This window comes from Dromiciops gliroides, chromosome 1, assembly GCF_019393635.1.
Source record: "Dromiciops gliroides isolate mDroGli1 chromosome 1, mDroGli1.pri, whole genome shotgun sequence".
NCBI lineage: Eukaryota > Metazoa > Chordata > Mammalia > Microbiotheria > Microbiotheriidae > Dromiciops > Dromiciops gliroides.
This window is the reverse complement of record NC_057861.1, coordinates 630115005-630187093: the sequence shown is the minus strand read 5'-3', so window position 1 is coordinate 630187093 and position 72089 is coordinate 630115005. Positions and strand designations below refer to the sequence as shown.

The 72089-nt window shown below is 39.7% G+C and overlaps 2 protein-coding genes across 7 annotated transcripts in view; both read left to right on the top strand.

Annotated features, from left to right (window-relative positions):
- Positions 1–13930, top strand: part of LOC122732088 (zinc finger and SCAN domain-containing protein 30-like) — an 18968-nt gene extending 5038 nt beyond the window's left edge. For all 4 annotated transcript variants that reach the window (XM_043972271.1, XM_043972270.1, XM_043972261.1 and 1 more), the window contains exons 3-4: positions 5644–5791; positions 11415–13930. In XM_043972271.1, the coding sequence (XP_043828206.1) occupies positions 5644–5791; positions 11415–12328 (1062 nt within the window). In that variant the 3' untranslated portion in view covers positions 12329–13930. The remainder of the gene's footprint in view (positions 1–5643; positions 5792–11414) is intronic.
- A 32657-nt stretch (positions 13931–46587) lies between these two features.
- Positions 46588–63039, top strand: LOC122732120 (zinc finger and SCAN domain-containing protein 12-like). Of its 3 annotated transcripts, none has more exons than XM_043972275.1 (4): positions 46588–46656; positions 47799–48304; positions 51822–51963; positions 57776–63039. In XM_043972275.1, exons 2-4 carry the CDS (start codon positions 47882–47884, stop codon positions 58687–58689), a joined length of 1479 nt encoding a protein of 492 aa, XP_043828210.1. In that variant the 5' UTR covers positions 46588–46656; positions 47799–47881; the 3' UTR covers positions 58690–63039. The 3 variants fall into 3 exon arrangements, with proteins under 3 accessions (XP_043828210.1, XP_043828215.1, XP_043828218.1); XM_043972280.1 differs by lacking the exon at positions 46588–46656 and adding an exon at positions 46952–47219; XM_043972283.1 differs by lacking the exon at positions 46588–46656 and adding an exon at positions 47244–47367.
- Positions 63040–72089: the final 9050 nt, after the last annotated feature.

The following is a 72089-nucleotide window of genomic DNA, read 5'->3' as shown; positions in this document are numbered from 1 at the left end:
GAGGCCTCTGCAGTGGTTGCAAGGGGGATGTAAACACTATCATTCTCATCTTTAGTTCTAGCAAAATGTGCCTGTCAATACAGCTACTGGGGAGGGGGGGGCGGTGCATTTTTTTTTTTCTTTAAAAAGGGGCCCTTATACTTGGGACACTATGGACCATAAATGTGAATTGTCAGTTGATTAGTCTGGTAAGTTTTTGTGGAAAATGCATAAACTTTGAACTGGTTCTTGAGGGATAAATAAGCATATATATAAGTGGGAGAGTGTGGATACACACACACACACACACACACACACACACTTACATATAAACAGACCTGCCCTTGCAAGCACAGTGAGTAAGGGACCATGGTTAGGGAGCCAGACAAGAATAAAGTATTGATGGCCTACTCGATCACTCTGGGGTAGAGGATTCATATAAGATAATAGTTTGGGGCTGCAAAGGGAGCCTAAGGAGTTTGGGCTTGATTAATGTCATTAGGGACCCCATGAAGGTTTCTTTTGAGCAAGGGAGTGTTATGAGGAAAAGCAGTTTTAGTAAGATTATTCTGCTGGCTTTCAGTCATTTTGCAGTCATGTCTTACTCTTTGTGACCCCATTTGGGGTTTTCTTGGCAAAGATACTGGAAGGGTTTGCCATTTCCTTCTCCTGCTCATTTCACAGATGAGGAAACTGAAGCAAACAGGGTTAAGTGACTTACTCAGGGTCATACATCTAGTCAGTGTCAGTGGCCAGATTTGTACTCAGAAAGATGAATTTTTATGACTCCATCTTATTGACTTACTTAGTTAACGGAGATTGGAGGCAGGAGTACTATTTTAGGAAGCAATTTCTGTAGTCCACTAGTGAGCATTTATTAAGCATCTTCTGTATATGAGGCGCTACCCTAGGTGATAGACCAAAAAAAAAGTCAACAAATGCTGAAAACTAAAAGAAAGAAAGAAAAAAGAACACTTGTTCTGTAACAGCATGGTTTTTCACAATTTCTAAAAGTTAAAGTAGGGGGGCAGCTAAGTGGTGCAGTGGATAAAGCACTGGCCCTGGATTCAGGAGGACCTGAGTTCAAATGTGGCCTCAGACTCTTGACACTTACTAGCTGTGTGACCCTAGGCAAGTCACTTAACCCTCATTGCCCCCCCCCCCCAAAAGTTAAAGTAATATTATCAGTGTGGTAAGATTTATTTATTTATTTCTCGAGGCAGTTGGGATTAAGTGATTTGCCCACTGTCACATAGCTAGTAAGTGTAAAGTTTCTGAGGCCAGACTTGAACTCAGATCCTCCTGCCTCCAGAGATGGTTCTCTATCTACTGTGCCATCAAGCTGCCTCAATATACTTCATGTGGGGCTATTCCTTTTATTATTTATTTATTTCAATTGTAAAAGTTTAAAAATTTTTTCCAGTTACATGTAAAGATAATTTTCAACATTCATTTTTGTAAGATTTTGAGTTACAATTTTTTCTCCCTCCTTCCCATTCCTACCCGCAACAAGACAGCAAACAATCTGATATAGATTATATATGTAGAATCATGTTAAACATATTTCCATATTAGTCATGTTGTAAAAGAAGAATCAGAACAAAAGGGAAAAACCTCAAGGAACAAAAAGCAACAACAAAAAAGTAAAAATAGTATGGTTCAATCTGTATTCAGATTCCACAGTCCTTTTTATGGATGTGGAGAGAATTATCTTGGATAGGGCGGCTAGGTGGCACAGTGGATAAAGCACTGGCCCTGGATTCAGAAGGACCTGAGTTCAAATCTGGCCTCAGACACTTGATACTTACTAGCTCTGTGACCCTGGGCAAGTCACTTAACCCTCATTGCCCTGCCCCCTCACCCCCCCCCCCCCAAAAGAATTATCTTGGATCATTGTATTGCTGAGAAGAGCTAAGTCTATCACAGTGAGTGGATCATCACACAATGTTGCTGTTACTGTGTACAGTGTTCTTCTGGTTCTGTTCACTTCACTCAGCTCAGTCCACTTAAGTCTTTCCAGGTTTTTCTGGAATTTGGCTGCTCATCATTTCTTACAGCACATTTCATTTCATTCATATACCACAACTTGTTCAGCCATTCTCCAATTGATGGGCATTCCTTCATTTTTTTGTTTTGTTTTGTTTTGTGGGGCAATGAGGGTTAAATGACTTGCCCAGGGTCACACAGCTAGTGTCAAGTGTCTGAGGCTGGATTTGAACTCAGGTCCTCCTGAATCCAAGGCCAGTGCTTTATCTACTGCGCCACCTAGCTACCCTTTATTCTTTCACTTTCCAATGCTTTGCCACCACAAAAAGAGATGCTATAAATATTTTTGTACATGTGGGTCATTTTTCCCTTTTTTGTGATCTCTTAGGACTTAGTAGTGGTATACAGAATACCTAGTAGTGGTACTGCTGGGTCAAAGGGTATGCATTTTTATAGCCCTTTGGGCATAGTTCCCAAGTCCTTTGCAGAATGGTTGGATCAGTTCACAACTCCACTAACAATGCATTAGTGTTCCAATTTTCCCACATCCTCTCCAACATTTATCATTTTCCTTTTTTGTCACATTAGCTAATCTGATAGGTGTGAGGTGGTACCTCAAAGTTATTTTAATTTACATTTCTTTAATCAATAGTGATTTAGAACATTTTTTCATATGGCTATAGATAGCTTTAATTTCTTCATTTGATAACTATGTTCATATCCTTTGATCATTTCTCATTTGGGGAATGATTTTTTTGTTTGTTTGGTTTTTTTTTTTGGTGAGGCAGTTGGGGTTAAGTGACTTGCCCAGGGTCACACAGCTAGTAAGTGTCAAGTGTCTGAGGTCGGATTTGAACTCAGGTCCTCCTGAATCCAAGGCCAGTGCTTTATCCACTGCGCCACCTAGCTACCCAGATTGATTGTATTATAAATTTGATTCAGTTTTCTATATAGTTTAGATGTGAGGCTTTTGTCAGAATCACTGATTATAAAAATTGTTTCCTAGCTTTATGCTTTCCTTCTAATCTTGGTTGCATTGGTTTTGTTCATACAAACCCTTTTTAATTTAATATAATCAAAATGATACATTTTACATTTCATAATATTCTCTATCTCTTGTTTGGTCATAGATTCTTCCCCTCTCCACAGATCTGAGAGGTAAACTATTCCTTCCTCTCCTGATTTGTCTATGATATCACCCTTCATGTCTAAATCATGTACTCCTTATTTTGGTAAATGGTGTAAAATGTTGGTCTATGCCTAGTTTCTGCCATACCATTTTCCAGTTTTCCCAGCAGTTTTTGTTAAATAGTGAGTTCTTATCCCAGAAGCTGGAGTCTTTGGGTTTATCAATCAGTAGGTTACTATAGTCATTTACTACTGTGTCTCGATGCCTAACCTATTTCACTGATTTATCACTCCATTTCTTAGTCAGTACCAAATAGTTCTGATGACTGCCATTTTATTATATAGTTTTAGATTTGGTATGGCTATTTTGGTATGTGCATCTTTTTCATTAACTCCCTTGATATTCTTTTCATTTATTTATTTATTTGTTTGTTTGTTTGTTTATTTATTTGTTTGTTTATTTTGTGGGGCAATGGAGGTTAAGTGACTTGCCCATGGTCACACAGCTAGTAAGTGTCAAGTGTCTGAGGCTGGATTTGAACTCAGGTACTCTTGAATCCAGGGCTGGTGCCTTTATCCACTGCACCATCTAGCTGCCCCCTCCCTTGATATTCTTGACATTCTGTTCTTCCAGATGAATTTTGTTATTATTTTTTTTCTAGCTCTATAAAATAGTTTTTGGGTAATTTGATAGGTGTGGCATTGAATAAGTAAATTAATTTAGGTGGAATTTTCATTTTTATTTTATCAGCTTGGCCTATCCATGAGCAATTAATATTTTTCCAATTATTTAGATCTGATTTTGTTTGTGTGAAAAGTATTTTGTAATTGTGTTCATATAGTTCCTAGGTTTGTCTTGGTGGGTAGATTCCCAAATATTTTATATTGTATACAGTTTTTGTTTTTTTTGCGGGGCAGTGGGGGTTAAGTGACTTGCCCAGGGTCACACAGCTAGTAAGTGTCAAGTGTCTGAGGCTGGATTTGAACTCAGGTCCTCCTGAATCCAGGGCCAGTGCCCTATCCACTGTGCTACCTAGCTGCCCCATATACAGTTATTTTAAATGGAATTTCTCTATCTTTTGCTACTGGGCTTTGTTGGCCATATATAGAAATGCTGATGATTCGTGTGGATTTATTTTATATCCTGCAATTTTGCTAAAGTTGTTAATTGTTTCAAGTAGTTTTTAAAATTGATTTTCTAGGATTCATATCATCTACAAAGAGTAGTAGTTTTGTTTCTTCCTTCTATTCTAATTCCTTCAGGTTTTTTTTCTTCTCCGATTGCTAAAGCTAATCTGAATAATTGAATAATATTGAATAATAGAGGTGATAATGTACATCCCTCCTTCACTCTGGATCTTATTGCGAATGTCTCTAACTTATATCTGTTACATATAATGCTTGCTGATGCTTTTCTTTTCTTTCTTTCTTTCCTTATTTTTGTGGGGCTGTGGAGGTTAAGTGACTTGCCCAGGGTCACATAGCTAGTAAGTGTCAAGTGTCTGAGGCTGGATTTGAACTCATGTCCTCCTGAATCCAGGGCTGGTGCTTCATCCACTGTGCCACCTAGCTGCCCCTTGCTGATGCTTTTAGATAGATACTGTATTTCTTTCTTTCTTTTTTTTTAAAGAGGCACTCAGGGTTAAGTGACTTGCCCAGGGTCACACAAACTAGCAAGTGTCTGAGGCCAGATTTGAACATAGGTCCTCCTGACTTCAGGGCCAATGCTCTAACTTCTGAGCCATGTGGCTGTCCTGGTAAGATTTATTAATGGTAAAAGTTAAGACCATAATTTATTTTTAATTAATAAAAATGGATAAATATAAATAGGAATATCTTCATAATTGTTTCAAGATTTCTTGTACATTCATAGTACTCAACACTAAATCATTCATTGTTCAAATAACTACATCATGATAACAGCACAAATTTCAGGAGATTTCCTGTGCATCAGTAACAGAAATTTCCTATATGATTAATTCTTTCATGTGTCAAGTCAGCCATTTTCCTGAAGGGCAGTAGACTATCATTAATAAGAAGTGCCTCCTGGGTTGTTTTATGGGTTTTGTTAATACAACCAATTTGCATCTGACAAACAAAAATTCTGGGTCTTCCTCCCTTGTCCTATATCTGTGAAGAAATATACTTTCTTTCTAAATTTTATGTTTTAGCTTCCATGGTGCTTATTTTTTTTCTGATAAAAGTATTTTATTTTTTCCCAGTTACATGTAAAGATAGTTCTCAACATTTGTTTATACAAGTTTTCCAATTTCAGATTTTTCTCCCTTCCCCCTCCCCTAGATAGCAGGTAATCTGATATAGGTTTTATATATATATATATATATATATAATAACATTAAGCATATTTCTGCATTAGTCATGTTATAAGAGAAAAATCAGAGCAACGAGGAAAAACCTCAAAATAGAAAAACAACAGCACCAAAAACAAAAGAAATAGTATGTTTCAATCAGCATCTATACTCCACAGTTCTTTTTTTTTTCCTGCATGGTGCTTCTTTCACAAAATCAAGCCTCTGTCATTATCTTCAGGTTGCCTCAAGTACACAGAGAGAGGCAGGGGCCTGGGAGAAGATGGCACCCTTGAGAGCAGCACAGAATGCACCCAGTGTTCAGCTTCAGCCTATGAACACCCGGATCAAGTGTGGGTCTCCAGAGCCCCAGTTCCTCCAAGGAAGAGGTGAGGAGCATGATTGAATATCAGAGAGGAAGGAGGGAGAGCAGAGGTGGTTATGAGAGTGGGGGTTATTTTTAACATGGGTTGGAACGGGGTCTGCCTCCTCTTTCTTGTCTTTGGTGATTGTGTGATGTATAGGATTTGGTATTAGAGGATGTTAGTTGAAATGCTGGCTTTGCCAATTCCAATCATTGTGATTTTGGGCCAGTCATGTAACTTGTCTGGGCCTCGATTTTCTCTTCTGTGAAGTGAAGGGTTGGACAAGATGGCCCTTCAGGTCCCTTCCCATTTAAAAAATCTATGATTCCATGAAGGGATTTTTGAAGGGATTTTCATTTAAAGACCAGTCATTTCAGGTGCTACATGATCTTGTAAATTAGAAGATCAGAATTGTCAGTATCTTTAACACTAGTGTCTTGTCTTTTCTTTCTTTCTTTCTTTCTTTCTTTCTTTCTTTCTTTCTTTCTTTCTTTCTTTCTTTCTTTCTTTCTTTCTTTCTTTCTTGCTTTCTTCCTTTCTTCCTTTCTTCCTTTCTTCCTTTCTTCCTTTCTTCCTTTCTTCCTTTCTTCCTTTCTTCCTTTCTTCCTTTCTTCCTTTCTTCCTTTCTTCCTTTCTTCCTTTCTTCCTTTCTTCCTTTCTTCCTTTCTTCCTTTCTTTCTTCCTTTCTTTCTTCCTTTCTTTCTTCCTTTCTTTCTTCCTTTCTTTCTTCCTTTCTTTCTTCCTTTCTTTCTTCCTTTCTTTCTTCCTTTCTTTCTTCCTTTCTTTCTTCCTTTCTTTCTTCCTTTCTTTCTTTCTTTCTTTCTTTCTTTCTTTCTTTCTTTCTTTCTTTCTTTCTTTCTTTCTTTCTTTCTTTCTTTCTTCCTTCCTTCCTTTCTTCCTTCCTTCCTTCCTTCCTTCCTTCCTTCCTTCCTTCCTTCCTTTCTTTCTTTCTTTCTTTCTTTCTTTCTTTCTTTCTTTCTTTCTTTCTTTCTTTCTTTCTTTCTTTCTTTCTTTCTTTCTTTCTTTCTTTCTTTCTTTGCGGGGCAATGAAGATTAAGTAACTTGCCCAGAGTCACACAGCTAGTAAGTGTCAAATGTCTGAGGCCAGATCCAGGGCCAGTGCTTTATCCATTGTGCCACCTAGGTGTTCCAAGTGTCTTTTCAATAAGAAAAAATTACATTCCTGATTCAATTATCCACAGCAAATGTTGCTTAAGTGGTTTAATTGACAGTATTACAAAGCTGATACTACATTTGCCATGTTAACAATCAAGATAAATCAGCAAGCATATATTAAGCTCCTACTGTGTGCCACATATTTTGGTAAGCATTGATTATGCAAAGAAAAGAAATCCAATCTTTGTTCTTAAGGAGCTCACAGTTTAATGGGGCATAGAATATGAAAACAACTATTTACAAACATATATATATATATATATATATATATATAGGTTCAGTTGGAGATAATCAACAGAAGTATTATACCAGCATAACAGGGTTGAGAAAGCTTCTTGTAGAAGGTAGAATTTTAGCTAGGACTTGACAGAAGTCATGGAAAGCAAGTGGCCCGGTTGAGGAGGCATGTGAGGCATCCAGTGGGAATGCAAGGAGTGGGAAATCCATTGTTATGTTTGAGGAACAGCAAGGAGCCTCATGTCACCGCATCACCAATATATGCCTGCAGGTGAGGTTCAAGAAGACTGGAAAAGTTGGAAGCCAGGTTATAAGCCACGAGAGCTTATTGACTGGGAGAATGGAAGCAGGAGGGGAGCAAGCATTTATTTTTTTAAATTTCATTTATTTATTTGCAGGGCAATGAGGGTTAAGTGACTTGCCAGGGTCACACAGTAAGTGTCAAGTGTCTAAGACTGGATTTGAACTCAGGTCTTCCTGAATCCAGGGCCAGTGCTTTTATCCACTGTGCCACCTAGCTGCCCCCATCAAGCATTTATTATGACCCTGTTATGTAAGCAGGCACTTTGTTAAGAGCTTTACAAATATCATCTCAACAACTTTGTGAGGTAACCAGTGGATGGTGGTATTGTCAGAGGAGAGAACAGTGCAAATACCAGACATGTTATGAAGGCAGAAATGACAAGACTTGACATCTGTTTGGATGTGGGGAGGAGGTAAGAAAGAATGAGGAGTTGAGCATGATGCCTGTGTTTCTGAGCCCGTGTGGTACCCTTGACAGTGATAAGGAAGTTATGAAGAGCGAGGGAGAGTTTTTTGGGGAAAATAATGAGTTCAGTTTTAGACATGTTGCACTTAAGATAGGACATCTATGTGATATTTCAGTTTGAGATGTCTAATAGCTGGTTGGAAATTTGAGAATGGAGGTCAGGGGAGGGGTTAAGGAAGAATAAGTAGATTTGAGAATCATCCAATAGAGATGATAATTGAATACATGGAAGCTGATGATTTTACAAAAGTGAAATAGTACAGAGGGGGAAGAGAAATAAGTGTCTGAGACTGGATTTGAACTCAAATCTTCCTAATGTCAGACCCAGAGCCCCATCCACTGTGCCACCTGGCTGTCATTTCTGTGTGCAGTTGTGGGGGTGGTGTTAAGGAGGAGGAAGAGTTGCCAGCATTTTTATATCAATTTAAGGTTTACAAATATTTCATTTTATCCTCACAACTTTTTTGGGTGACGGGGTAATGGGGGTTAAGTGACTTGCCCAGGGTCACACAGCTAGTAAGTGTCAAGTGTCTGAACTGGATTTGAACCCAGGTCCTCCTGAATCTAGGGCTGGTGCTTTATGCACTGCACCACCTAGCTGTCCCTTCAACTTAAAAAAAAATTTTTTTCCCTTTTTTTCCCCCTCACAACTTTTATCCATTAGACTGTGAGCTCATTGCAGGCTGGGACTGTCTTTTGCCTTTCTTTGTATCCGCAGTGCTAAAGTACACTGTCTGGCTCATAGCAAGCTCTTTTTTTTTTTTTTTTTTTTGGTGGGGCAATTGGGGCCAAGTGACTTGCCCAGGGTCACACAGCTAGTAAGTGTCAAGGGCCCGATGCTGGATTCGAACTCAGGTCCTCCTGAATCCAGGGCTGGTGCTCTATCCACTGCGCCACCCAGCTGCCCCACAAGCTCTCTTAATAAAGGTTTATTGACTGACTTAGAACAAGTCTAGGAGGTGTGTGCTATTATTTTCCCTATTTTACTGTTGAGGAAGCTGAGGCAGACAGAGGTTAAGCTGCTTGTTCAGAGTCATACAGCTGGTAAGTGTGTAAGGCCACTTTTCAATTCCGACCTTCCCAATACCAGAGCTCCTTCCGTGGCCCCACCCAGCTGCCTCTAATAGGTTATGAAAAATGTGTAAGTTGAGAAACTGGGACATTAGGGTGTTTAAAGGAGAATGCAAAGGATGGAAGGGGTTGGAAAGTAAGGTGGATTTTTGTTAATTGGAAAAAAAATTGTAATTTATTTAAAAGGAAAAAATACTTACTGGTACTCCTTTAAACACCCTAACGTCCCAGTTCCTTCACTCTTTTTTTTTTTTTTTTTTTTTTTTTTTTTTTTTTTTTAGTGAGGCAATTGGGGTTAAGTGACTTGCCCAGGGTCACACAGCTAGTAATCTTAAGTGTCTGAGGCCGGATTTGAACTCAGGTACTCCTGACTCCAGGGCCGGTGCTCTATCCACTGCACCACCTAGCTGCCCCCCAGTTCCTTCACTCTTACACCTATGTGCTCCAGCCCATAACTCTCCTCACTTTTCCCATCCTAACTGAAAGCTCATTGCCCTCAAACTCTAATTTTCTCCCCAATCCTAGTTCAGTATGTTGTATTCCTGCTTAGTGTTTCATCTGTTTTCTGCCTTTTAAAATGTTTTATTTATGTTCTTTTTATATCACTTTATTTAAAAATTTTGTTTAAAATTTTTTTCCAGTTACATGTAAAGATTTTTTTTTGAGTTCCAAATTTTTCTCCCACCCTCTCTTCCCTCCCCGCTCCTGAGACCACCAAACAATCTGATATAGGTTATACATTATAATCATGTTAAATATATTTTCACATCAGTCACATCGTAAGAGAAGGATCAGAGCAAAAAGAAAAAAAACCGCAAGAAGGAATAAACAAAAAAGCAACAACAAAAGTGAAAATAATACGCTTCAATCTGCATTCAGATTCCACAGTTCTTTTTCTGGATGTGGGGGGCATTTCCCACCATAAGTCTTTTGCCATTGTCTTATATTGCTGAGAAGAGTTAAGTCTGTCACAGTTGATCATATCACAATGTTGTTGATACTGTGTACAATGTTCTCTTGGTTCTGCTCATTTCACTCACCATCAATTCATGTAAGTCTTTCCAGGTTTTTCTGAAATCTATCTGCTTATCATTTCTTACAGCACAATAGTATTCCCATTACATTCATATACCACAACTTGTTTAGCTATTCCCCAATTGATGGGCATCCCCTGAATTTCCAATTCTTTGCTACCACAAAGAAAGCAGCTATAAACATTTTTGTACATGTGGGTCCTTTTCCCTTTTTTATGATCTCTTTGGGACATAGACCTAGTAGTGGTATTGCTGGGTCAAAAGGTTTATATCACTTTAAATTTCCATTTTTTAAATTTCCAACCGTCCATAGCAACCTCCCTTATAACTCAGTAAGAGCAAAACAAATAAACACAATGGCCTTGCCTACCAGTATAAGCCTCATTCCATATCTCTAATTTGCCAGCCCTCTGCTGGGAGATGCATGGTTTACCAGCCATCCTCTGAAGTCAGGTCACTCCCCTGCTCAGAGTTTTGAAATCCTTGGACATTATTTTCCTTTACATAATAATGATCATGTCAATTGTTCTTTGGAGTTTGCTTCATTCTTCTGAGTGCTTCATACTGACAATTTCTTGTGACACAATAATATTTCATTATTTTTATATACCACAAAATGTTCAGACAATCCTCAGGGGATTAGCACCCACTTCCTTCAAGTTATTCATTGTGACAAAAAGTGCTGTTATAAATATTTTTTTATATGAGACCATTCCCTCGTCTTTGGCTTCCTGTGTTTTCTGATTTGTTTCTTCCTTTCTTATTGTCATAGACTCCTACATTTTTTTATGCTACATTTTCTCTCTGCCAGATACCTCTTGTTTGCTTCTCTCACTTGGCACCTGTGTTTTCAGTCTTGCTTCCTGTTACCGTTTCCTTTAGATTGGGATGCTGTTTGTGAAAGCTCACTGAAACATGTATAGATTGTATGCATGCCTTTTACAGCACATAATTTAATTTTGACTATTTTGTTTTTAAGAGGCAATGTGGCTTCATTGAAATGGTGATGAACTTAGAATCTGGATTTAAGTCCAGCTCCACAACCTATTATGTGATCTTGGTCAAGTCATTGAATCTCTCCTGGCCTCAGTGTCCTCATCTGTAAAAGAGGGTTGAAATAGATTGCCTCTAAAGACCCTTTCTACTTAAAATCTATAATCACCTCTCTTATCCTCAGTTTCCTAATGTGTAGAAATAAGGATAACCATTCTTCCTGCTTGCTCAAAGGGTTGTTGTAATAACCACAACAGATAATGTATATAAAGGACTTTGGAGATGTGAATCCTTGTCAGTATCCTCTTTAAGAAGGTTCCTTTCTCCCAGCCCACATGACATTTGTATTTTCTGTTGATCATTTCAGATTTTGAGACCAGTACCAAGTGGTCCCTTCCAAAGCAGGAACTTTCTGAAGAAGTAGAGTCACAGGAAAGGATGTCTGGAAGATTTCCAGTGGATGTTTTCAAAGGATTCAAGACTGGAGAAACCTATGAATGTGAAAGCACTTTGGACAAGCAGCAAGAAAACAAAGTGGAGAAAGTAGATGGATCAGTTTCCCAGGATGGAAATTTTATATCTTCTGAAAAAATTCCCTTAGGAGAGAATGGCCATAAATATGATAAGTGTTTGTGTAGTTGCCATATGAATTCAAACATGGTTACACAGCATAGAGTTCCAACAGGAGAGAAGCCCCATATTTCTGCTATAAACAACCAAAACTCTACACAGAATTCATCTTCTACTGTACATCAAACAGATCAGACTGTCAAGAAACCTTATGAATGTAATGAATGTGAGAAAACTTTCAAGCAGAACTCAGAACTTAGAAAACACCAGGGAATTCATATAGGAATGAAACCTCACAAATGTACTCAGTGTGGGAAAGCATTCAGCCGGCGTTCATATCTTAGGAAACATCAAAAAATTCACACTGGAGTGAAACCCTATTCATGTAGTGAATGTGGGAAAGCTTTCAGAGTTAGCTCAGACCTTATTCAACATCAAAGAATTCACACTGGAGATAAACCCTATCACTGTAGAGAATGTGGGAAAGCCTTCAATCAGAACTCTTCTCTTATTCAGCATCAGAGAATTCATACTGGAGAAAAACCCTATGAGTGTAATGAATGTGGGAGAGCTTTCAATCAACGCTCAGCTCTTACTCAACATCAGAGAATTCATACTGGAGAGAAGCCCTATGAATGTAAAGAATGTGGGAAACCCTTTAGGCATTGGTCTGGCCTTATGACACATCGAAGAGTGCACACCAAACTTTGACCTATGCATATTCTGAATATGTCAGATCTTAGACAACTTTGTAGCTGTTATTAAATCTCAGAAAATGTATCCTGGGATCAAAATCATATAAAGTAATTGTGAGCTCCTCAGGGATAGAGCCTGTGCTTGTCTTATTTTTGTATGGCTCTCTCCTGAATATCATGTGCCTATGAGACCTTCATTAAGGTTTATTTTGTGATAGACTAATCTATATAAAAAAGGTGGGGTAAACATTGTTTACTTCTTCCTTTACTTTTTACAAAACTCAAGGAATTTGAAATAAATGGGAATGTAATATCCTCAGCTGAAGCTTAGTCACTCCAAGAAACTATGAATTAGAGCAAATTTGCTCTGTCTCTTTATTCACTTTTCAGGAATCCCTATATTTGTTGTCATTTGTCATTAACACAGAGGTGTTATGAATATTATCAGTGAATTGTCCCTCTATATCTGATTATTCCTACCTCCTTCCTGACCTCCACTGGCAATTCTATGAGGAACAGAAATAGATGAAGAAAGAGATTTCAATTTTTTTTCCCCTACAGCAAAAAATGCAACTAGTTTCCTTTCTTCTGAAGCAGTATGATAGTGATAAGGGAGCTGTTAATATTAGGTTGTCAGTTTTACTGACATATACTGGGGCAAAATAGCTCTTAAAACTTTTCCCCATCAATTGTGAATTTATCTTTTCCTTTTTTTGATATGGTAATTTTGTTTTATTTTAAAATTACCTAAGGACTCATCTATTTTCTTTTTTTTTCAACTTATAGTTTTATTTATTAGTTAATTGGGTTTTTTGCTTTCAGTTTTTTTTTTATTCTCTTCTTTACTTTTCAGGATTTCTACCTTGGTTTTTAATTGGGAGGGGAGGTGCAAATTTGTTTGCTTTCTAATTATTTTACTTGCATGCCCTATTTGTTGATCTGCTTTCTCTTTTATTGGTGAAAATATTTAAGATATAACATTTCCCTCAGGTCCTGCTTTGGCTACATCCCTCAAATTTGGTATGCTATTTCTTTATTGTTATTATCTTATTGAAATCATTGTTTCTATGATTTAGTCTTTGACTCACCTTTAGGTTAGAGTTATTTAATTTCTAATCTTTGCTTCAAAGTCCATTTATTGAATATAATTTTTATTGCATTGTCATAAAAGATGAATTTAATGTTTCTGATTTTCTGCATTTGTGTGGCTTTTATGTTCTTAATACATGATCAGTTTTTGTGAAAGTACCATACACAGTTGAGAAATAGGTACTCCTTTTTGTTCCAATTCAGTATTTTCCAGAGTCCTATCATGTCTAACTTTTCTGAAATGATATCCAGGTCTTTCATTTCTTTTTTAATTTTTGGGGGGGTCAGTTATCTAGGTCTGAGATGGTAGAAACTGAAGTCCCCCACTATTTTAGTTTAATTTCTTTCTTATAATTAATTTAATTTTCCTTTAAGAATTTAGATGCTTTTACCATTTGGTATATATGTGTTTAGTATTGATATAAATTCATTGTCTGTAGTACCTTTCAGTATAATGTAGCTTTCCTGTTTATTTCTCTTAATTAGATCTATTTTTCTTGTTGCTTTATCTGAGATCATGATTGCTTCCCCTGCCTTTTTTTTATTTCAAGTGAAGGAAAATAAATTGCATCAGCCTCTTATTTTAACTCTCTGTGTATCTTTCTGTTTCAAGTGTGTTTCTTGTGTACAATATATTGTTGGATTCTGGTTTATAATCATTCTGCCATACTTGTCCCTTTTATGGGTGAGTTCATTCCATTTATACTTAGCATTATTAGTTGTGTATTTTCCTCTGTCCTATTGTCTTATACTTTATTTTGGGGTTTTTTTTGCCTCTTATTTAAGAGTTTTTTTTCCTTCTTCTGACTAATCCCTCTCCTAATCTGCCCTCCCTTTAATTACTACCTTTCCCTTTAACAATTTTCTCCCTTTCTGTGTTGGATGAAATATATTTCTGTACTTGTGTGTGTGCATACATATATATATATATGTTTGTGTGTGTATGTATGTATACATATATACATGCATACACACACATACATATATGTGGAGGAAGTGTTGAGGAAAGGGAGCAGGCAACACCTGAATCTCCATCTCATCTGAACTGGTCAAAGGGGAAAGAATATTCATGGGTGTATGTATATAATATATATACAATCAAAATTTACATATATATACACATATTATATGTGTATATATACACACATATGAATATTCTTCCCTCCTCTGACCAGTTCAGATGAGATTGAGATTCAAGTGTTGCCTACTTCCTTGCCCTCCTTATTACTTCTGTTTGTATACCCCATTTATTTGAAATACTTTCCCCCTTTCTCCTATCTTCCCCTCCCCCTCAAGTATATTCCTTTTCCTCTCCCTTTCCATTCTTTTAACATCATTAAAATATAACAGTCATTCCCTGGCCTTCTGCTTAAATATACTCTCTCCATGACCCCTAATGATGATAAAGTTCTGTGTGGATACATGTATCATCTCCCCATAGAAAAATGAAAACATTTTATCCAAAGGAAGAAATGGAAAGAAATTCCATTGAAAATAAATACTGATAGTAATGATTACTTGGGAGTCTGTCAAGACACATTTATAGCAGGCAGCAAGGTGGTGCAGTCGATAAAGCACCGGCCCTGGATTCAAGAGGACCTGAGTTCAAATGAGACCTCAGACACTTCACACTTACTAGCTGTGTGACCCTGGGCAAGTCACTTAACCCTCATTATCCTGTGCAAAAAAAAAAAAAAAGACATTTATAAAACACTACCCAAAAATAGAGAGCCAAATATTTATATAAATATTGATTGCTGATGGGTGGCCTGAGCTATTATAATAAAACTGATAATACTATGTATATTAATTTACTTTTTCAGTGCAAAGGATTACTTTATAAACTTATAAAAAAACCCTGAAATTCATTTGAAGAACAAAAGGTCAAAAATATCTAGTAAATTAATGAAAATAAATGGGAAGAGAGCCTAGCAGTTGCTGATCTCAAAACAATAATACAAAACCATAATCTTTAAAACAATTTGGTACTGGGTAAGAAATAGGTTGTTCAGTGGAACAGATTAGGTACACAATATACAGAAGCAAATGAGCATAGTAGTCATGTGTTTGATAAATCCAAAGATCCCAGCTACTGGTTCCAGAATTTACTACTTGACAAAAACTGTTATGAAAATTGGAGAGCAGTGTGGCAGAAACTAGGTATAGACCAAAATCACACACCATATACTAAGACAAAATCCAAGTGAATATATGATTTAGACAAAAAGAGTGACAAACAAATTAGAGGAACAGAGAAAAAATTACCTGTGAGGGGGGCAGCTAGATGGCGCAGTGGATAGAGCACCGGCCCTGGAGTCAGGAGTACCTGAGTTCAAATCCGGCCTCAGACACTTAATACTTACTAGCTGTGTGACTCTGGGCAAGTCACTTAACCCCAATTGCCTCACTAAAAAAAAAAAAAAAATTACCTGTGAGATCTATGGATAGGGCAAGAGTTCATGACCAAAAAAGACAGGTTCAGAGAAGGTAAAAGGCAATTTTGATTACATAAAACTAAAGTTGCGCCCCCCCCCCCCAAGCAAAACCAAATTCAGTTAAAAATAAAAGAGAAATAGGGAACTGATAAAATAAAAACAAAAAAATCCACCCCAAACAAATTGTTGCAGCAAGTTTCTCTGATAAAAGTCATTTCTAAAATATATTAAGGGACTGATTCAAACTTGTAAGCATAAGAGCCATTTCCTAATTGGTATATGGTCAAAGGAGTTTTTAGAGAAAGAAATTTGAACCATAAATAGCCATATGAAATTGGTTCAGGAATAAGTGCTGGGGGAGCTGTGAGAAAACAGGTACATTAATGCCCTATTGATGGAACTGTGAACTGGGTCCAGCCATTCTAAAGTAATTTGGGATTATGCCCTAACAGCTATTAAACTGTGTACACCCCTTGACACAGTAATGATGATAACTAGGTCTACACCCCTAAAGAGATCAAAGAAAGAAGGAAAGGACTCATGTACAAAAATATAGTAGCTCTTTTTGTGGTAACAAAGAATTGGAATTTAAGGGGTTACGCATCAATTGGGGAATGACTGAACAAGTTATGCTATATGAATGTGATGGAATATTATGTTACAGGAAATGATGAAGAAATATTTCAGAGAAACCTAAGAAGACATATGAAATGATGCAAAATGATGTAAGCAGAACCAGGATAATGATATATACAATTACAATATTGTAAAAATAAACAATTTTGAAGATTTTAGGAACTTTGAACAACACAATGATTAATCACAATTTCAGAGAACTCCTGATGAAGCATGCTACACACCTTCAGATAGAGAAAGGATAGGCTCAAAAATAAAGATTAAGGCATATGTTTGTTTGTTTTTGGACATGGCTAATGCCAGAATCTGTTTTTCTTGATTATGCATGTTTGCAACAGATTTTGCTTTTCTTGATTTCTCAATGGAGAGAAGAAGAGTTAGGGAAGCTGTAAGGGGGGAAAATTCAGAGTTGAAAATATAATTTAAAAGATCCAGGGGAAAAAAGTAGACATGGTCATAACTTTTGTTATTGTTTTTTGGCATATAAAATATTTATTTATTTATTTACCTTTTTTTTTTTTATTTTGGTGGGGCAATGAGGGTTAAGTGACTTGCCTAGGGTCACACAGCTAGTAAGTGTCAAGTGTCTGAGGCCAGATTTGAACTCAGGTCCTGTTGAATCCAGGGCCAGTGCTCTATCCACTGTGCCACTTAGCTGCCCCCCCAAACTTCTTTTTTTTTTTTGGTGAGGCAATTGGGGTTAAGTGACTTGCCCAGGGTCACACAGCTAGTAAGTGTTAAGTGTCTGAGGCCGGATTTGAACTCAGGTACTCCTGACTCTGGGGCCTGTGCTCTATCCACTGCACCACCTAGCTGACCCCCCCACCTTCTTTTAAAGAAGGTTCAAACTGAAAGTCATTGGCCTAGAGAATTACAGAATGACAACTGTAGAGATTTCACAACGATTTTGATTTCTATCCAAGGAGCTGGACCTTGAGCCAGGTAAAAAAGCTATTCAGCATAATAGTCCTGATCTAAGTTATTGATTCCTCTGCCTCTTCTTCCTTTAGCCAGAAGTTTTCTTGAATGATGATTGAACTCAGGCCTTGAAGCCCCTGTCTTGAGGACCACATCCCTCAGTCTACCTGACCCGATGTGATATCTCATTTCCTTATTACATTCTTCAGAGAGAAGATGGTTGAGGTACTTCCTATTTTTCCTCAGGTCAGCACTGAAAAATCAGGAGTTGGAAGAGGATTAATTGTCTCAATTCTTGGAGTGGGTATTTAAGATGATGTCTGGCTTCTCTACCTCTGGAAGTTCCCATTTTCCATGATGCTATGGGTTTGGCCTGAGTGATTTCATTCTTCTCCTGATTTGTAGCTATGGTGGAAAGGGATTCCACTTTGCATCTCTTCTTTCTGCCCTGAAAGTCACTGTCACTGAATAGTGGGTGTATAGGTATGCTGTGTGTATGTATATGTTGTGAACAAATGTTTATCTATGTTGGCCACTCAGTATTTTTGTTCCTCTATGTCCTACTTTTTAGCTTACCCTTAGTCCTGCTCTGAGTAGAGTGGAAGACTTTGTTTTGGGCCAAAAATGGTCAAAATGATCATTTATTGAACTTGAATTGACCCCTAACATCAGAATCTGTTACTGCTGTTTAATATATTTTGCTACATGACATATTAGGGATGTGTGGTGCTGGGAATTGGGAGGAGGGTGCCCAACCACACCAGAGAGGCTCAGCTTAGAAATGCTACCTACCTCAAGGATGGGCCACCAGCATGGTTGCAATGGCATCTGATCTAGATTTTTGCTTCCTTTAAGTCCTAACTAGAATTTTATCTCCTATAGGAGGCCTGGCCCAATCTACCTTAATTCTAGTGCCTTCCCTCTTAATTTTATCTTCTTTTTTAAAAAATTTATTTATTCATTCATTCACTTATTTATCTATCTATTAATCTATTTATCCATTCATTCATTCATTCGTTCATTCATTCATTCATTCATTTGAACTCAGGTCTTCCTGAATCCAAGGCTGGTGCTTTACCACTGCACCACCTAGCTGCCCCCTTAATTTTATCTTCTATTTGTACTGATATACCTGGCTTTGTATGTACTTGTTTGTATGTTGTCTCCTCCATTAGCTTGCAAGCTCCTTGAGAGCAGGGACTGTCTTTTGCCTCTTTTTGTATCCCCAGTGCTTTGTACAGTGCCTGGCACATAGTAGGTACTTAATAAATGTTTATTGATTGATTGCTTTAGGGTGGAGTTGCAGCAAATGAGTTAAAAGTTAGATGGGTCAAAATGGTTTATGATACAGCAAAGCTTGGCAAAGGAGGGTAGAGCCACATGTGGTTTCCCTCATTCCTGCCATCTTGAGCTACACTAGGGCAGCATGCTGGGTAGTGATCCAGACACACAGGAGATATGGACGGGTGATGGCCAAAGGCACAGCACTTCTGGGGACTTGGGTTTATGTAGTGTTTTCAGGCAAAGTGCCTGCTGGGGCAGCTGTCACTTTGCCGGTGGGGTGAAAGGGTCAGGGAACGTGGACCTGCAGCTAAAGTAGGGTTTCTAAAAATTAACTAGGAAAGCCAACTCAGATGAGGAAGGGGCAATTCTAGCTGTGCTGCATCAGCAAGCTTGTCAGAGAGTTTCAGCAGCCAGTTCTAACTAGAACTGTGTGTAGTTAAACTTTAACCTTCCTCAGTATTGTGTAACCTTTGCCATGCCTGGGAGAGTCTGTTGGCCATGCCTCCAAAAAAATGTGAAGAAATTGAATAGTAATATTTCTCAGTATAAATGGGTAAGCAACAGATTGCACATCACTAGAAAACCCTGGATGCCAACAATAACCAATCCCACATTCCATCTCACAAACCCACTGTTGTTGATTATAGGAATAATATGATTTTAGGAGCAAGTAAGTAGAAAAAACTGTCACCTATCAAGGAACTGCAATCTTTGCAATTGCATTTCTGTACTTAACAAAAAAAAATTCTTCCTCCCTCTCTCTTTCCCTCCCTCCCTCTCTTTCTTCCTTCCTTCCTTCCTCCCTTCCTTCCTTCTTTCTTTCCTTCCTTCCTTTCTTCCTTCCTTCCTCCCTCCCTCCCTTTCTTCCTCCCTCCTTCCCTTCATTCCTTCCTTCCTCCCTTCCCTCCTTCCATTGCCAATGAGAGTTATGTTCCCCATGGGCTGAAGGTAGCACAGTGCCACGTGAAAGGTGGGCTGTGATCTCTCCTGCAGCTGGAGAGCCTCTTGAACCAGCACCTCTTGGACTTTGTGAAACCCCAGCATCTGCCCCAGCAATGGTCCGACAAGCACATCATCTAAATCTGATCCGGAAACATGGGGATAACCTGCTGGTGGAGCTGGCCCGCTAGCTTTTCTCCCAGCAAGAGATGGAGGAAGCCTTGGGGCAATGGAGGAGTTGGAGAGGAAGGTTCCTTCCCTTTTTCCTCCCTCCCAACCCCCATTTTGGAGCAGCACTAAATAGCAGAGCTTCCTCTGGTAAAACTCAGAAAAACTAATCGGGGTCTCTCAAGAGCCCTTGGGTTTGGCTAGGCAGGGCTTCCTAAGGATGGCATAAAGGTTTTTGAATACGAGTGGGACATGGCCAATTTGTCTTTTCCTTGCTCTTATTTTAGTGGACAAGGGAGGCTTTTATTTGGATTTTTCTTCCTCTCTTTTTACCTCCTCAAGACAAGAAATAGAGAATGAGGGACACCTGACCAAAATTTTTAACCCATTTATTCCCAGTCTGGTTCCTTGGTCCCTATACAAAAGGGGCTGTCAGGTACAGAAAGTTGATCACTTCACGGTTGAAAGGGAAGAAAAATCTTTTCCTGATCTTTCCCAGATTTACTGCCTCCAATTCAGTCTTGAAATCAAGCAGCCCATTCTGAATGGGTCTTATGGGCCTCCTCAGTGTGCCATAGGTCAAAATAACTTCTTGTTAACTTATTCTACTTTAATGCAAGAAGGGGATTATTCTTTGGCCAGAAGTTTTTCACTTGGGAGAACAGAGAGGAGGGGTTGGAGTCAAGGGTATGCATGGCTCCTTGCAGACATCAGGAAATAACCGAAATAATTGACTCTGTTTTTCTTAGTCTGCTATTCCCTGCATGCATGATGACCCAGCCAGGCTTATGAGGCAGTCCTTTTCTGGAAGAGAGACTTCCCCTTTCAGGATCAAGGCATGAAGTTTCTGCATCACTTCTCATCCTTCTCTCCCCCCTCCCCCAACATCTGCAACATTGACATCTTTTTAACCCCTGACTTATCTCTAAAACTGTTTGGTCAGGTTGCAAATGTTTAGAATCCTAAGATAACTATATGTGGTACTGATAAGTGTGCAAAAGGCAACTTATTAATGATTACATAATTTTTCGACTATACCAAGAAAGCTTGTCGTGTGTTTCACTGGCTCCCAGCAGGCTTAGAAAGAAATATGTGGGGGCAGCTAGGTGGTGCAGTGGATAGAGCACCAGCCCTGGACTTAGGAGGACCTGAGTTCAAATCCAGCCTCAGACACTTGACACTAGCTAGCTGTGTGACCCTGGGCAAGTCACTTAACCCCAGTTGCCTCACCAAAAAAAAAAAAAAAGAAAGAAAGAAAAAAAAAAAAGAAACATGTGACCAGCATCCAACTAAAAGTATGATTTTGTAATTGTCTCCATGCTGGTGATGGATGCTTTCACACTGACAATTAAAACCTTTTCTAAATTTAAGGCTAAAAAACAAGCTTCCGGGGCAGCTAGGTGGCGCAGGGGCAGCTAGGTGGCGCAGTGGATGGAGCACCGGCCCTGGAGTCAGGAGTACCTGAGTTCAAATCCGGCCTCAGACACTTGACACTTACTAGCTGTGTGACCCTGGGCAAGTCACTTAACCCCAATTGCCTCACTTAAAAAAAAAAAAAAGTTAAAAAAAAAAAAAACAAGCTTCCAGGCTCTTCCAACACTGGTGTCCTGCTGCTCTGGTATTTTGGGCTGCAGGTATAAGCTAACATTATCCCTCACCATCCCTTAGGGAGCTAATGGACATTGACTAGGCCTTGCTTGACACTGGCTCCTTGCCCAATGAGGCTCACTTTTTGAAGGTTCTCTTAGTCTGCCTAGGTAATAAACCCTGTTTTGTTTTTTTTTAAAAAGCACACTAGCCCAAAAGATGAACCAATAGAAATTTTTTTTTTTACATTTTATTTTTACTTTTTTTGGTTGTTTTTACTTTTTAAATTTAATTTACTTTTAAATCTTTTTCCAATTACATGTAAAGATTTTTTTTTTGAGTTCCAAATTTTTTTCCCACCCTCCCTTCCCTCCCCCCTCTTGAGACCAACAAGCAATCTGATATAGGTTATACCTTATAATCATGTTAAACATATTTCCACATTAGTCATGTTTTAAGAGAAGGATCAGAACAAAAGGAAAAAAAAACACAAGAAAGAATAAACAAGAACAATAACAAAAAAGCAACAACAGGGCAGCTAGGTGGCACAGTGGATAGAGCACCCGCCCTGGATTCAGGAGGACCTGAGTTCAAATCCAGTCTTAGACACTTTACACTTACTAGCTGTATGACCCTAGGCAAGTCACTTAACCCCAATTGCCTCACCAAAAAACCAAAAAAAAAACCCCAAAACAAAAACAAAAAAACAAACCCCAAAACAACAACAACAAAAAGCAACAACAAAAGTGAAAATAGTATGCTTCAATCTGCATTCAGAGTCTACAATTCTTTTTCTTTTTTCTTTTTTTTTTTTTTTAGCAACAAACATTTATTTTATTTTTTTCAGTTACAAGTAAGGGTAGTTTTCAACATTCATTTTCATAAGTTTTAGAGTTCCAAATTTTTCTCCCTCCCTCCCTCCCTTTCCTTCCCCTTCCACAAGATCGCAACCAGGTTATATATATACAGTCCACAAGTGTTCTTTTTATCAGTTCTTTCTATGGGGGTGGATAGTAAGCTTCCTCATTAGTTCCTTGGGATTGTCTTGGATTATTGCATTGCTGAGAGTAGTTAAATCATTCACATTTGCTCATTGAACAATACTGCTGTCACTATGCACAATGTCCTCCCAACTCTGCTCACTTCACTATACATCAATGTTCCTTAGTCTTTCGGTTTTTCTGGGATCATCCTGTTTGTCATTTCCTATAGCACAAAACTCTTCCACCACAATCATATAGCACAGTTTTTTCCATCATTCCTCAATTGAAGGACATTCCCTTGATTCTCAATTCTTAGCCTCCACCAAGAGTTGCTATAAATATTTTTTGTACAATTTTCCCCCCTTTTCTCTTTTTCATGATTACTATTGTTAACTGTTTCCCTTCCATCCTATTCCCTTCCCCATGATATTTATTCTATTATCCATCTTCTTTCATCCTATCTCTCTTCAAAAGGATTTGTTTCTGTCTGTCCCCTCCCCCACTTTGCCCTTCCTTCTTTTGCCCCTCTCTCTTCCCTTCCCCTCCTATTTTCCTGCAGGGTTAGAGAGATTACTCCACCCAATTGAGTGTGTACATTATTCCTTCCTTGAGCCAATTCTAATGAGATTGAGGTCTTTGAGCCAATTCTGATGAGTGTTAGGATCATTTACTGCCCAGATTAAATAGATTACTGCACCCAGTTGGGTATGTGTGTGTTAGTCCCTCCTTGAGCCAACTCTGATGAGTTTAAGGTCTTTGAGCCTTTTCTGATGAGTGTAAAATTCATTTACTGCCCTGCTCCTCTCCCATCTCTTCCCCCACTCCATAAAGCCTTTTCCTGTTTCTTTCATGTAGGATTTCACCTCTGCCCTTCCCCCTCCCCCAGTGCATTCCCCTCACCCCTCAATTTAACCCTAAGGATGTCTTCATGGGGCAGCTAGGTGACACAGTGGACAAAGCACCACCCTTGGACCCAGGGGGATACCAGCCAAAACCTGACCTCAGACACAAGACAGTCACCTACTGTACGATCCCAGGTATGTCCCCCAACTCCGATTTTTTATAGTTCTCTAGGGTCTTGTATTTGAAAGTCAAATTCGCCATTCAGTTCAGGTCTTTTCATCGCAAATATCTGAAAGTCTTCTTTTTCATTAAAGTCCCATTTTTTCTTCTGAAAGATTATGATGAGTTTTGCTGGGTAGGTGATTCTTGGTTGTAATCCCATTTCCTTTGCCCTCTGGAATATCATATTCCATGCCTTCTGGTCCTTTAATGTAGAAGCTGCTAGATCTTGTATTATCCTGACTGGGGCTCTGCAGTACTTGAGTTCTTTCTTTTTGGCAGCTTGCAATATTTTCTTGATCTGAGAGTTCTGGAATTTGACTATAACATTTCTAGGAGTTTTCCTTTTGGGATCTCTTTCTGGAGGTGATCGGTGAATTCTTTCAATTTCTATTTTAGCTTCTGCTTCTAGAATTTCAGGACAATTTTCCCTGAGAATATCTTGGAAGATGATGTCTAAGCTCTTTCCTTGATCATGGTTTTCAGGTAGACCAATAATTTTCAAATTATCTCTCCTGGACCTATTTTCTAGGTCAGCAGTTTTTCCCAGAAGATATTTCACATTGCCCTTTATTTTTTTATTCACTTGGATTTGCTTTATTGTGTCTTGGTTTCTCATAAAGTCACTGGCTTCTCATAAAGTCACTGGCTTCCATTTGTTCAATCCTAATTCTTAGGCAATTATTTTCATCAGAGAGCTTTTCCATTTGGCTTTTCAAGCTGTTGACTTTTTTCTCATGTCTTTCCTGCATCACCCTCATTTCTCTTTCCATTTTTTCCTCTACCTCTCTAACTTTATCTTCAAAGTCCTTTTTGAGCACCTCTATGGCCTGAGACCAATTCATATTTTTCTTGGAAGCTGTAGGTATAAGGACCCTGATGTTGACATCTTTCTCTGAGGGTGCCCCTTGGTCTTCCTTGTTACTGAAGAAACTTTCTATGGTCCTCACCTTTCTCTGTCTGCTCATCTTGCCTTTCTTTTACTTGACTTTTAGCTCCTTAAAGTGGGGCACTGTTTCCAGGCTGCAGTATCCCAAGCTTAAGAAGTCCCAGGTGGTATGATTTAAGGAGGATCAGGTTCTTCACTTGCCTGGCCTGTTCCCTGGTCCTAGATGACTCCAGACCAACTTGCTAAACAACCAGCTTTGTGTGTTGTGGTTGTTAGCTCTGATGAGCCTGTGCCCCTCCCCCACCTGGGCCACTGCTACTCAAGCCTGCCTTACCATTCTTTTTCTGAACAAATAGAATTAACAACAGTCAATACCACTGATGGTTTCTTGGATCCCAAGGAGATGACATGGCTCCCTTTCTGTCCTCACCTTTTGCTTTTCAGAACCTTAGCTCTCTTCTCATCTGTGGCAACCCACAGGAGTTTTACCTTGGTTTGGTAGTTCCAGACTTCTAACCACCTCCCTACAAAAAAATAAATGGTCACTCTTGTTATACCAGTATGTGGTACAACCATCCCCAAGCTCCTGGAGGGCAGGGTCTATGTTTGCCCTTTTTGTATCCCAGGTGCTTAGACCAGTGCCTCAGATGTACTAAGTGCTTAACAAATGTTGACTGATTGATTAGACCTAAGAATTTACAGATGAAAGGGCCCCTTCATTATAGTCAATGGAGCTATTTTAGCTGGTGGGTGAAGATAAACTTGGGGTGAGGAAAGGAAAAACAGAAAGAATGAGAAAGTGAGAAGTAGGGCAGCTAGGTGGAGCAGTGGATAGAGCATCGGCCCTGGAGTCAGGAGGACCTGAGTTCAAATCTGCCCTCAGACACTTGACACTTAATAGCTGTGCCCCCCCCAAGAGTGCTTTAACTGAGAACTATAATTAGGAGGCATCTTGTTTTGCTACTGGACAGTGTACCCCATTCTAGCTAAGCTTTATAAAAGAGGCCCTCAGTTGAGAGAGAACAGGGTGGGACATGACCCTGTGAGTCTAGACAAATAACTCTGATGCCATTAGGGTTGGGGAGGAGCTCACCATTGTGGTTCATCCTATTTTAATTTTTCTTGTGACTTCTGGTAATGTGACTAACAGGATGTAGGATTAGATCCTCAGGACCCAGCTCAGACCTCTCCAATATAAGTATTATGCAAAAGGGTAAGCTAATTGCAGCTTCCCAATAGGCTAAGACAAGGTATTCACCTGATGAATTAACACAGGACTTAGCTATCCTAACTCATCAGCATCCCTTCCCCCAGAAGCCCTCACGTTCTTGAAGAGGTGTGTAATAAGACCCACAGCCTTGTTTGTGCTTGGGGATCCCATTAGCAATGCCCTTAGTGCTTCTGTAGCCTCTCCTCTCACCACAGCCTCCTATGGTGACAAGCAACTGAGCTGAACTCTGCCTCTTTCCACCCTGAGTGGATGAAGTGGAGATATGGGAAAGTGGAAAGTTATCCTGTCTGGGGAGCGCCATGCTGGGTTGCAGCAGTGCCCAGCCAGAGACCTAAGCAAAAGTGGGAACTGGGTGCCAGAACATGTGTGGGGTTCTACCTGGCATAAAGAAAAGGGGAATGACATCCAGATGAGGCCAATTCTGTCCCTCAGAAATTACTTGGAGGCAGAGACTGAGGCTAATAAAATGAATTCCTCGGTGTGGGAGGAAGCTAAGAGAGATTTGAGGTCTAGCCCTTAAGGGATGTGCCGTCAATGGGGAAGAATTCAGAAAAATATCAATATGAGAACAGAAAGAAAAAAGGACTGAAATGAGAGAAGATCTCAAGAGGAAGACAATTTCATGAAAAACTTTTAGCAAAAGCAGATATTAATAACAGAAAGGAAGATGACCTCTATGAGATCTAAATTAGTCTGAATATCTCTCAATGAATACTGCAAGACATGGACATGGGAGAATGAATCAACATGTGATAAAGCAGGGGAACCCGTGGATTCTCAAGAAAGCATAGAACCAAAGTAAGATGTTCTCAAATAGTTCCAGAGAGGAAAACAAATCATGAAGTCAATTTATGGGCTGTTACAATCAAAACAATTGGCAGAATAGGAAACTTCAATCTACAGTGGCATGTCTCAGAGAAAGATAGGAGAGAACAACTGTTTGGGAATGCAAATACACACAAATGAAGGGCAATCTAGAAAAAGAAAAGCAAAAAAAATTTGAAAAAACCCGATCTGTATAGAAGAAAACAATGATCTTAAAACCAAGATAGAAAGCGACAACTTCAGGAGTCTAGATCTCCCATATCATAAGTCAGAAACCTGAACACCATATTCGAGCTATCACAATCCTCCTCCCAACCTCAGTTCTTATATTTGGAAGTTAGGATTTTCTGGACACAGAAAACAAAGTGCCAATCAAAAGAATCTACATATTGCCTCAAGGTGAAAACCCCATGCTGCAAACTCCAAGACACATAGTGGTTAAATTTAACAATTCCAGTGACAGTAAATTTTTCAAGAGACCAGGAGAAAGGTCTTCAAATATAAAGTAAAGGAAATTAGGGGCAGTTAGGTGGCGCAGTGGATAGAGCACTGGCCCTGGATTCAGGAGGACCTGAGTTCAAATTCAGCCTCAGACACTTGACAACTTATTAGCTGTGTGATCCTGGGTAAGTCACTTAACCCCAATTGCCACACCAAAAAAAAATAAATAAAGTAAAAGAAATTAGAGTAATATATGATTATGTTCTACTTACCAGAAACTATAGAAGGGAATGGGATAATATGTTTGCAAGAGCAAAGGTATTCGATATTCAGCCAAAAGTGATATACCTTGCAGTCTAATCATGATTGAAAAAAGGAAATGGACATTCAATAATATATATGCATTGGAGACATTAAGAAAAACAGTTGTGAGCAGATTATTATTATTTTTTTTGCCAACCCTGGAGAAAACAGAAATAGAAGACAGGTATAAACAACTACTATAACTAAGGAATCCATAGGTAATGGAAAAAAAGCCAGAAAAAATGGAGAAAAACCTAGAAAGATAGACATCTATGAGGTTTAAAACAACAATAGAAGGTTCATGAAGAAATTTTCTTTCTTTCTAAAAATACACAAGGAGACAAGGATGAAAGCAGAACTTAAATAGAAGTCATGGTGGGGAAAGAGGTGTGAAACTCCATGGACTAAACCTCACAATGCCCTGTCTATAGGTGAATAAGTGGGGTGTTTGGTTTTTTTTTTGGTGGGGGAAGGGAACAGAGAAGAGGGGATTAAACTGCAGAATGAGATGCTGCATAAAAGGAGAGAGAAGAGAAAGAAGAGAGAGGTTAATACGTGGTGTAACCTAATGAAGCCAAAGGTGAACAATGAATAGTCTCTCAGGAAGAAGAGGGCCTATAAGAAAAAGGATGAAGTGGCAAAGGGAGGGACTGAAATGGGGAATGAAAGGGGGAGTAGCACTCATTTGTAGGAGGGGATCCCAATGAAGAATATGAGCTTGTGGGGTGGGAGATATTGAGATTTGGTGCTTAGAGAGACCACTAACTGGGAGAGAGGGGAATCAGACATTCTGGAGTGAACTGACATCCAGAAGGGTGAGAGGACATGAACATAGAATGGAATATCATGATAAAGGGGGAAAAATATGAAGAAGGTAGGAAGTAGTAATCAACTTCAGAATCAGGGACTCAGGAAAAATATCTCCCATGGAGCAATACTTGAGCCATCTTTATTTTCTTCAGTAATTGATGGATACAACGGAAAAAAATTAGGAGAAAGGGAAAGATTAAAAAAAAAAAAAGGATAGACAACTGGTCCAGGAGTCAGTTGGACCTGATATCAAATCCAGCCTCAGATACTTAGTAGCTGTGTGACCCTGAGTGAGTCACTTAACCCTGATTGCCTCTAAAATAAAGGGAGGGGCGAGGTCTATAAGGCAATAACATAAAAACTTTTTAAAGAGAGAACTAAAAATATGTACCATAGTAGTTTAATTTCATGAGGAAAATAGAGATTAAAGAAAGAATAAATAGCATAAGGAACATGATTCAAGGAATAAAATGTAGGATAGAAGGAAAAGAATTAATGAAGAGACCGAGAGTAAGAAATCCCATTTAAAAAAAAAGGGGCAGAAAAGGAAAACAACTAACAGAAGTTGAATGGGAGAAGAGGAATGCGAATTTGCTTATTTAAGAGAAAAAAGATGAAAAGTAGATAATTAGATAAAAGGAAGAAAGTAAAAGGAATTAATAAGTTAAGTACAACTCAAAAAACAGAGACAAGGGTGACAAACTGGGAAATCATTTGAAGATGGGGGAGGGGAGAACCTGTGGGAATAGAGTTGCTTTAACATAGTTTTCAACACTTCTTTTTATAAGATTTTGAGTTCCAAATTTTCCTCCCTCCCTTTCTTCCCTCCCCATTCTATAAGACAGCAACTGGGCAGCTAGGTGGCGCAGTGGATAGAGCACTGGCCCAGGAGTCAGGAGGACCTGAGTTCAAATCCGGCCTCAGACACTTAACACTTACTAGCTGTGTGACCCTGGACAAGTCACTTAACACCAATTGCCTCACAAAAAAGAAAAAAAAAAGACAGCAACCAATCTGATATAGGTTATATATGTACAATCATGTTAAACATATCTCCATATTAGTCATGTTGTGACAAGAATCAGAACAAAAGGGAAAAAACTCAAGAAGGAAAAAACAACAACAAAAAATAAAAATAGTATTGAAGTAGGAAGGAAAAAACAACAACAACAAAAAATAAAAATAGTATTGAAGTAGGAATGGATATAATTGATCAAATTGATCGTGAGGCATCCCAAAGAATTAGAAGACTCAGTGACTCAGTTTCCCAAGTTTTATTAAAAGACTGTGAGGCCACAGGGACACACCAAGGAGAAAAGTGTCTTGAATAGGGAGAGGACAATGGTTATATTTACAGTGAGAAAAGCAGGTTATTTCCTCATTATTTTAATCTCCTCCTTAGGAGGATGTTCATATCCTAATTTGGAGTTCCTGGGGTCCTAAGACATCCTCCAAGTTGGGTGGGTACCTTTCTCACTAGGGGTGTGTCTTTGGAGTTTAAACGTCATAAGGTGAACCTAGGACACATTTGGTGTTTTCTGCACATGTTCATAAAGACATGCTCAAACTTGTCAGAGCCAGAGGGTCTCTCTGTTTATGATATCTCTTTACTTTAAGATCTGGTTTCTAGGTGTCCTGTCATCTAGGAATATTAATGGCTATTAATAGTTAGTGGTCCCTGGTTACCTTCCCTAAGCTTCTGTTGACAGTACTGGTTGATAGGGATTCAAACCCTCTAATTACAGTTGATAAAAACTCAAACCTTAATTTCTCTGTTAACCCTTTTAGGTACTATTGGTAGGTTATCTGTTAACCCTTTTTAGCATCCTCCATCACTATGGTTCAATATGCATTTAGATTCCACAGTTCTTTTTCTGGATGTGGTGAGAATTTTCCATCATGAGTCTTTTGAAATTGTCTTGGATCATTGTATTGCTGAGAAGAGTTCCAGTTGATTATCACACAATGTTGTTGTTATTGTGTACAATGGTCTGGTTCTGCACACTTCACTTGGCATCAGTTCACTTAAGTCTTTCCAGGTTTTTCTGAAATTTGCCTGCTCATCATTTGTTATAGCACAATAGTATTCCATTATATTCATATACCACAACTTGTTCAGCCATTCCTCAATTGATGGGTATCTCCTCGATTTTCGATCGTTTTGTCACCATAAAAAGAGCTGCTATAACTATTTTTGTACATGTAGGTCCTTTTCCCTTTTTTATGATCTCTTTGGGATACAAACCTAGTAGTGAGTGGTATTGCTGGGTCAAAGGTTATGCACAGTTTTATAGTCCTTTGGGCATAGTTCTTATGGTATCTTCTAAATGGTATTGATAATAAATATGTGTATTTTTCAGCACCACATGGGACTTAAAAAAACCTGATCATGTATTAGGGCTGAGATATTGCAACTCAATGTAAAAAGAGAGAAATAGTAAACACATCCTTTACAGACCATAATGAAATAAAAATTGTCATCATTTCAGAGAGCACAAACAAAAGACAGAGATACAAATGGAGGTTTAACAATGAAATACTATTTAATGAGTGGCTCAAAGAACAAATCATAGTAACAATAACATTTATGTGAAATAAAATGATCATGATAAAAAAACATGCCAGAATTTTTGGAATGCTGCTAACATAGTCCTCAAAAGAAAAAAAATTATAACCCTAAAATCACGTTTTATCAGACAGCTAGGTGGCACAGTTGATAGAACACTGGACTTGATGCTAGAAAGTCTTGAGTTCAAATTTTATCTGAGTCACTTCCTAGTTGTGTGATCCTGAGCGTAGTGGAAATATACATTGCTGTGTGATCCTTGATTTTTTTGGGGGGGTGGGGTGGGACAATGAGGGTTAAGTGACTTGCCCAGGGTCACACAGCTAGTAAGTGTCAAGTGTCTGAATCTGGATTTGAACTCAGGTCCTCCTGAATCTAGGACTGGTGCTTTTATCCACTGCACCACCTAGCTGCCCCAGTTACTTTTTTAAAAAAGCAGCCCTGTACCCACTGGTTCTCTTCCCTCATCCCTGATCCCCTCTTCTTGATATTCTTCCTTTCTCTCCCATAGCTAGTTCCATTTCTTAGTTTTTTTTTTTTGTTTTTAGTGAGGCAGTTGGGGTTAAGTGACTTGCCCAGGGTCACACAGCTAGTAAGTGTTAAGTGTCTGAGGCCAGATTTGAACTCAGGTACTCCTGACTCCAGGGCCGGTGCTTTATCCACTGTGCCACCTAGCTGCCCCCATTTCTTAGTTTTTAAATTCCATTTTTTGTGTCTTTTCCAAAAAGGATTTCTCTCTTTTAATTATTCATCTTCTCTTTCTGTTTACTCTGGATCCCCACTGTCTGATTCACGACCCCTATAATTATCTGGTTTCTCTCTTTTCTCTGTATTCTCCATGCAGTCAAAACTTCCAAGGTATCCACTTTAGGCTTTCCTCTCTAGGCACTGTCTGCCACTACTTTATAGGGATTGCCCCATCTAGTCTTCTTTTCTATTGCACTTTACTTACAGAGCAATGCTAATTATTGCAGGTATCAGAGAGAGGATACTGTCCCATGGAAAGGCTCCTCCCCTACCATGTTCCTGATTATGTAGCCCACTGCTAATCTGTAGCCTTTCTTGTTGACCTTTATTTTCCCTACATTTGTTTGGAAATTTCCCTATATCCTAGTTGCCCCTCTGCTCATTATTTTTGCTGTGCAGGAACACGATCTCTTATAATTCTCATTTTTCTTTTAAATAACTTAGGAACAAGGGAGCAGCTAGGTGGCATAGTGGATAAAGCACCAGCCCTGGATTCAGAAGGACCTGAGTTCAAATCCACCCTCTAACATTTAACACTTACTAGCTGTGTGTCCCTGGGCAAGTCACTTAACCCCAATTGCCTCACCCCCAAAAGAAAAACAAATAATAATAATAAATAACTCAGGAATAGTGTGTTATAGTTCCATGTTCTCTTCAAATTCCACAGGGTCTTTAGTCTCATCAAGTGTGAGATCATTTTCTTGGATTTTGCATTATTTTTACGTAGAAATGCCTGAATTTATTTACTAGATCTGAAGCCCATACTTCCTTCCTTCTGTTGTTATTGCATTTCTTGTTAATTTATCTTTTTAGGTTCAAGGTCTTTGAGTTTTCTTCTTCCTGAAATCTTTAGTACTTCCAGTCTTCCCTCCTCCCCTTATTTTCCCTATCACTCACTTTCTGACTCCCTCCCCTGATTGTGGTTTCCTTGGGGACTGAATCTCAAAGCATCTCAGCCTCATCCCACACTAAGCAATTCATGGCTCACCAACCTAGGTCTCTGTCCCAACTGACTTTTGGATGGTCAGAACCAACCCTAGCTACATGATATGTTCTTTCCTTCAAGTTTGGTGGAATGCTCACAGCTCCCCCCACAGATAGTATCCTGTCCTGGTGACATGTCCCACTTCTTCTATTGCTTGGTTCTCTTGCCCCACACAGGTAGTTTCAGTGCTTTACGATGGTAATGCTTCCAGGTTTGTTGCCCTGACAGGCTTTTGCTCATGTAGGGCTGTGATCACACTGGCTGACAAAAGTCTGAACTAACTTCCGTAGCCTGGAGCTAGAGTCTTTAAGGTACTAGAAAGAGTGAGGGAACAATGGGGTATAGGGGTGGGTTTTAATGTAAGCCTGTGTTATATTTTTGGGTCTAGTAGTATAGCCTTTCTTTCTTTTTTTTTTTTAGTGAGGCAATTGGGGTTAAGTGACTTGCCCAGGGTCACACAGCTAGTAAGTGTTAAGTGTCTGAGGCCGGATTTGAACTCAGGTACTCCTGAGTCCAAGGTCAGTGCTCTATCCACTGCGCCATCTAGCTGCTCCAGTATAGCCTTTCTACTGGTAATGTGAGGGGTGAGGAAGGGGTGCTAAATGAGCTCAGGGTCATTGAATTTCAGGACCTGGGTTGTTTTTTTTTAAACTTTCTTTTAGATGCTGGGTTTCCTAAAACCATGGAAACAGCTGAAGTTGCTTAATATTTTTGACCTATAATTTCTGTTTTGAAGAGGTTGTAGAGGAGATTGAAGAAAATGTCTAGTCTACCATCTTGTCGCTATGTGACCTGGAATCAACAGTGCCTTTCTATTTTGCCAGCATATCTCAGCTGTCTTCTCACCCTAGATAGTCCCTCACTATCTGTGGAGCATTTATCCTGAAATTTCCCTTAGGAGTGGTGAAGTTCTCATCATGGAGGTTCTCACCTCTGCCTTGCTATCTCCCTTCTCTCATTGGTAAGTAAGTTCCTCCAGGTTTCCATATTGGGAAGGGGCCTAAAATATCCATACTTAATTCTCCTCCAAGCTCTGTTTCTGATTCTCTGGACTTTGCCACCATGCCCCATTTAGGGCACCTTCCCATTCCCTTTTATGCATTATCTTCCCCCTTTTGAATATAAACTTAGCTTATATTTGTATTCTCAGCATTTAGAATAGTGCTTGGCACATAGTAAGTGTTTAATAAATGCAATATTGGCTGACTGAATGACCACCATATAAGAGCTGCTGATGTCCTTACACTACTTCCACTGACTTTGGTCTTAGAGTCTTCAATGGATGCTGCTTCGCTTCCTGGCTATTGTCACTACTATCACCGTTGTCTAGATCTTTTGGAATTTGGATTGAGAGCTATGAATTTTCCCCCTGGAAATAGCTAGAACCCTTATTCTGGTGATAGCAGGATCTCCAATTCTCTTTCCTTGGAGTCTTGGCTCTGAGGCTTGCTCTTTCCTGAACAGCAGGTTCTTAGCCCCTGGTTTTCTTTCCTTTCCCCAACAACTTGAATCAGCTCCATAGCTAAATTCCCTCTTAGGTTTCAAGCTGACACTTGTATTCCGTGGCCAACCCTCTGTGATCTCCTGCAACAAGATCCCATTATCAATGGAAGAGGAAGAGAGACATATCTCCTTAGTCTTTCTTCACTCTACAAAAGGATTGAAGGAAAAGGTGATAGTGAACTCTCAGGGACTGAGTTCTTCTCCTATAGCTGTCTCTCTTAAGTTTGCCTCAAAGTTCAATTCCTAGCAGAGTGGGCCCTTTTCAACTCTCAGACCTTTCTGTTTCACCCACATCAGTTACTCGTAGGAGAAATGGGCACTGGGTAGAAGTCCATAATTTTTGCTACTCCTCAGTCCCATTCCTGATCCTTTCATATGAAAAAGATCAAGGTCTTATCTTTATAAGGATAAGGTGCCACTCCAAGTCTCACAAAGTCACATTCTTCAATTTCATTGTCTCTTTCAAAAGAAGAACTTCAAAGTATCCAAAACCACATGAAAAAATGTTCCAAATCACTAATAATAGGAGAAATGCAAATCAAAATAACCCAGAGGTCTTATCTCACATCCTGCAAATTAGTCATGGGTTTCAGGTAGTCCAATGATTTTCAAATTATCTTTCCTGGATCTGTTTTCCAGGTCAGCTGTTTTTCCAAGGAGATATTTCATATCGCCCTCTTTTTTTTTATTCAGTTGGATTTGCTTTACTGTGTTTTGGTTTTGCATAAAATCACTAGCTTCCATTTGTTCAAACCTAATTGAGAGACTTTTTCTATTTCTTTTCCCATTTGGCTTTTCAAACTGTTGACTTTTTTCTCATGACTTTCCTGCATTGCTCTCATTTCTCTTTCCATTCTTTCCTCCATCTCTCTAAATCTTCCTTCTATCTCTCCTACTTTCTCTTCAAAGTCCCTTTTGAGTGCTTCCATGGCCTGAGACCAATTCTTGTTTTTCTTGGAAGCTTTGAATGTTGGAGCTTTGACTTTGTTATTATTGTCTTCTTCTGAGGGTGTATTGTGGTCTACCTTTCCCCCAAAGAAGTTTCTGATGGTCTGCTGCTTTCTCTGCCTACTCATCATGGCCGGCTATTTCTTGGCTTTTAACTTCTTCTTAAAGTGTAGTGCTGCTTCCAGGACACACTGTTCGAGCTACAGCATGGCCCAGGGGGTGATTGGGCTTCTTCTCAGCCTGTCTGGCCTGTGAGTAAACACAGCCACTTTCTCTTTTACCTCACATCCTGCAAATTAGGCAAAAATGACAAAAAATTGCAACAGTCAATGCTGGAGGGATTGTAAGAAGATAGGCATAGTAATACATTGTTAGTTGAGTTGTGAAATGGTACAACCATTTTGGAAAGAAATTTGGAATTATGTAAATAAAATAACTATAAGGTGCTAAAATTCTAGCTAGTCTGTCTAAAATATCTAATGAATGGTTGCCAATAAATTATAAGCTTTAGCAAGAGTTTAGACTTTTTTTTTTTTTTGTGTGTTTTTTTTTTTTTTTAAGTGAGGCAATTGAGGTTAAGTGACTTGCCCAGGGTCACACAGCTAGTAAGTATTAAGTGTCTGAGGCCGGATTTGAACTCAGGTCCTCCTGACTCCAGGGCCGGTTCTCTATCCACTGCGCCACCTAGCTGCCCCAAGAGTTTAGACTTTTAAGCATTTATTAAGGAGAATAAGAATTTGGTGAAGAGAGAGAGAAAGGCCTAGATTCATCTATCTATCTCGGGGAGCTACAGTTCTCCTGCTCCGCTCTCCACAAGAGTCCTGGGGAAAGAGAACGAGAGAGCCAGCCTTGCCCCCTCTTCCTCCCACAAGCCAATGTCACTTCCTGACGCCAAAGAAAAGCTGCATGTTTTGCTCCCAGGCGCCTTCTCCTCATGGCTAAGCAGGCTCCAGCAGGTGACATCATTCCAATCATTACATAACTAAAATGTCCATACCCTTGGAACCAGAGATGCTATTACTGGGTTTATATCTCAAAGAAGCCACTGATAAGAAAAAAAATATCTCCATATACTCCAAAATATTTATAGTAGCATTGGAATTGGAAACAAAGTAGATATTGGAACTGGAAACAAAGTAGATACCCAGCAGTTCAGGAATGACTATAAACAAATTGTAGCACATGAATGTAATGGAATACTGCTGTGCTGTAAGAAATGATGTATGTGATAAATATGTAGAAGCATGGACAGATCTGTATGAACTGATGCAGTGAAGTCAGCAGAGCCAATAAAACAATGTACACAGTGACTCCAACAATGCGAATGGAAAGAACAACACACCAAAAAAATCAAAAGTAAATGTAACAAAATTATAAAGGTCAAATGGGCCTTAAATGAAGTGATAGTAGAAGATACCTCCAACCTACTTCTTGGTGTAGATGGCAGGTGTTACATTGAGAAAGTCTAAAAATGTGTACAATGTGTATCAGTCATGCTGATTTTCCCCTCTTTAACACCCTCCCCTTCTCCCCACTGCCCTCCCTATTCCTAATAACACACCATTTGTCATATGAGATGGCTTTCTAGGAAGGGGAGGAAGAGAAACATGTGATACTATGGTGATGTAAGAAACAGGAAGCATCAATAAAAATATTTTTTAAAAATTTCATTTTTTTCTTAAACTTTCTCTTTATGTCCTGAAATTTCATTCCCTGGGGATGTGGTAAGATTGGGGAGTGGAGGAAATTCCACTGATCAGATGAGCCTCCTGCTATAAAGGAATGTTAAAAGAGATGAATTTTAAAATTGCAAAACTAAATACATGTGGACTAATCTCTCAAAAGAAAAATAATACTGAATGGATATGAAAGCAGAATCCAACAATATGTTGTTTTCAGGAACCAATCAATCAATAAGCAACTATATTCCAGGCACCTTTCTAGGGTGTTAGCAGTGGTGTGGTAGATCCAGCTCATACTTCCTCTAGAGAGCAGACTGTTAAATTTTCATTCATTAAATTTGCTTTCATTCATGAAAAAACAATATTTAGTTCACTTTCACTTACGAAAAAAATGTTCACTTCCAAATTATCTCCATCTATCCATCCATCTCCTCCCTGGTCCATTGAGAAGGCAAATAATGTGATACCCATTATACATGTGAAGTCATACAAAATATATTTCCATATTAGCTGTTATGCAAGACTATTAATATTTCTGGTTTTTTTTTTTTTTTTGGTGAGACAATTGGGGTTAAGTGACTTGCCCAGGGTCACACAGCTAGTAAGTGTTAAGTGTCTGAGGCCGGATTTGAACTCAGGTACTCCTGACTCCAGGGCTGGTGCTCTATCCACTGCGCCACCTAGCTGCCCCCAAGACTGTTAATATTTCAATGTGAGCATTTTTATCTTGCAAATCCACAAACTACAAATCAGGGTTTGATAGTGTTGTTGATTATCTAGACTTAAGAAAGTGATGGAGACAATGTTAATAATGCAGATTAAACTTAAAACTATGTCTTATTGCAGGGGGCAGCTTGACCCTGGGCAAATCACTTAACCCTCATTGCCCAACAACAACAACAACACAACAAAAAAACCCAACTATGTCTTATTGTGATGGGCGAAGGATGAAATGACTGAAGAAACAAAGGTTCCAGGTTTGAAGCATTTCAATTTGTTAACAAACTGGAACCAAAGCACTTCAGTTTAGGCTTAGACCCTAAGTACAGAGAGAGGCAGATTTTTATACATTAAAAACAATTCACCAAATAAGACCAATTAATTAAAAGAAAGCAATACAATATTAGGCAATCTGATTTCCATTTGGAGGAAAGATGAGAGACTTTCCAAGTTGAGCGGGGGAGAGCAAACAGGTACAATTACCTGAATTCAGTGAAGTTTTTTGAGGCAGTAGGGAAGGAGACAAGAGTCAGGAAGAGATTGAAGATAAGTGATAGAATGGGGTTTATAATAAGTTGGAGAAGACAGAATAGAATATGATTGCTTGTACAGGTAGAGAGGTTGGCCTTTTTAAGGAATAAGGCCTTTTTCATGTGAGATGGCGTCAAGGAAGAGACAGGGCAAAAGGCATTTGATTGATTTGAGATGATGAAGAGGGGTGAGGAGGGAGCTCCCAGTGAATGGCCTCAATTTTTTTTTGTTACAGATGAAGAAAAGTTCTTAGCTAAGAGGGGAGTGGGAGCCATGTCAGTTTTTTCCCTTGTAATAAACATTTTTATTTATAGTTTTGAGTTCCAGTTTTGTTTTCATTTTTGTGGGGCAATGAGGGTTGTGACTTGCCTAGGGTCACACAGCTAGTAAATGTCAAGGTTCTGAGGCTGGATTTGAACTCAGGTCCTCCTGAATACAGGGCTGGTGTTTTATCCACTGTGCCACCTAGCCGCCCCCAGAGGTTAACTTTTAAAAGTGGACAAAAATCCATATCCCAAACAAAATAGTTATCTTATCCTAGCTGCCCTTGAGTTCCAGGTGGTAAGCTATCAGATATAGGTCATACATGTGCAATTATGTAAAATATTACCATATTAGTAATTTTGTATAAGAAAACTTGAATAAAAGAAAAAATGAAAGTGAAAAATAGCATTCTTTAGTCTGTGTTCCATCAATATCAGTTCTTTCTCTGGAGGTGGGTAGTATGTTTCATCAATAGTCCTTTGGGATTGTTTTGGATCATTGTATTGATGAGAATAGTTGTCATTCACAGTTCTTCATCAAACAATATTGCTGTCTCTGTGCACAATGTTCTCTTGGTTTTGCTCACTTCACTATCCATCAGTTCATAAAAGTCTTGCCCAGGCCTTTCTGAAATCATCCTGCTTGTCATTTCTTATAGCACAATAATATTCCATCACCATCATATACCACAGCTTGTTTAGCCATTCCCCAATTGATGGGCATTCTTTTGATTTCCAATTCTTAGCCACCATATAAGAGCTGCTATAAACATTTTTGTATAAATAGGTCTTTTTCTCTTTTTGAGGATGTCTTTGGGATATAAACCTAGCAGTGGTATTGCTGGATTAAAGGGTATGCACAGTTCTAAAGCCCTTTGGGCATAATTCCAAATTGCTCTCCAGAATGGTTGGATCTTTTCACAACTCCACCAACAGTGGATTAATGTCCCAGCTTTCCCACATCCCCTCCAACATCCAATATTTTCTGTGTTTGTTATATTTGTCACTCTGATAAGTGTGAAGCGATACCTCAGAGTTGTTTTAATTTGCATTTTTTGATCAAAAGTGATCTAGAGCATTTTTATATGGTTATAGATAACTTTGATTTCTTTGTCTGAAAACTGCCTTTGACCATTTATCAATTGAGGAATGACTTGCATTTATATATATATATATATATATATATATATATATATATATATATATATATTTTTTTTTTTTTTTAGTGAGGCAATTGGGGTTAAGTGACTTGCCCAGGGTCACACAGCTAGTAAGTGTTAATTGTCTGAGGCCGGATTTGAACTCAGGTACTCCTGACTCCAGGGCCAGTGCTCTATCCACTGCGCCATCTAGCTGCCCCCATTTATATATATATTTTGCAGGGCAATGAGGGCTAAGTGACTTGCCCAGGGTCACACAGCTAGTAAGTGTCAAGTGTCTGAGGTTGGATTTGAACTCAGGTCCTCTTGAATCCAGGGCCAGTCCCTTATCTGATGTGCCACCTAGCTGCCCCCATTTTTATAAATTTGACTCAGTTCTCTATATAATTGAGAAATGAGGCCTTTATGAGAGTTATTTGTTTCAAAATTTCTTTCCCAGTTTTCTCCATGTCAGTTTTGAGAAGGGATGAAAAGATTTGGGAGAGCCACTGTGGAGAGTGGAATAGTAAGTAGTAGAAGGCTTGCCTAGCGCAGTGAGGGCCCAGTTGAGGTTGTGTAACATAAATTTGTAGTGGACTCAGAACATTGGTATAATTTTCTCTACCTTTCTTTTATAGCCCATATGTAGGTGTGAAGGCAACAAATGGTGGGTGTCATCCAAGTCTGAGGCTTACAGACTGCAATCGGTGATATAAATTAACCAGGAACTCAAGAGAAGAGGACAGAGTTGAACTGCTTTACCAAGTAGTCAAAATGGACAAAAGAGGAGAGTATGGCTAATGAAGGGGTGACAGCTCAGGAGAGAATTGAGGGCCAAGGGATTGGAGATTACAACGTGGACAAAGAGGAGGGTTTAGTATGGGAAGGCAGAAGGAGGGGTAGAAAGCCAATAGATTATGGTTAAATAAGAGAATTTCTGAATTCTTGAACATAGAGGTGGCATATTTGTGAGTGAGGGCAAGATCACAGCTGTGTGGTTGAGATGGGATGAAGGAATAGGTCATGGGAAGTGAGTGGGTTGAGGAACTGAATAGTTAGGGTGTTTGAGGGAAAGTCATGCATTTTAAAGTCCCCTAATAGGAGGGCAGGAGTTGGGGAACAGAAAAACCTTGTGAGCCAGGTAGCAAACTCCTTGAGGAAGGAAGGGGAAATGACCCAGAGGTCGGTAGACAGTAGCTGCCAGGATTAGGATTGAGTGGTTGATATGAATTGCATGAATCTCAAAAGAGCAAAGGTTAATGAATGATGGAGATAGGAGGGAGAATCTGGAAGTGGCATTGGGGAGCAAGGAGTATTCTCTCTCTCCCGCCTCTCCCAGTGAGCCAAGGGGAATGAATGAGTAGAGGTACAGTCAGTACTAGAAAGGGTGAGCAGGGAAACAACTCATAGGGAGAAGAAAATAAAACTAGGATAGAACCCTTAGGGAACATCCATTGTTAGGGCATAATTTGGATGATGAGCCAACCAAGGAGATGTGGTCAGAAAACTGGGAAGAGAACCAGTAGGGAGTGATATCATGAAAACCCAGAAAAAGGAGTATCTAGGAGGAAAAGGGGATTGATTATATCAAATGCAGGAGATTGTTGTTTGTTCTTCGTTCTAAAGAAGACCATGACATTGGGGTGATGCCATGACTTGCACTAGATTTAAGTGAGGGAGGGCTGTGGGAGGTCACCAACCTCACTCTCTCCTCCAGAGCCATCTGGGCCCAGTGGCAAGATAGATATCAAGATGACTGGAGAGGGCCCCGGATGTTTAAGGCAATTGGGGTTAAGTAATTTGCCCAGGGTCACATAGCTAGTAAGTGTCTGAGGTCATTTTTGAACTCAGGTCTTCCCAACTTCAGGGCCAGTGCTCTATCTACTATGCCACCTAGGTACCCCAAATACAGGAGATAGGTTGAGGAGTGGGATGATTGAGAAAAACCATTAATCTTGGTAATTAAGAGATGTTTGGTAACTTTGGAGAGGGCGGTTTCATTTGAGTCATGAGGTTGGAAGCCAGTTTTTAAAGGGTTGAGGAGAGGAAGTAGAGACAGCAAATATATATAGTTTTTTTCAAGGTGTTTGACTTGAGAAAGGGAGCATATTTAGAGGAGATAATATAGACAGGTTTGCACAGATTCAAACCAAAAGGCTGATCTAAAATTTACCATGCTACCGCTAATTCATGAAATGCAGGACTGGCACAGGTTATATGAGAATTATATAATTGAATTAAAATAAGGATAGCCTAAAGGAATAAACAAGGATGCTAAATTATTCTATTAAAAATGAGAGCACAGCAAGTTCAAATATACATACTTAATAATTTTGTGGTAAAATTTATTTTTATTTTTTGGAGACAATTGGGGTTAAGTGACTTGCCCAGGGTCACACAGCTAGTAAGTGTCTGAGGTCAGATTTGAACTCGGGTCCTCCTGATTCCAGGGCTGGTGGCAACTAGTTGCCCCTGTAGTAAATTTATAAATTCATAATCTTATAAGAAGAAATAGGCAAGAAATTAAAATACTGCTATAAGAATATGAGAATCAGCCAAAAGTCAATTAAGAAAACAAAACCAACTAGATACAAAAGATGAGAGAGAATTGAATCGGAAAAACAAAGAATATATATTTTACTTCAAGCATATGTGGGCCATGAACAAAATCTGATTATCTATTGGATCACAAAGAACACATTAGTATCAGGGCAGTTAGGTGGTGCAGTAGATAAAGCACCAGCCCTGGATTCAAGAGGACCTGAGTTCAAATCTGGCCTTAGACATTTGACACTTACTAGCTGTGTGACCCTGGGCAAACCATTTAACCTTCACTGCCTCGCAAAAAGAACATATTAGTATAGAAAAGCAGAGATCTTTTATTCTCTATTTACAGAACACAATGAGATATGGTCAGTTGTAAATAATGATACCATGAATACAGTCTAGGTCCTGATGTAAATTAAAAGGTTTATAAACTAATAGAGAAACAATTTGGTTAAGAATACATCTCCTATCTGTAGCTGTGAGAAGTATTTTTTCTTCTAAGTTTTATATAATATGATTTTTAATATTAAGATCACATATCCATTTATAGCATTTTGTGGAATATTGTATAAAGTGTTGATCTAAATCTCATTTCTGCCAGACTGCTTTCCAGTCTTCCCAGAAGTTTTTTTTTTTTAAATCAGATAGAGAGTTCTTTCCTAAGTAATTTATGTTTTCTACTTTATTCAACCCTGGCTATTGAGTTTCACTGTTTCTGATTTTCTCTTCTCTAAACTGTTCTACTTATTTAAAACTCTATTTTTTAACCAGTACCAGATCTTAAAAAAATGACTACTGCTTTATAATATAGTTTGAGATCTGGAAATATTATTCCCCCTTCAACCCTACCTTATCCTTGTCATTTCCCATAATATTCTAGATTCCCCCTCCTTCCCCAACGAATTATTATCTTCAGTTCTATAAAGTACCTCTTTGATATTTTGATTGATATAACTTTAAAAGCATACATTTTATTTGGTAGTACTGTCATTTTTATTATATTGGGAAGACCTAGCAGTGAGCACTGAATATTCTTTATTCATTTTTTAGTTACTGGCAATGGAATTTTCCTTTGTGTTATTGCCTCTTGGATTTTATTATTATATAGAAATCCAGTTGATTTTTGAGAATTTTATTTTTTAGACTGCAACTCTGCTGAAGCTGTTGTCTCACAAGTATCTTAGCTGACTCCTTAGGATTTTCCAAGTAAATAATTATATCATCAGCATCACACTTATCTTCATGCTTTACCTTTCTTTATATCTTTAATTTCTTTTTTTCTTGTCTTATTGCTATTACTAGCATTTCCAGTACTATGTCAAATAATAATGGGGAAAGTGGGTACCCTTGCTTTACTCCCATATTTATTAGAAAAGGTTCTAATATATCCTCATCGCATATTATACTGGCTTTTGGTTTTAGATATATCTTTTTGGATATTAAAAAAAAATCCCTTTAGACCTATACTTTAAAGAGCTTTTTTTCTTTTTTTTTTGGGGGGGGTGAAGCAATTGGGGTAAAGTGACTTGCCCAGGGTCATACAGCTAGTAAGTTTTAAGCATCTAAGGCTGGATTTGAACTAGGTCCTTCTGAATCCAGGGCCAGTGCCACCTAGCTACCCCATGAGTTTTTTTATTAAATCATTAAAGTATTTTATTATTTTCCAGTTACATGTAAAGACAGTTTTCAACATTTGTTTTCATAAGATTTTGAACTCCAAATTTTTCTATCTCCCTCCTTTCCCTTCCCCCTCCCCAAGACAGAAAGCAATCTGATATAGGTGATATATGTACAATCACATTAAACATATTTCTGCATTAGTCATGTTGTGAAAGAAGAATCAGAACAAAAAGGAAAAACCTCAAAAAAGAAAAAAAAAGTAGAAACAGCATGGTTCAATCTGCATTCAGGTTCCACAGTTCTTTTTTTTTGATGTGGAGAGCATTTTCCATCATGAGTCCTTTGGAATTGTCTTGGAACATTGCTAAGTCTATCAGAGTTGATCAATCATCCCACAATGTTGCTGTTACTGTGTACAATGTTCTCCTGGTTCTGCTCACTTCACTTAGCTCAGTCCATTTAAGTCTTTTCAGATTTTTCTGAAACCTACCTGCTCATCATTTCTTTTTCTTTTCTTTTCTTTTTTTCCTGCTCATCATTTCTTACAGCACAATAGTATTCCATTACATGCATATACCACAACTTGTTAAGGCATTCCCCAATTGATGGACATTCCTTCAATTTCCAATTCTTTGCCACCACAAAGAGAGCTGCTATGAATATTTTTGTACATGTGGGTCTTTTTCCCTTTTTTATGATCTCTTTGGGACACAGACCTAGTAGTGGTATTACTGGGTCAAAGGGTATGCACAGTCCCATAACCCTTTGGGCATAGTTTCCAAATTGCTCTCCAGAATGGTTGGATCAGTTCACAACTCCACCAACAATGCATTAGTGGTCCCATTTTTCCATAGGTTCTCTAACATTTATTATTTTCCTTTTTTTTTTTTGGTCATATTAGCCAATCTGAGGTGATTGTGAGGTGGTTAAAGTTGTTTTTTCATAAATTGCTGTTCTAGTTTATCAAAGTCTTTCCCCACATCCATCAAAATAGTTGAATTATGTTGACTGTTTTCCTAATATGGAACCATCCTTGGATACCTGATAAATCCAGCTTGGTCACAGTGAACATATTTTTTTATAAATCCCTGTCGAGATTTTACTTAAAACTTTTATTCAGTATTCATTATTGATATTGGTCTGTAGTTTTCTTTCTGTGTTTTATCCTTCCCTGGTTAATACCTAAGTATTAGGACTATATTTGTCTCATAAAAAGGTTCTAGTTGGGTACTTAATCAAATTTTCTGAACAATTTGTGTAATCTGGATACTACTTGTTCTTTAAAATTATAACAAATGCGTGAGCGGTGACAATTACATTATAAATCTGGTCATCTCCAATTAGGGTGCAGCAATCAGCTACTCCTCTGAATTTGCAAATCTGATAGAATTCTCCTGCAAATCCATGAGGACCAGGAGTTTTTTCTTTTGTAATTCCTTTATAGTTAATTCTATTGAGTTATTAAATATTTTTATTTGGTGTTCTGGGTCTTCTGTTAATTTGGGTATTTTATATTTTAAGGCATTCCTCTATTCCTTTTTTTGTTCAGTTTTTTAAAAAGCACATAACGGCATCTGGTAAGTTCTTATTATACTCCTTATTGCTTTCCTTTTTTAATGCTATTTCACCTTGCTCATTTGCTATTTTGTTGATTTGATTTCCTGCCTTTTACCTTTTAATTAAATTGGCTAAAGGTTGATCAGTTTTATTAGTTTTTTTCAAAGAACCAGCTTTTGTTTTTATCTATCATTTCTATAGTTTTTTGATTCCTAGTTTATCAATTTCTATAATTTTAAATTGTGCTTATTTTATCTGTGTTTATGTGTTGGTTTTCTAATTTTTAAAAATGCATATTTAGTTCATTAAACTTTTCTTTTTTTTATTTTGTTAATGTATATTTGTAAGGATAAAATTTTCTCCCTAAGAACTGCTTAGGGAGAAACAGAAATTTTGGTATGTTGTCTCATCATTATTGTGTTTTTTCACATAATTATTGTTTTAAATTTTATTTCTTTCATCCACTCATTATTTAGGATTTCATTGATAAGTTTCCATTTGTGTCTGTGCCTTACTTCCTTTTGACATTATGAAGATACCAGTAGAACACAAAGGCCATCCAAAAGGTAATCCCTTCTTTTTGCCACATGACCAGCCTGCCTAATTTTTCAATAATACATGTCAATGATGATATCCTTTGCTGTCAAGAATGACGAAAATAATAAGATTATTCATTGCTCATGTTTGAGCGATGTCAATATAATTAAAATGATACCACCCAAAATAATTTATAGATTTAGACCTATATAAACCAAACTATTAAGGAGATATTTCCTACATTCATTTGGAGAAATAAGAGGTCTATACAATCTCAACGGAAATAAGGAAAAAAGGAATGAAGGGGTAGTAGCACTTCCAGACCTCCAGTTTTACTATAGAACAACAATCATCAAAACTTTGGTATAGGTTAAAAAATGGAAAAGCAGATCAGAGGAACAAAGAAGATAAGGACAAGTTCACAACTGGACCTAATTCTAACTGGCTTACACACCCAGGAACACAAATGTGTAGGATCGTTAATCTGGAGCTTGGAAGGTCCCTTTGAGGTCATCAAGTCAATATTACCCTTACTGGTGATAAATCACTTTTTATTCCTGGACAACTCTGGGGTTCTAAAACTTAAAGCTACACCAACAACACTAATAAAATATTATTAGTAAAAGATAGCCATTCATTTCAAGAATTTTGGGGTCATTAAGAAAGCCCAGCAATTTCCCTTTCCCAATCTATGCTGCTCTCTCCCTCCTCTTAATTTTGGCTCCATAAAAATAGTAATAGGCTACTTCAAAGAATTAGAACGAGATTCATATGGAAAGTCATGAAAACCTGAATGCAAATCCAGCCGCACTCACTGCACTGTCATCCTGGGCAAGTCACTTAACCTCTGCCTGAATTTTCTCATCTGTAAAATGGGGATACTCACAGTCCCTACACGCCAGGGGTGTTGTGTAAATGAGATACTATTTCTTTGCAAACCTTAAAGCGCTCTCTCTTGTGATTGCTGGATTTAGAAACGTACCCCAAAGTCACAGGTATCAAAGCTTCCTGGTACTAAAAGCAGAAGGGAACAGAAAAGCGAACCCCAAGTACTGAAGAGGTCGGTGTGGGATAAACACAGGCCCAGCCGGTGAGTTCACCAGGGCAGGTTGGGCACCGACAAAGAATTGGGCCTTTGTTCCCGCGCCCACAGGGAGCCCCGCGAATTGGGGAGCACGTACGGAAGGGTTGCCTCCCGGGAAGAGGCCGAAGCCAAGGGCCAGGCCACTAGCAGCAGCTGCTTCTCCTCCCCGCTCCTCCCAACCAGGCCGACCCCCAGGTACCCCCCCCCCCCGCAATGACGTAACCGGTGCGGGACCAGCCCGGTTTCCCGGCGCCAAACTCCACCCTGGGATTTCTCGGCTTCATCCCGACCGCCATCTTCCCTGTGGGCAAGGAGGTAAGGAGACTGAAGGGGAAGGTTAGGAAAGGACAAAATTGGGGGCCCGGTCATCTAGGCTGAAGAACCAGACTCAATTAAACACTTAAGAGTCCCGGCAGTACGATTCTGTTAGAGAGAGAAGGGGTTGTGCGCGCATCTCCTGCAGCTGCACACAAGAGGTTATGGAAGAGTGTACGAGTTGTCTTTGGACTACGATTCCCAGAGGCCTTCGGGGCCGAGGGACGTCCATTTTTCCGGACTACATTTCCCAGAAATCAGGGCAGCACCGTTCTCGAGATACCTAACAGCAGCTTCCTTTCTCTGTTGGACTCTGAGCTTTGAGCTCCCTCACCCTTCGAAGCCCAGAGGACAGCCTCGCCTCCTGCACGCTTGTGTAGCGTGCACTTTTAGACTTAGCTCCAGGATCTAGCAGGGCGGACACTTGTCTCTATTTCGGAGTCACGTGCCCTTCAACCCGGTCTCTATAGCAACCGCTTGACAGTGGTCCGTCGGCCTCAATCACCCCGGAAAGGGCGGAAACCCGGCCCGGAGGTTCCGGGAAATGTAATCTGGGAGTGGAGGTGCGGACGGGTCGGACTGATGGCGGAGGGGCGGGGTTGGGAAGTAACTAACTCACTTCTGCCTCTGGCGAGGAAGCGGAAAGCAAAGAGATTGTGTTGATGATTTGCCGATCCTTGCGTCACTTGAGAACCCTCACGCCCTAGGCCTGTGATTTTGACAGTTTAATTTCTTGGTCTCTGGTGTGGGGGATGGGGGGTAGGGCTGTGTGAGGAGGGGTTTTGGGGGAACCTGGCGGGGTGCGGTTGGGAGAAGAGATTTTGCATTCCTGGGGGGGCGGGAGAAGAAAGAGTCTGTCTGGATGTGTGCGCATGCTCCATGGCATTACTCGGAGTCTCTGGGGTCCAACCTCAGTGAGCTCTCGTGCCACTAGGGGGCGTATGAACTCCGTGTTATTTCTATTTCCCCAAATACACAAAATTTGCTTAGGAATTCTTGGTTAATTCGTTAGTGTTTCTTCCTGTCACCTTTTTCGTTCAATGAATGATCCTTTTGAGGGGCCCTCCTTAACTTGTTTAAGTCCTCTAATAACGTTGTTAATTTAATAACTCATTGTTAATTTTGGTTTTCTTCTACCTTAGGGGCGTCCTCGAAGAGCAGCCTAAGGGGAGCATCTTTGAGGAAGAGACCCTCGTTTTGTTTTTCTTAACTTGCACAAGCCCAAATGGCCGTGGAATCTAGAGAGGCCGTGGCCCTGGATCCCCAGAATCCAACAGTGAAAGAGAGACTTCAGGTAGTAAACATGGAGGAAGAAGAGGATTACCTGTGGGGGGAGAAAGGAAGCCAGAAGAGGAACAGCCCTTCCACCCAGGAGATCTTCCGGCTGCGGTTCAGGCAGTTTGGTTATTATGACACACCTGGACCTCGGGAGGCTCTGAACAAACTCTGGGAACTTTGCCATCAGTGGCTAAGACCAGAGATCCACACGAAGGAGCAGATTCTAGAGTTGCTGGTCCTGGAACAGTTCCTGACCATTTTGCCAGAAGACCTGCAGACCTGGGTAAGAGATCAGCATCCTGAGAGTGGAGAGGAGGTGGTAACCGTGCTGGAAGATTTGGAGAGAGAACTTCTTGAACCGGGACAACAGGTGGGAAAGGGCAAGTGTAATTTATTTTGGGAAAAGAGTGTTCTTTTGTCCCTTCCTTTAGGGGGTGAACTCCTTGAGAGCAGGCATTTTTAATTTTTTTGCCCACCTTTTTATTCCCAACACCTAGGATGCCTTGCACACTATAGGCACTTAATAAATGTTTGTTGACTTGATTTGTTGACTAAGAGAAAGTCCACAAGAAAGTGAGTAAGCACCAATATTTAGTGTGATTGGCTAGGCCCATGTATTTGTTTCTTTTTTACTGTCCTGTTGTCAACTGCTCAGCTGCTCTTGAAGATATGAGATGTAAGAATTCCCTGCCAATTGTAGAAAACATGTTTGTAGAATCATTTAACAAATATATTTTGAGTGCTTACTGTAGTTAAATCAGTGCTAATCAGTGTGAGGGCTACAAAAAGGACGATCCTTGCTTCCTCTGACTTCAACTAAGAACTGACAAAATTGTATTAGCCTCAATTCAGTAAACATGAAATAAATAACTAATAAACAATAAAACGCCTATGCATTGTAACCTCCTTGAGGACTAAGAGTGTAGTTGCAGAAATAATGCAGTAACTATAATTTCAACTAGAATATAATAAAGATATAGGAGGGCACAGTGGATTAATCACTGGGCCTGGAGTCAGGAAGTATTTGTTGTTATTGTTCATTCCTTTCAGTTGTCTCTTATCCTTAGTGACCCCACTTGCGGTTTTCTTGGAAAAGATACTGGAGTGGTTTGCCATTTTCTTCTCTATTTCATTTTACAGATGAGGAAACTGAGGCAAATAGTTGTGACTTGCACAGGGTCCCACAGCTAGTAAGTGTCTGAGGTCAGATTTGAACTCAGAAAGATGAGTCTTTCTGACTTTATGGCAGGCACTCTATCCATTGCTGCATTACTTAGCTGCTCCCAGACTCAGGAAGACCTGAGTTAAATTTGGCCTCAAAAAACTTATTAGCCTTGTGACCCTGGGCAGGTCACTTAACCCTGTTTGCTTCAGTTTCTTCATCTGTAAAATGAGCTGGAGAAGGAAATAGCAAACCACACCAGTATCTTTGCCAAGAAAACCCCAAATGGGGTCATGAAGAGTCAGATACATCTGAAAGGAATGATCAGTAATAGTAACAAAGACATAGGAAAAAAAAAAGAAAAACAAAACAAAAACCCAAAGATATAGGAGAGGTATAAAATGTTATGAGAGTTCAGGAAAGGAAGCGCTTGCTTCTGGCTGGTGGTGGAGAAGGGGTCTAAAGCCAGGAGAGATTTTTTTGTTTGTTTTGTTTTTGGAAGGAAGTGGCCCTTGAACTGTGAATTGGAAAAGGATAATAGGAAGAATTTCAAAAGATTTGCAGAGCAAAGTTAGTGAATTCCAAGTGTGAGCATTAACCCTGTGACTGATAGCCAGAACAAGTATTTAGAGCCAGGAAGTGGGCTTCTAATGTTAGAATAGGTAGTAGGGACCCAGGGAAGCTTTTTTTTATGCAAGGGAGTGAGATGAATAGAGCAATTGTTAAGATTCATTGAGCAGTGATTGGAGGGATTGGAGGCTGGAGTCAGGGAGACTGGTCTAGAGGCACTAGTCTAGAGGAGAGGTAGAGAAAGCCTGCTCTAGTAGCAATGTAAATGGAAAGGAGATGTTTGTGAACAAAGATTTCACAGATAGGATCAGCCAGATTTATGTCTCTTCCTTTTCCTTTGTTGGCCACGTTCAAAGACTATGCCATGGCTTCCAGCTTGCACGTCTGAGAGGGGGGGTGGTTTCATTAACAGAACTGGAAGGGGCTGGGGGTGAGAAGAACTTGTTTAGTTGGGGATTGTTGAGCTTGGGTCATCCATTAGAATTATCTACTAAGTATTTGCAGCCCAGGAGAGGGGTCGGAGACACATACAAGTATATTAATCCTTGGAGAACCAGTTCAAGTATTTAGGAAATAGCTGACTAGTTTAGGGTGGAGGATTCCTATAGGGTAATAGTTTGAGATATGAGACTGGAAAGGGAACATGGTCTAATAAGACAGGCTAAGGAATTGGAACTTTTTCAGTAATATTGGAGGAGCCAGTGAAGGGTTCTTTTTGTTTTTGTTTTTTGAGTAAGGGCATGTTATGAAAAGTAGTTTTAGTAAGATTATTCTGGTGGTGTATTGACTTATTTTGTTCAGGAAGACTGGAGGCAGGGAGACCACTTTAGGCAGCAATATCTGAAGTCAATCAGTGAACATTTATTCAGCATCTTCTTTGTGTGAGGAACAAAATCAATTGGACTTGTTGAGTGACTAGATAGAAGGCACTAGGGAAAAAATCAAGGATGACTGAGTTTTTTCACCTGGTTGACTTAATTATCTGTCAATGAATGAGATCTCTGAATGAGAAGATGGAGAGAAAAGAGGAGAGGGCAAAAACTGAATTCTGGGATATGCCTACTTGGAAGCCAGGGAAGAGAGGGGCCATAGAAGAACATGGAGGGATAGGAAAACAAAGCTAGTGTGGGAAAAGGGGTCAAATGTGATGGTAAAAATGTAGACTGAAGATAAGCATGGAGTGCAAGGGGGGCTGGCCCAGTGTAAAGGGTGACTTTGGACTGGGGGGAGCTGGGCTTGAGTCATGCGCTTACCTCTTATTAGAGCAAGCCTTTAACTTCTCTGGGCCTCAGTTTCCTCACCCTGTAAAATGAAAGGCTTGGACTAGATAACGTTTAAGATTCCTTTCACTTCTCAATCTTTTATCTTCTGTCACCACAACAAAGGAGGCCATCAGATTTTCCCAATTTTTTCACTCACTATACTCAAAATCCTCCCTAACACTTAGGCTGTGTTCTTAAGAACAGTTGTTTTTATGTCTACCCTATATTGGATTGCTTATGGTCTCAGGGAGGGGGGAAAGGAAGGAGGGAAGGAAGAGTAGAATTTAGAATTCAAAACTATAAAAAAAAGTTGTTTTAACATGTAATTGGGGAAAAATAAAATATGGTAAAAAAAAAAGAACAATTGTTTAGTGATAACATGGTTTCTTATAATTTCTAAAAGGTAATGTAATATTATGGATATGGTCTAAATGGTTAAAGGTAGGCCCATAATTTATTTTTAATTGGTAAAAATGGATAAATATAAATGGGAGTTTATTCACATTTGTTTGAAGTTTTCTCGTACATTCATCTTACTAAACACTAAATCATTCATTGTTCAGCTAACCACATCATGATAACATTAGCACAAATTTCATGAGATTTCCTGTGTATAAGTAAGAAAAATGTCCTATGTGGTTAATTCTTTCATGTGCCAAATCAGCCATCTTCCTGAAAGGCAGTAGATTATTCATTATTAATAAAAAGGGCCTCCTGGGTTGTTTTATGATTTTTGTTCATCTTAATACAACCAATTTGAATCTGACAAACAAGACTTTGGTTCTTCCTCCCCAGTCCTGTATCTGTGAAGGAATGTAACTCCTTTCCATATTTTATGTTTTAGCTTCCATGGTGCTTCTTTCACAAAGCCAAACCTCTGTCATTATCTTCAGGTTTCATCAAGTACACAGAGAGGGGCCTGGGAGAAGATGGCACCCTTGAGAACAGCACAGGATGCATCCAGTGCCCAGCTTCAGCCTATGAACACCCGGATCAAGTGTGGGTCTCCAGAGCCCCAGTTCCTCCAAGAAAGAGGTGAGGAGCAAGATTGAATATCAGAGAGGAAGGAGGGAGAGCAGAGGTGGTGATGGGAGTGGGGGTTATTTTATTTTATTTTTTTTTGGTGAGGCAAATGGGGTTAAGTGACTTGCCCAGGGTCACACAGCCAGTAAGTGTCAAGGGTCTGAGGCCGGATTTGAACTCAGGTCCTCCTGAATCCAGGGCCGATGCTCTATCCACTGCGCCACCTAGCCGCCCCCCTGTCCTTCATTTTTGAAGAGGGCTAATGACATCATGGGTAGATTTATTGAACTCCAAGTTAAAGGTGGGAGGAATTAATTTCCAAGAGAATTTTGTGATCCTAGAACTGACTAATTCCCCAAAAATCTAATCAATACAATCAGCATCATTGATCTTGAAGATTCAAGGAGAGGGTCATTCTCTAGTGCCTACAAACAAGTCCATATCTCTCCCCCCATTTTTTTTTGCTGGGCAATGAGGGTTAAGTGACTTGCCCAGGGTTACACAGCTTGTAAGTGTCAAGCGTCTGAGGCTGGATTTGAACTCAGGTCCTCCTGAATCTAGGGTCGGTGCTTTATCCATTGCACCACCTAACTGTCCCTATCTCCCCTATTTAAAAAAAAAAATCTTCACTTGATCCTTCCATCCCTGGTAATTACCATTCTATATTTCTTCTGATTTTGTAGCTAAACTTCTCAAAAAGGCTATCTGTAATAGGTGCCTCCACTTTCCTCTCACTCTTTTCTTAATGCCTTATCAGTCCATTGAAACTGCTCTCTCCAAAGTTACTAATGATCTCTTAGTTGCCAAATCCAATGCCCTTTTCTCAAAGCTCATTCTCCTTGATGTCTCTGTAGTCTTTGACACTGTTGAACATGCTCTGATCCTTCATACTCTTCTAGGTTTTTGGGACACTACTCTCTCCCAATTCTCCCTACTTTTCTGACTCTTCCTTCTTAGTCTCCATTGCTGGATCTTCTTTCAGGTTAACGTCCTCTAACCATAGGTTCTCTCCTGGGCTCTCTCCTCTTCTTCCTCAAGACTACCTCCCTTGATGATCTCATCAGCTTCCATGGATTTTATTACCATTTCTATGCTGAAGATTCTTAAGTTTACCTATCCTTCCCCAAACTTTCTGCTGAACCTCCAATCATTCCTCTCCAACTGTCTTTCATACATCTCAAACTGTATGTCTAGTAGACATCTTTTTTTTTTTTTGGTGAGGCAATTGGGGTTAAGTGACTTGCCTAGGGTCACACAGCTAGTAAGTGTTAAATATCTGAGGCCAGATTTGAACTCACGTCCTCCTGACTCCAGGGCCAGTGCTCTATCCACTGCGCCATCTAGCTGCCCCTCTAGTAGACATCTTAAGCTCATTATGTCCAAAATGGAACTCATTATCTTTCCCCCTAAGCCTTCCCTATCTCCTATGTTCCTTATTACTATGGACAGCAACAGCATCCTCCTAGTTCTTTAGGCTCACAACCAAGGGGTTATTCTCTACTCTTCAGTATATCACCCTACGTCCATTTTCTTGCCAAGGCCTGTCAGTTTCACCTTTGCAACATCTCTCTTTTGCCCCCTTCTCTCCTCTAACATTGCCACCACTGTAGTGCAGGCTCTCATTATCTCATGCCCGGACTATTGCAGTAGCCTACTAGTAGGTTTTCTTATACCTTGCTCCCCACTGTGTACTCTTTGATCCAGTGACATAGCCTCCTGGCACTTCTAGGAACAAGAAAGAAAGAAACAATTTAGATACTGTGAAATGATGGACCTAAAGGTACTTTGGAAATGTTAAAAGCACAGTGCACATATTTCTATTTCCTTAAATCTTGCTTTAATTGCATAAAATAATGGAAACCATAGAGCAATTAGTAATACTAGTTAACATTTATATCCTTAGCTTTTTGAATAAATAATTTTATGTAAATAATTGAGTAGAAGCTCATTGGATCAGAGATCGACAGCTTGAAAGGACCTCAGAAACCATGTAGTCCAGGGGTTCTTAACCTTTTTTGTGTCATTGACCCCTTTGACTATGGACCCTTTCTCTGAATTATGTTCCAATAAATGCATAGGATTACAAAGGAAATCAGTTATATTGTTATGGTCATCAAAAATGGTTATTAAAAACGTTTTTAAAGTTCATGGACCCCAGGTTAAGAACCCCTGATGTAGTTCTTCTGTCTCATTTTATAAATGAGGAATCTGAGGCTCTAGGAAGTTAATTGACTTGCCCAAGGTCACTATGCAGATAGTAACACAAATAGTCTTTGAATCGTGGTCCTCAAGGCTTGTTCCACCTTTTCATAGTCTCTCCTAATGATATTTTCTATCTCTGTTAATGATACCTATAGGAAGCCTTATTGTGCTAATCATAAAGTTATAACCAGTACATCACCATCTTAGACTTGCTAGCAGCTCAGGTTAATTATAAGTAAAGGAACCCAAAGTCAGATAACTGTCTAGCAGGACTGGCCTGTGAAACTTAAGCCTACCAACAGGTACTCTTCATCTTTTCTAGCATTATTCCTCTTTCTAACTTCTTAGGTCCAGTTTTTTCTACTGTTTTTGGTTCAATCCTCCTGAGAATGGCCAGATAGCTCTCTCACAGAGGAAGGGTCTACAGGGTGTCTGCTGCTCACAGGAATTCACTGTGGCCAGAAATAACTTCATCCTCAAAATGCTGAATTAATATAACCCAAGGGGATTTGAAAGATCCTTTCTTCCATGGGAAAATGGATTTAAATTCAGCAGGGCAAATTTTCATATTTCCCCTCTCCCATTGGCAAATCTGTTGGAGAAGAATATCATCCTTTGTATTGGAAGTTACTGCCTCCTTTGGGGGAGATGCTGTCAGAACAAACCATTCCTCCCACGGAGAGATGTTGATTGGCACTCATTAAGCAAAGATCCTGAGGAATTTGCCACCAGATTTTTGCCTGTGATGGCATGGGAAGAAAGAGCCATGCTTTCTGAATGAATACAAGTTCAGAGACCAGAAGGAGAGGGCAGGGCAGGCCACATTTGGATGGAGTATTGTGTTCATTTCTGGGTGCCATTTTTTTTTTTGGATGCAGGGCAATGAGGGTTAAGTGACTTGCTCAGGGTCACACAGCTAGTAGGTGTCAAGTGTCTGAGGCTGGATTTGAACTCAGGTCCTCCTGAATCCAAGGCCATTGCTTTATCCACTGCACCACCTAGCTTCCCCCCTGGGTGCCATATTTTAAGAAGAGTGTTCAGAAGCCGGAGCAAGTCTAAAAAAAGTGATCAGGATGCTGAATGGACTCAAAACCATGCCACCTGAGAAGTCAGTCAAAGGAACCAGGAGTGTTTAGTTTGGAGAAGAAGAAACTTAGGAGGCCATGACCACTGTCTTCAGATATCTAAAGGCTTCTAATATGGAAGAGGGATTAGGTTTTTTTCAAAGCCCCAGGGAAGAAATTATAGGGAAGGAATTCCTACTGATGACTACTGTCCATCTTTGGAATGAACTACCTCAGAGGAGAGTAAAATAGTTGTTAATGGAGTACTTTAAACAGAGATTGGACAAATGTTTCTTGGAGATAAAAAAGTTCAGCAAACTTTATTTATATAAGGCCCTGGGATTGAAATAAAACAAAACATAATAACTCCAGCCCTCAAGAAGGTTAGATTCTACTGGGAGGATCCAATTTGTAGCCAGAAAAGTAAAACGAGAAAATTTCAGGAGGGAAACAGGACTTAGTACTGGGGATATCAGGAAGAGTTTCGTGTTGGAGGTGGACTTGAAGGAGGTTGGAGATTCCAGGATATGGAAAGGAAACGCCATTCTTGGCACGGAGAATAGCCCTGGGAAAGCCATAGAAAAGGGATTGCTTTAGTTTTGAAAGAAATTCTACTAGATGACCCTCAGTAATCTGGCCTCTCCCACATCTGCTAGTCCGTGTTCTTTGGTTTGGGGGGGTATTCACCAAGTGCTGTTGGGAATTCAGAAGAGGGAGAACTGATCTCTGGGTACTGCATCAGGTGAAGCATCATGGAGGAGGAAGCATTAGAGCTGAGGATGACAGATATGACTGAAGGATAGATAAGGTGCTGACAGACGAAGACGGGGACTCAAGGGAGAGTGAGCTGAGTGGGTTTTAGGCGACTGTGATCGGGCAGGCCTGCTTTTAGCCAGTTCAGAACCCAAACTGTCACCTGCTTGTTAAGAGGAGGAGAGCATAGCCAGTGCAGGGGTGGCATTCTGGACATTTCTCCTTCCTGCATTGCAATTAACCACTGAGTCTCTCTTTTGGTCTTAATAAACATTTTTATCACTCTCCCTTCTCTACTTAAAGCCCTTTTGATTTGATTTACAACAAATCAGGTATATACTGCCCCCGCCCCTTTTTGGCTTTAATATTTAATTTTTTTCCAATTACATGTAAAAATAATTTTTTATATTCTTTAATGGAAGTCTTTTTTTTTTTTGTGAGGCAATTGGGGTTAAGTGACTTGCCCAGGGTCACACAGCTAGTAAGTGTTAAGTGTCTGAGGCTGGATTTGAACTCAGGTATTCCTGACTCCAGGGCCAGTGCTCTATCCACTGCACCATCTAGCTGCCCCTTTATATTCTTTAAAACAAAATTTTGAGTTCCAAATTCCTTCCCTCCCTCATTGGAAGGCAAGCAGTTTGATATAGGTTATACATGTGCAGTCATAACATTTCCATATTAGTCATGTTGTAAAAGAAAAAAAGACCAAAAAAACCCTGAAGCAAAATAAAGTTAAAAAAAAATCTACATTCAGACTCCATCAGTTCTTTCTTTGGAGGGAGATAGCAGTCGTCCTTCAGAGTTGTCTTGGATGATTGTATTGCTGAGAATAGCTAAGCCATTCACAGTTGATCATCATATAGTATTGCTGTTACAGTGTATGTTTGCTGGTTCATGTTAAGTCTTTCCAGGTTTTTCCGAGAGTATCTTGCTCATCATTTATCATAGCACAACAGTATTTCGTCACAATGATATACCACAACTTGTTCAGCCATTCCCCAATTGATAGGCCATTGCACATAGTTCCAAATTGCTCTATATAATGGTTGAATTAATTCACAACTCCACCAACAGTAAATTAGTGTCTTGATTTTCCTACATCACCTCCAACATTTGTCATTTTCTTTTTCTGTCCTATTAACCAATCTAATAGGTATGAGGTAGTACCTCATAATTGTTTTAATCTGTATTTCTTCAATCAGTAGTGATTTAGAGCATTTTTTAATATGGCTATAGATAGCTTTGATTACTTCATATGAAAACTGACTGTCTATATCTTTTGATCATTTATCAATTGGGGAATAGTTCTTATTTTTATAAATTTGACTTGTTTTTCTATATATTTGCTAAATGAGATCTTTATCAGAGAAACTTGCTTCAAAAATTTTTTTCACAGTTATGATGCCAACTGTATTTTCCTCCATGCTATTTACCTCCTATTTATTCTATTCTTTCTCTCCTTTCACCTTGTCCTTCCTTAAAAAAGTGTTTTGCTTCTGAGTACTGCCTCCCCAATCTACCTTCCCTTCTATCAGCACTCCCCTCCCCCATCTGTAAAAGAGGAATATGATGGCCTCTAAGGACCCATCCCACTTTAAATCTATGATTATCACCTTTCTTATTGTGTTTCCTAATATGTAAAAATTAGGATAATCATACTTCCTGATTATTCACAGCATTGTCATAACTGCAATAGATACTGTCCATAAGGGGCTGGGGGGATGCAAACTCTTGTAAGTACACCTTCAAGGAGGTTTTCGTCTCCCAGCGTACATGACATTTGTGTTTCCTCTTGATCATTTCAGATTTTGAGACTAGTACCAAATGGTCCTTCCCAAAGCAGGAACTTTCTGAAGAAGTAGAGTCACAGGAGAGGATATCTGGAAGATTCCCAATGGAGATTTCCAAGGCAGCCAAGATTAGAGAAGCCTACGAATGTGAAGGCACTTTAGATGAGCAGCAAGGAAGCAAAATGGAGAAAATAGATGGATCCCTTTCCCAGGATGGAATTCTGCTAGTGACTATCCCTTCTGAAAAAACTCCCTTAGGAGAGAATGGTGATGGAAATGATGAGAGTCTGAGCACTTGCCATTTGAGCTCAGACCTGGTTATACAACAAAGAGGAGATAAACCCCATATACCTGCTGCAAACAACCAGAACTCTAGCCAGAATTCATCTTCTGGTGTACATCAAAGAGATCAGACTGTTAAGAAACCTTTTGAATGTAACGAATGTGAGAAAACCTTCAAGCAGAACTCAGAACTTCGAAAACATCAGAAATGTCATATGGGAGTGAAGCCTCACAAATGTACTCAGTGTGGGAAAGCATTTGGTCGTGGTTCTGATCTTAGGAAGCATCAAAGAATTCATACAGGAGAGAAGCCCTATTCATGTAGTGAATGTGGGAAAGCCTTCAGGGGGAGCTCAGACCTTATTCAGCACCAGAGAATTCATACTGGAGACAAACCCTATCATTGTAGAGAATGTGGGAAAGCCTTCAATCAGACCTCTTCCCTTATTCAACACCAGAGAATTCATACTGGAGAGAAACCTTATGAGTGCAATGAATGTGGGAGAGCTTTCAATCAAAGCTCAGCTCTTACTCAACATCAGAGAATTCATACTGGAGAGAAGCCCTATTCCTGTAAAGAATGTGGGAAACCCTTCAGGCATTGGTCTGGCCTTATGACACATCGAAGAGTACACACCAAACTTTGACCCTCTGCATATTTTGAATATGACAGATCTTCAGATGACTTGTAACTTTTGTTAAGTCTCAGAAAAATATACTGGGATCATAACCCCATAAAATAATTATGAGCTCCTCAAGGGCAGGATCTATGTTTGTCTTACTGTGTTTGGTCCTTGCCTGAGTGTCATGTGCCTATGAGAAATAAGGTTTATTTTGTGATAGATTAATCTAAGTAATGAATGAGGGAAACATTAATTATTTACCTCCTCCCTTTTTAGGAAACTCAAGGAATGTGAAATAAATGGGACTGTAAAATCTTGAGTTGGAGTTTTGTTACTCCAAGAAACTATGAATTGGCTACATCAAATTCACTTTGCCCCTTTAGCCACTGTCATGGAATTCCTATATTTGTTGTCTTTGTCACTGACATCAGGATGACACGGATATATTGTCAGTGACTCTTCTTCTGGGTGTGATCATCTCCTACCTCCTCCCCTACTTCCAGTGGCATCTGCTTCTGAGGAACAGAACAACATGAGGAGACTGAGTCCAATATTTTTTTCCCACGAGAATTAATGTGGATAGTCTCCATGTCCCCGAAGAGGTCTGACAGTGAGGAGGGGCTATGAGTATGCCAAGAAAGTAAGGAAATAGACACTCATTTAGTTTCTTATTATTTGGCATGTAAGGTATTTACTATTACTTTTGTAAATAGTTATCTTCTAAGAGGGGAGGGTATATGATTTTTGCTATTTCACAGGTGAAACTGATATCCCAAGAAAAGAAGGGTTGTACTGAAGGGGATTAGGATAGGTTTGGGTGCCCAGAGCCCCCTCCTCATGCTGTACAGTTTAGGCGGGTAAGTCTCTGAGCTTTTTAAGAGGGTCCAAACAAAAATTGGAGAACTGTAGAGTGACAACTATAGGATTTCACAAAGATTTTTATTCTGATTCAAGAAGAGGGGAAAGGGACTTGAGCAAGATAGAAAGGATGTTCAATATCATAAGTAGTTTTGATCTCAGTTATTGACACCAACCTCACCCTTTCCTTTGGTCAGAAGTTATCTTGAATTTTGACCAAACTCAGGCCTTGGGGTCCTTATCCTGAGGAGCACACCCTTCTGTCTTCCCAACCCAATGGGACATCTCACTTCTTTACTGCTTTCTTCAGGAAGCAGGTGGTTGAGATAGCTTGTTTCTTCTTCTGAAAAGCCATGATTTGGAAGAGGAGTCACTGGCTCAATTCCTGGAGTGGGTATGTAGTCTAAAGATACACTGGGCCCTTCTGGTCCCTGAGAAGGCAGAGAAGATGCTGTCTAGCTTCTCTGCCCCTGGAAGTCCCATTTTTTCCTTATTGCTTGAGTGGGTTTGGCTTGAATGACTTCACTTTTCTCCTGTAGACTTTTCCAACTACAATGTTGGAAAGGGATTTTACTTTGTACATCTTCTTTGATTAGTCAGTGCCCTAAAAGCTATTGCTCCTGAGGAAAGGAGTGTGGGTATGTTGTATACATGTACGTATTGTAAGCACATGTGTATTTTTGCTGGCCATTCAATATTTTTGTTTTTCTTTGCACTGCCTACCATAAAAGCTTACTCTTATTCCTGCATTGGAATAATAATAAGAAGAAGAGATCTTATTTTTATTGTTTGTTTTTTTGTTTTTTGTTTTTTTGGTGGGGCAATGCGGGTTAAGTGACTTGCCCAAGGTCACACAGCTAGTAAGTGTCAAGTGTCTGAGGTCAGATTTGAACTCAGGTCCTCCTGATTCCAAGGCCAGTGCTTTATCCACTGCACCACCTAGCTGCCCCGAGATCTCATTTTTAAAAATATGAGTTGTCTCCCAGCATCAGAATCTTTTGCCATTGTTCAATCCTGCCTGCTGCATGTTGGTAAAGTTAGGAGGATATGGCCCTGAGAATTGGGAGATAGGTGCTTTGGGAACCACACCAGTGGTGTTCAGCTTGGGCATGCTACTTAGCTCAGTGATGAATGGACATTGTGTTTGCAGTGGCAGCTAAAAAGTTCTGGACTTGAGTTTGGGGAGTGGACATGAGAAAAGCATCCCTCCATGAACATCATAGTGACTGTGATGGAATGGTCAGCAGTTTCTGGATTTAGAAATGTTTCTTTTTGGATCAATTAGTCCACGTCATCAATACCTGTCCAGGATGTGAAAATATCAAGTAAAGGACCAAAGGAAGAAGACTAAATTGTAAAAGGGTTACGGCCAAATCCTGAGTTGCTATGGAATCAGAGCCACCATAGTGTTTTTGCTCGGGAGGGGAGTTGGTGGCAGTTGGAGTCGACAGAACTGAGGTTGGGGGTTTAGGGAAGGATGGTAGCTGTCCTATCCTTAGCTCTATTAATCTAGCTCTTGGCTGTAAAATGTTATGAAGTATCTTTTAGATACTGGGTCAACCAGGCCTTCTCCCAAGGTTTGTGATTTTCCGTGATGAGAACAGGTGAGACATGAGATAACTCAGAGATTGAGAGCTATAAGGAACCCATAAATCTTAGAGAAGTCATAGAATCACTGAGCCTAAGAGTTTGGCACCTCAGAAATCAGTCCCACCCAATACTTGCTTGAGAATTGTCAATATAATATCCATGACAACCCTCTGAAGCCCTATGAGAGAAAACCCATTCATTACCTTCTGACACAACCCCTTCTACTTTTATGCATCCCTAATGTTAGGAAGTTTTTACAGATATCAGATGTAAATTTGTCTGCAGATTCTGCCCCTGGGGCCCCGCTGATTAAATCTAATCTTTCTTCCACATGACAGGCTTTCAGATGCCCAAAGACACTTATCATGTTACTTCAGCAGATCCTCATGGGTGTTTTCTCCAGTCTTGTGTCTTGGGTGCCCTCTTCTGGACAGGCCACATCTTGTCTACTGTGTCTCCTTGCCTCAGTAGAGGCAATGAACAAGCTCAGGCTGGCAAGATTCCATTCTTTATTCTTGATAACAAAGTCATGCTGGCTTTTAGTAATCTCTGTTTCTTGTTATCAGTGCTTGTGAACTATCTCTTTAATAGTGTTTTAGGATATTGTTCGAAAAAAAAAGTCAAGCTCTCTGTCCTGTTTTTGCAGACTCCAATCTCATTGCTTTTTGAAAATTGGGAACATTTACTCTTGTCTCATGACACTCATTTACAACTTTACAAATAAGTTGTGGAACTGGAGGAGTATGGAGCTCAGGTAATTAAAAAATCATTGTCATGGAAATGTAGGATAAAGTTGTGGCTAATGGATTAAAGTTTGGTAGGTTGAAATGTTTCATGATACAGTGAAGTTCAGCAGAGAAGGGTGTGGGTAGATAGCATTCAGTCAGGGCTAGAGTTACATGGGGGATGACTCCCTTACCCCCTCCATCTTGAGCCACATTAGGGTAGCATGCTGCTTGGTGGCACAGACAAACAGAGGGATTTGGGCTCTGCTTAAAGACATGGCACCTAGAGGGCCTTGGGTTTACATGGGGTTTTCAGACAGAGTATTTGCTTTGGCAGTTGCCCCATTGCTGGTGAGATGATAGGGTCGGGGAACATGAATCAGCATTTAAAGCAGGGTTTCTAAAAATTAACTAGGTAGGCCAACCTCAGGATGAGGAAAGTGAAATTCTGTCTTGTATCAGCAAGCTTGCAGCCAGTTCTAACTAGAACAGTGTGCAGTTAAGGTTTAACCTTACCCAGCATTGTGGAAGAGCTGACATACCTGGGAGAGTGGGACCATAGAGTCTGCTGGCCATTCAGTTACACTCTCCAAAAAATATGAAGAGAATAAATCGCATAAGGAAATTTCTCAGAATTATTGGATGTGGGACAGACTGCCTATCATTAGAATCCACTGGATGCTAACAAGAACCAATCCCAGCTTCAACTTACACAGACTTATTGTTTATTATAGAACTACAGGAATAACATGACTTTATAAGCAAATAAGTAGAAAAAAACTCACCTTCAAGGAGCACCATTTTGAATTGCACAAAGTTTTTCACCTAAGAATTTCAATATGATATGTAAAAAATTAAGGGAAATCGGACTTCATCCCAAGACATATTGTACTCTTCTGCTAAATTTCATATGCTATTTAATAACTTTCCTCTAAAAATGGGCATTTGGAACCCCCCACATCTATTATAAGAATTTCTACAGGAGAAAGCCCTCTTTAAGGACTTTGATATGCACACCAACCCAGAAACAGAGCTTCAACAGGTAAATCCTAAAAAAAAAAACTTTACAGCTATGAATGACTAATTGATAACAATGTAAATTCTGTGTTGGGTTTAACAGATTGTTATGATCTATAATTGTTGAAAAGTGTGGGGAGTTTGCTTTGGGAGGGGACATCAAAATAAACATCCTTATGAAAAATTCCCCAATTGTGTCTCTCTGTATTCCTCATATTTGTTTCTTACAGCACCGTATTATTCTGTAACATTCCAGTACCACAGTTTGTTTAGATGTTCTCTAATAGAGGTCCAGTTCTTTGGCAGTCAGTCAGGAAGCTGCCATTAGACAACTATTAAGGGCCTGCCATGTGCCAGACATTGTGCAAACAGTCCTTGCTCTCAAGGACACTCCCAGTCTAATGTGGGGCACAACATGCAAACTTTTATGGGCAAACAAGATAGATCAAGGATAAATTGGAGACAATCAGCTCAGGGAAGTCACTAGCATTAAGGGGGATTGGGACAGGCTTCTTTTCTTTTTTTTTTTTTTTTGCAGGGCAATGGGGGTTAAGTGACTTGCCCAGGGTCACACAGCTAGTAAGTGTTTGAGGCCAGATTTGAACCTGCATCCAGGGCCAGTGCTTTATCCACTGCGCCACCTAGCTGCCCCCTTTTCTTTTCTTTTCTTTTCTTTTCTTTTCTTTTCTTTTCTTTTCTTTTCTTTTCTTTTCTTTTCTTTTCTTTTCTTTTCTTTTCTTTTCTTTTCTTTTCTTTTCTTTTCTTTTCTTTTTTTGTGTGTGAGGCAATTGGGGTTAAGTGAATTGCCCAGGGTCACACAGCTAGTAAGTGTTAAGTGTCTGAGGCCGGATTTGAACTCAGGTCCTGAATCCAGGGCCAGTGCTCTATCCACTGTGCCACCTAGCTGACCCAGACAGGCTTCTTTTTAGAAAGTGGATTTTGGCTGGGACTTGAAGGTAGTTTAAGGAAGCCAAGAAGTGTGGATGAGGAGGGAGAATATTCCAGACATGGGGAACAGCTGCTATAAATATTTTTGTGTATATGGATCCTTTTTACTCATAATTCCTTGGGGGCGGGGTATATACCAACAATGAAGTCTCAGGGATAAAGGGTATGGACATTTTAGCTGCTTTAATTGTCTAATTCCAAATTGCTTTCCAGAATGCTTGTATTCATTCATAGCTCCACCAGTGGTGCGTTATTGTGCCTATCTTTCCACATCTCCAACACTGACTTTCTATCTTTTGTTGTTATCTTTGCCAATTTGCTGAGTGTGATGTGAAACCTTAGGGTCATTTTGATTTGCATATCACTTATTGAAGTGATCCGGAGAATTCTTACTTTAAGTTCATAGTTTGCTGCTCTTGTTCTGAGAATTATTTGTTCTCTTTCTTGGTTCACTTTTTTCAGTAGTTCTCAACCTTTTGGGTCTCTGATCCCTTTACACATAAAAATTGAGAACCTCCAAAGAAACTTTGTGTGAATTTTATATATTGATATTTACTATATTAGGAAGCTAAATATTTTAGTGTTATTGTGAAAATAGTTTTGACTTCAGGGACCCCTTGAAAGGATCTTAGGACCCTCAAAGGTCTCTGGACATATACGTTGAGAATCACTGATTAATCTATATCTAGATATATCTATATAGCTCTTGACCTTACATATTTCTGTTGGTTGTCAATATATCTTGCATATATAGACCCTTTGCTTTCATTACAAAGATTTTTTTCCAAGTTGTCTCCCTTTCATTAATCTTGCTGGTGTAGAACTCTTTTTTTTTTTTTAATTGATAGAAATGTGGATCAAAAAAGTTTGAAACCACTGGTCTAGATGATTGTAGTAACTTTCTGAGTGGTTTTCCTTCCAGTCTCTTCCCTCTTCCATTTGTTGTTCTTCACATAGCTATGAAAGTAATCATTTTCAGGTACAGGTCTGATCATGCTAGTCTCCTACTAATTAAAAGAAAACAAACTTTTATGTCTCCCTCTTGTTGGTAGGGTAAAAGACCATCTCCTTGACCTTCTGAAGTCTTGCTTTCATCTGTTTAACGGGGGACTGGCCAGTGAGAGTCTACTCCTTAGAGTACGTTCCATGTGCCCTGCATGGTTTTAACTTTCCAGGAGTTGTCTTCTGGGCAAGAATACTTTTTAAAAAATAACAAATGTTTTTAGGCCAAGGTTTCTTTTTATTTTTTAAATAACAAACATTTTTTTTTTTTTAGTGAGGCAATTGGGGTTAAGTGACTTGCCCAGGGTCACACAGATAGTAAACGTTAAGTGTCTGAGGTCGGATTTGAACTCAGGTACTCCTGACTCCAGGGCCGGTGCTCTATCCACTGCGCCACCTAGCTGCCCCAATAACAAACATTTTTATTTAAAGTTTTGGGTTCCAATTTTTATCCCTCCTTCCCTCCCTCCCCATACCTGCCCTGAGGCAGTAAGCAATCAGATATAGGCTATACATGTGCAATTATATAAAACATTACCATATTAGTCATTTTGTATAAGAAAACGAATGAAAGAAAAAATGAAAGTGAAAAATAGCATGCTTCAGTCTGTGTTCCATCAATATCAGTTCTTTCTTTGGAGGTGGATAGTATGCTTCATCATTAGTCCTTTGGGATTGTCTTGGATCATTGTATTGCTGAGAAAAATTAAGTCATTCACAGTTCTTCATCAAGCAATGTTGCTGTCCTTGTGTACACTGTTTTCTTGGTTCTTCTCACTTCACTATAATTCATACAAATCTTTCCAGGCTTTTCTGAAATCATCCTGCTTGTCATTTCTTATGGCACAATAATATTCGATCATCATCATATACCGCAACTTGTTTAGCCATTCCCCAATTGATGGGCATTCCTTTGATTTCCAATTCTTAGCCACCACAAAAAGAGCTGCTATAAACATTTTTGTATAAATAGGTCTTTTTCTCATTTTGGGGATGTCTTTGAGATATAAACCTTGCAGTGGTATTGCTGGATCAAAGGATATGCAAAATTCTATAGCACTCTGGGCATAGTTCCAAATTGCTCTCTGGAATGGCTGGATCTTTTCACAACTCCACCAACAGTGGATTAGTGTCCCAGTTTTCCCACATCCCCTTCAACGTCCAGTCTTTTCCTTTTATTTAATATAGCAAGAATAATTAATAGAGGATCTCTCGTTCTCTTATTCAGAAAATTTGCTGAGTATCCTCTGAATGATTGTCTTCCTCTATTTATTGATCTCATTATTTAACCAGTTCTGAATCTACCTAATTGTTTTGTCATCTAGCCTACTCTGTTGTATAGTGATCAGAGGGAGCTCTGAAAAATTTTGACAGTCTGTTGAAATCTAGATAAACTGTTCATAAGACACCCCTCATTGACTAGTTTAGTAACCCTTTCCAAAAAGGTGGTGGTGGTGGTGGAGAGTAAATGGTCTTACGATTTTTAGGTGAGTATGACTTGTTTTTGATGATGGGCTCCAAGTGTCCATACTTCCTTTCTTAACAGCTCAGAAGCCATTGCTTTAACTTTTTTTTTTTTAATTAAAAACATTTTTTTTTTTGGGTGTGGGACAATGGGGGTTAAGTAACTTGCCCAGGGTCACACAGCTAGTAAGTATCAAGTGTCTGAGGCTGGATTTGAACTCAGGTCCTCCTGAATATAGGGCCAGTGCTTTATCCACTGCGCCACCTAGCTGCCCCCCATTGCTTTAACTTTTTACTCTAGAAGGTTTGTCGGGCATTGTAATGATCACTGGTTAATAGTTGGAAGAATTGACTTTCCCCCTCTCCTTTAAAAACCTTCCTGCCTCCAGTACTGAGAGCCCTCTCCTCTTCACAGTTTTACAAGGAGTGCTAACAGCAGCCCAGAAATCACATCCACAAGTCCTTTCTTTACCCTGTGATGTAGTTCTTTCAGGCTGTGTTTGGCTCTTAGAATTTATAAACCTCCCAAATGGAGAATAGTCAAATCTCTCTCTCAGAAAAGTAATACTGGTGCCTTTTAACTCCAGGTCCTCATGTCTCCTTCCCCTATTCTTGGTTTTTATTTTATTTTTTTGTCCCCACTGACCCTTGCTAAAAGTTCTCTGGACTCACAGATTTATTTGGGGACCTTACTATTGATAGTCAGGAATTTCAAAGAAGCAATGGGGACAGGGTTGAATCTGTAAAGGATTTTTTCCCTCTAGGAAACTGAAAACATTTCAGACCCTCAGTTTCCTTCTTCCCTTTGTGTCTGCAAATGGGGAAAAAGAAAAAACAAAACAAAACAACCTTCTGACTTCTCCCAAGGTCCCAGTTTCCCACTCTGGACTTCACCCCAAAGTGGGTGGTCAGAGGAAGGGGGCTCTACCTTTGTGCATAGCTGCAGGTCTTTCTGGAAGCTGAAGTCTATTTAGACCCCTAGTAAGGCTGCAAGCTTGCTGCTGCCTTTTTGGCCCTCCCTTCCGGGGGCTTGGGGAGCAGGACTCTGGAGAGGAACTGTCCAGCATAGTTGTGAAGGGAGCCATAGGCTTCACCAATTCAAACATCTTAAAGGGTGGGCAGCTAGGTGGCGCAGTGGATAAAGCATCGGCCCTGGATTCAGGAGAACCCGAGTTCAAATCCAGCCTCAGACACTTGACACTTACCAGCTGTGTGACCCTGGGCAAGTCGCTTAACCCTCATTGCCCCACAAAAAAGAAAAAAAGAAAAAAAAAAGAAAATGGTAGTAAACATCTAAAGGATGTATGCAGGATTCATGCCAGCCCAGGAATCATGCCCAGGGGATCTGTGCACCAGCTCTTCTGGGGATCTCTCAGGGGTCATAAAACTCCCCTTCATTTCACACAGAAGGCTCTCTTCTTCGCTCCTGAAGTCTTGGCAATCCTTCAGGGCCTAGCTTGCCCAAGTCCCAATTCCTCCTACTTATTCCAGTCCTTCTTGGTCCTTTCCTTCTCTGAGTTCCTCAGAGTCTCAGATACATTACCCATCGACCTATACTTATGGCCCTTTATGTTCTCTAATCGTTTCATAGTTAACCAGGTGTCAAACTAACCAGGAACTTCCTTAACTATTAGACTTTTTTTTCTGCTCTACACACACACACACACACACCACAGAACAAATGGTCAATGTACAATAAAGTCTTACTAGATGGATTGAAGAACTTCAGGGCTCTTGGTAGTAAAGTAAGAAATTATTCTGATACTGCACTATGCTGGGGAAACGTGATAAAACATGTGATAAAAATGCCAGCTGAAATACACGAACGTGCTTAAACTCACACATAAAAATCCATGTGTAGGAAACTATAATAAAAGGGAAAACCGAACAAAACCAATTACTCAGCTTTTTATCATTACCCCTGAGTCCATGAGGGATGTTGCTCCTCTAGGAATGGAAGCTGTCTATATGTGCACAGGAGAATGTAAGGAAGAGTGCCTGCCCTGATTGGCAAGATTGTGTGTGGTCTGTCCTCTGCCTCAGACTCCTCCATAATATGGTCAGGTAATCACTTAGCCTCACCTCTGAAAAGAGTTTTAACTAGGGCAGAAGGCTCAGGACTTTGCCATAGGACTCTGGGTTTGGAACCCAGCCATTCTGACTTTGGATCCTCTGCATCACACATCCTCGTGCCTTCCCACAGCAGTATTATACTCCAACCCCTGCTCGCCCTGGGAATCCTTTGCCTTGGGATTGGTCTCTCACCACAAGACTAGACTAGATCTAATCTTGCCTGGGAAATACATAGGGATCTTCAGCTGACATCAACTTGGCATTTTGCCAGGCTTTGTGTCAAGTTTGGTGATTGTTGTGTATTGGTACTCTGGTCCCCCTTCCTGGGGGGTTCTGTCTAAATCTTAACTCTAAAAAAGTCATTCTATGACTACCAGCGTCCCAGCCTTTCATGTTTGGGTCTTTATCTTGATGTCTACTGCCATAACTCTCTAAATGCAAAACTCTGCCTGTCTATATCTGCTCCATTTTGCCCATTCAATCCTCCCAGTATTTCCAGTGACCATTCTACCCTACACCCTCTGAAATCTGGATTCTGAGGCCAGACTACATACTCATAAGCTGTTTCCCTGTTTGAGTCCTCTTGTCTCACATGAATTCCCAGACCTTCAACCTGGAGGCCACTGACAGCCCAAAGGGATTGAGGGCATGCACTCAGGGAGATTTCCTATTAAATGGGAAAAATCATCATGAGGAGAGCAAAGTATCATAATAAACTGCATAATCAAGGACAGAGGGAAATTTTTTTTTTTTAGTGAGGCAATTGGGGTTAAGTGACTTCCCCAGGGTCATAGCTAGTAAGTGTTAAGTGTCTGAGGCTGGATTTGAACTCAGGTCCTCCTGACTCCTGGGCCAGTGCTCTATCCACTGTACCACCTAGCTGCCTCGTGAGGGAAATTTCTACCACGGGTAATACTTCAGTCATCTCCATGAGTGACATACAAGAGAAAAAAAATGTGTGGGGAAGGGTCAAGATCAACAAGGTAATACCATAATGGACGCTGTTTAAAAGAGGTAGAGCCAAGACGGTGGAGGAGCAGAAACCAGTACAGCAAGCTCTGCCCCCCCAAACAAACTCTAAACAGATCAAGAAAATGCACCAGACTGAATCCTGATGAGAAAATCTAGGAAAAGTCACACTGAGTCATTTGTCCTGTCCAGCTTGGCATAGGAAGATAGGTCTTTGACCACTGGTAACGAGGTCTGGCCAAGAGCATGTCTTGCACAGAACACAAGTACCCATGGGCAAGAGGAGGTCCCAGACTCATACCAGAACACTAAGACAGGAACAGGAGCCAACTGGCAGCTTAGTTGGCCATTACCCAGTTTTGGGTCAAAGATCCAACACAGTCTGAGGAGCAGACTTGCCTCCAGGGTGGCATCATGGCAAGAAGTTATGGAAGGTCATGGGCAGTGTACTCTGAAGGAGCAAGCTTAGATGCAGGCAGAAGTAGTGTGGCTTAGACTGAAAGCAGAGAAAGGTCTTTATTTTAGTTTCTAGTCATTCTAAATCCTGCAGATTAATAACCAGAGCAGCAATTCCAAACCAAAGGGGAATTTGCAGTTCTGTCACTGAACCAGTAAGCTTATGGGAGCTGAGTCCAGTAGCATTCTATTCTTACTCAGACACAAACTCAGGCCAGGAGTTTGCAGAGCTCTGACTAAAGGTGGGGGGCAGCAATCAGACTTGGCTTTGTATCAGACCACTTTGGAAGGACTGAAAGGTTGCAGGTCCCCTAATTGAACTCTTCCTATGATCCTGGAACAAAACACTTAATACCCTAAGAAACATGCAGTAGGAACAGCCCAGACTACTCCAGAAGAGTGTAGAGCCCAGCTCTAAGATAAAATCTGAAGTCAGGAAGCAGACTGGAAGAATGATCAAACACAAAAGAATCCTAGCCAAAAAAGCTATTGTGATGATAGGAATGGACAGGACAGAAATCCAGAAAATGAGAACGATTCCAAAGCATCTACAAGCAAAACCTCAAAGGAAAACATAGGTTGGTTTTCAACATTTGTTCTTATAAGATTTCTAGTTTCAAAATTTTCTCCCTCCCTCCTCAAGACAGTAAGTAATCTGATATAAATTGTATATGTACAATCACATGAAACATATTTCTGCATTAGTCATGTTATGAGAGAAGAATCAGAGCAAAAAGGAAAAACCTCAAAAAAGAAACAACAACAACAACAACAACAATAGAAATAGTATGGCTTGATCTGCATCCAGATTCAACAGTCCTTTTTTTTTTTCTGGATTTGGAGAGCCTTTTCCATCATGAGTCCTTTGGAACTATCTTAGACCATTGTATTGCTGAGAAGAATCAAGTCTTATCACAGTTGATCAACACACAATGTTGTTGATACCGTGTATAATGTTCTCCTGGTTCTGCTCATCTCATTCATCATCAGTTCATGCAGGTCATTCCAGGTTTCTCTGAAATCCACCTGCTCATCATTTCTTACAGCACAATAGTATTCCATTACATTAATATACCACAACTTGTTCAGCCATTCCCCAATTGATGGACAACCCCTCAATTTCTAATTCCTTGCCACCACAAAAAGAGTAGCTATAAATATTTTTGTACATGTGGGTCCTTTTCCTTTTTTTATGATATCTTTGGGAAAAAAGACCTAATAGTGGTATTGCTGGGCCAAAGGGTATGTACAACTTTATAGCCCTTCGGGCATAGTTCCAAACTGCTCTCCAGAATGGTTGGATCAGTTCACAGCTCCACCAACAATGCATTAGTTAAAGTAGTTAATTCTAAGGAAGCTTTCTCTCCCTCCACCCACCCAATCCTACCCAGGGTTCTGGTCTAGCCTTTTCAACCTTATGGTGGCTACCATGATCAGTATATCAGGGCCAAGAGCCCTTCCAAACTTGAGGCTCTTACTTTGAGTCCCAGCACTTTCCAGGCCTCTGTGTGGTGTGTTGAGTCATAAAGTTTCCCTTTCTGGACTTAGCTTACTGGTATGTACATAATTATTCAGTCAATCAATTGCTAAGACTTTATTAAGCACCTACTATGTACTTAGTCCTGTGCTAGGCACTGGATACAAAATCAAAGATGAAACAGTTCCTTCCCTCAAGGAGCTTGCTTTCTAGGTTTAGTTCCTGCATGCTAGGAAGTGACCTAGCTGGACCCTGGTGCCCTCTCTGCCGATGTATCCATGTGATCCCTACACTCTCACCAACAGATGAATATCATCCTCCAGAGTTTTCAAATGGAATTGCACACATGAGGCCACTCCCCACACTCACCTGCCTCTGTGTCCTGAATGAGTCTGTTCCTTTTTCTCTGCAGCTCCTAAGATCCTGCATCCTATAAGGTGAAACGGGGGAGGAGCAGCTCTACCAGGACCAAGAGGCATCCATTACAATGTCTGTTGAGGCCTACATACGACCCAGTATAAGTGGTATCTCTCACCCACTGGATGGTTTGCCCTCTTGAACCTGGAAAGACCAGTATTCCTTTCTCCTTGGATCCAGCCCATCTACCTAGCATTGGCCTGCCTTAATATACCCAACAACTTTTACTGCATGACCTCAGTCTGGGGCAAGATTGGAGTAAATGGTTAAGAGACTTGGTAGTCCCAAGGAAGTTGACTGCTCTATTGTTTATCTACTGGCTTTTAGTATTAAACTTGTCTGGTGGGTATGGGACAGGGGTGGTGTTAGTATGTAGTCAGCATCTGCAGAGAGCTGAGGGTCCTGTGCCAGGTCCTGAGTAAAGGACA

What these genes read in the sequence shown, in the direction of transcription:
- LOC122732120 (XM_043972275.1), top strand. Translation starts at nt 47,882, where the DNA reads ATGGCCGTGGAATCTAGAGAGGCCGTGGCCCTGGATCCCCAGAATCCA. An exon ending in TTCTTGAACCGGGACAACAG is followed by an intron (nt 48,305 to 51,821) that starts GTGGGAAAGGGC and finishes CATTATCTTCAG; the next exon opens with GTTTCATCAAGTACACAGAG. An exon ending in CCAGTTCCTCCAAGAAAGAG is followed by an intron (nt 51,964 to 57,775) that starts GTGAGGAGCAAG and finishes TGATCATTTCAG; the next exon opens with ATTTTGAGACTAGTACCAAA.